The sequence below is a fragment of the Dromiciops gliroides genome, chromosome 3 (assembly GCF_019393635.1).
Source record: "Dromiciops gliroides isolate mDroGli1 chromosome 3, mDroGli1.pri, whole genome shotgun sequence".
NCBI classification, from domain to species: Eukaryota; Metazoa; Chordata; class Mammalia; order Microbiotheria; family Microbiotheriidae; genus Dromiciops; species Dromiciops gliroides.
Genome location: NC_057863.1, coordinates 557,573,737 through 557,645,825, shown reverse-complemented (window position 1 = coordinate 557,645,825; position 72,089 = coordinate 557,573,737). Strand labels below are relative to the sequence as shown.

Sequence of the window (72,089 nt, the reverse complement as noted above, 5' to 3'; positions counted from 1 at the left end):
CAATTATGGGGAATTATGGGGGAAAAAACTTTATTTCATTGTTTGACCCTAGACCTGTAATAGTTGGGAAGTTGAACCACCTCTGCCTATTGTTTAAAAACCTTTAACTAAGGACCTAGGTTTTCTTGACCAGAAACCCAGTTGGATCAGAAGACTGATGCAAGGAGTTTTCTCACAATTATACATCTCAAACAACTCATATGTCTTATCCAAAAACTTTCCCCATGTTGGTCAATCCATTACTATTCCCTTGTTCCTTTGATTAAATAAGACATCGGGTGGGGGTGGGGGTGGGGGAGATCGTGACGCTTCTTTTTCTGATTTCAGAGAATTGCACCTGTTTGCTCACCTCCCAACTCAGCCCCTAATCTTTCCTCCAATTAGAAACCAAATTACCTAACCTTGGATCCTGGTTTATATCCTGGTAACCGTTTTCTTATAATGCATAAAAATTTGTTTTCCCCCAGTCTCATATTTGGGGTCCAGCGCCAAGCTGAGGAGGCCTTGTCGTTATGCAATTGACATTCATTGCTTAATAAATCAATACACTGGGAAGCTAGAACCTTTGTTTCTTCATTTGGTTCAGATTTCACCCATCACATCATAACAATATTTCCCATTTATTTAAGGTTTATAAAGCACTTTCTCCACAACCCTATGAGCTTGGTTGTATAAGCTTTATCTTCCACATTTTACAGAAGAGACTCAGAGAGTTTTCATGATTCATACATGTTCACCTAGGTAGAAATTGTCAGAGCCAAGATCTGAATTCTGGGGTTCTGTTGCTAAATACAGGAATCTTTCCACTACACACTATTCTCCTTCCTTTCTCTCTTCCTATCCACCACCTCCTGTTACCTTTCTTTCTGCCCCCTCCCATTAAAGCCCTTGAACCAAAGCACAGCCAGAAGGGTTCCTGGTTCTTCCCTTCCCCCTATCCCAAAGTTTTTCCTTTTCTCTAAAAGATGAAGGCTACTGGCTGCAGTCTCCTGCCCCCCTGTGGTAAGAATAGATAAAAGGCTCTACCTTCTTTCTTGAGGCAACACAGCTTGAGAAAGGACAAGCCTGAACATCAGGCAGGATCAACCAAACTTCAGCTGCTGCTCCCTCCCAGCTGCTAAAGTGATAGCCTTGAAAAGCACAACGTGGTAGCTCCCTCCTCTTCTGCAGTCAAAATCACAGTCCTTTGGAAAAATCAACACCCTGAGGGGCGGTAATCACATCTCTTTGCAAGGATGAAACTTTTCCTTTGCAGAGACAAGGCTGGAGGCTGCTTTCAGATGTAATCTCAATTCTCAGATGACTTCTGATTTCATGGAAACTTCTCCCCACTTTCACAGGAGATATAACACCAGCCCTCATTCTTTATTTATCATGGTATCAAAGAATGCAAGAGCTAGAACGGCCCTTGGAGGGAAGCTAGTCTAGCCTCACCCAAGGTCCCAAAACTGAAGATTCCCCCTGGCCCCAAAAAGGTAGATGAGAACAACTTGTTCCAAGGGTCACAAAAGATGCTGAAGCAGGCACTAGAGATTGCTCAGACATCAAAGATGCCAAGGTCATCCACTGCATCCTGGGCCATTTCGAGTCATCTGGACTTTTGACTTGCCACTGGACTTTAATGATTTAGGAAGAGGGAGTGAGGCTGACAACTTTGTACAACTCTGCCTCACCTAAATTTAATTCATCCATGACTCAAGACATCACCCATGACATCATTGGTCCTCTTCAAGGCAAAAGAACAACAAATCTGACTAACTAGATGATTCTCAACTAATAATATTGGGGGGCAAATGCAGTGGATGGGGCATAAGAAACTTACATTATAGAAAGCCATATCATTGCCTCCCAAGGGTATCTCTAGAGCCATGAGGAATAGATGTATCTAGCCTAGTTCTCAGAACCCAATTCATCCTATAACAGTGGAATTGCTGTAATGCCTACATTACGTAAAGTAGAAGCATACATAAACTACTTCTAGTAACTCAGCAACCTTAAAGCATCATCCAGCCCATCCCTTGCCTCCAAGCACAACTCCACTTAATAATTTTCTCCAAAAAGAGTTCTTTCATCTTTTCCTTAAAATCTTCAGGGAAGAAAAGTACACACTCTTCTTAACAAAATGTCCCTTTTTCACCTACACTTTATAATCAGTGATTTATCTCTACTGTGAATTTATAAGGTATTATATGTAGAGCTGAAAAGGACCTTAGATGCCAAAGAATCCAATGCCTTCCTTTTAAAAATGAGAAAACTCAGACAAGAGCACAGGTCAGGGGAGTCTAGAATGTTCCTCTCCTTAAATTGTACCACCTGGGACCCCCTGAAGCTTGGGACAGTGTACCCTGAAAGCAGTGCTCCACTTTAAGAAGGAGTTAAAAGTCAAGAAATAGGCTGGCAAAATGAGCAGACAGAAATAATGCAGACACTAGAAAGTTTCTTAGGTGACAAGGAAGATCAAAATATACCCTCAGAAGAAGATAAAGTCAAAGCTTCCAAGAAAAATATGAATTGGTCTCAGGTCATGGAAGTGCTCAAAAAGGACTTTGAAGATAAGGTAAGAGAGGTAGAGGAAAAAATGGAAAGAGAAATAAGAGTGATGCAGGAGGGTCATGAAAAGAAGTCAACAGCTTGACAATCCAAATATATAAAAGGAGATACAAAAACTCTCTGAAGAAAATAATTGCTTAAGAATCAGGATTGAGCAAATGGAAGCTAATGACTTTATGAGAAATCAAGACACAATAAAGCAAAACCAAAAGAATGAAAAAATAGAGGGCAATGTAAAAAATCTCCTTGGAAAAATAGCTGACCTGAAAAATAGATCTAGAAGAAATAATTTGAAAATTATTGGACTACCTGAAAACCATGATCAAAAAAAGAGCTTAGACATCATCTTCCAAGATACTATCAGGGAAAATTGCCCCTGATATTCTAGAAGCAGAAGGTAAAATAGAAAATGAAAGAATCCATCTATCACCTCCTGAAAGAGATCCCAAAATGAAAACCTCCAGGAATATTATATCCAAATTCCAGAACTCCCAGGTCAAGGGGAAAATACTTAAAGCAGCCAGAAAGAAACAATTCAAGTATGGTGGAGCCACAGTCAGGATAACACAAGATCTAGCAGCTTCTACATTAAAAGATCGGAAGGCAAGCAATATGATATTCTGAAGGGCAAAAGAATTGGGATTACAACCAAGAATCACCTACCCAGCAAAATTTAGTATAATCTTTCAGGGGGAAAATGGGAATTCAATGAAAGAGAGGACTTTCAGACATTTGTGATGAAAAGACCTGAGCTGAATAGAAAATTTGACTTTCAAATACAAGACCCTAGAGAAGCATAAAAAGGTAAAATGGAAAAAGAAATCATAAGGGAGGTTAAAAGGTAAACTGTTTACATTCCTATGTGGGAAGATGATACTTGTAACCCATAAGAACTTTCTCATTATTAGGGCAGGTAGATGGAGTATATTTAGACAGATGGCACAGGTGTGAATTGAATATCAAGGAATGATATCTTTAAAAAAATAAAATTAAGGGGTGAGAGAAGAATGCACTAGAAGAAAGGGAAAGGGAAAAGTGGAATGGGGTAAAGTATCTCACATAAAAGAAGCAAGAAAAAGCTTATGGAGTGGACAGGAAGATGGGGGAGGTATGGGGGAGTGAGTGAGCCTTACTCTCATTAGAATTAGCTCAAAGAGGAAATAACATGCACACTCAACTGAATATAGTAATATATCTAACCCTGCAGGAAAGTAGGAGGGGAGGGGGATAAGGGGGCAAGGGTGAAAGAAGGGAGGGCTGATTGGGGGAGGGAGCAGTTAGAAGCAAGACACTTTTGAGGAGGGATAGGGTGAAAGAAGATAGAAAATAGAATAAATATCATGGGGAGAGAATAGGATGGGGAGAAACACAGTTAGCAATAATAACTGTGAAAAAATTTTTGAAGCAGAGGCAAGAGCAATGTAAGATGATGATGATGACTGATTGAATGACTGATTGATGATGATTGAATGAAAATAAGGATAGATTTATGAGGACTGATTGATGATGATGATAAACCATATGGTACTTACTTTGCTGGGCTATTGTGAAGAAAATTCTTTGTTAGGTGTAAGGTACCATATAAATGTTATCTATTACTGTTGTTGCAATAATCAACCTCATGGGTTTATTGTAAGGAAATCTCTCTTTAAAGTACTGTATAAATGCAGTTTACTATAAAAAATGATGAGCAGGATGCTATCAAAAAAACCTGGAAACACCTACATGAGCTGATACAGAGTGAAATGTTCTGTATTGTGATGTTTAAAATCTATATTATGTGATCCCCTTAAATTAGAAGCTTTAGCACCAGTCTTTGGGCATTAAACACTTATTAACGCATACAGGTATTAACATGGAGTTCAGAAAGTTAAGAAAAGGCCTATCTAGCCTAGAGTTCCAGCCTGGTTGGGTTCTTCCTCAAGTCCTCTTCCATGAGCCCGCTTTAATCAGGAACTCTACAGCAAGCTGATTGTGGAAGCTTTTTATAGATCTGGAACAGAGGCAGTCCTTACACACTGCTTCAAGCTGATTGGTTGGCGTCATCCAAATCCATTGCTTTTGAAGGTGTTCTCAAGTTGAGTTCACAATCTAGCTTCTGAGAACAATACCTTCTTAAGGGATAGCCAGGTGATTACAATCCAATTAACTTGAAGTAGGCTAATCAGCAGTCAATCACTCTCACTTGATTCAGTCTAGATTAATCTCCAGGTGGGTCTTTGAGTATCTGCCAAATCCCATTATTTCATCACAGTATACAAAATAACAGCAATATTGTAAGATAATCTGCTGTGAATGATTTATGTTATTTTCAGCAGTGCAATGATCTAAGACAACTCTGAAGGACTTACAAAAAATACAATCCATCTACAGAGAAAGAACTGATGGTATCTAAAAACAGATTGAAGCATAATTTATTTGTTAGTTCCTTTATATGAAGTTTTGGTTTTTGTCCATTTTCTTTCACAACCTGGCTAATGTGGAAATGTTTTGCATGACTACTCATGTAAAACTCATATTGAATTGCTTGTGTTCTTGGGTGGGGGTGGGGGAGGAAGAGAATTTGGAACACAAAGTTGTAAAAAACTGATGTCAAAATTTGTTTTTACATGTAATTTGGGAAAAATAAAAATTCTAAACAAAAAGTTTTTTAAAATGAGAAAACTGGGGTATGGAGAGGTTAAGTGGTATGCCCAGAGTCACACACCTAGTAAATGTTTAAATCACAATTTGAACCCAGATCTTCCTAACTTGAAGTACTCTATCCACTATTATTAGAAGAACTCCAACCTGGCTCAGGAGAACTAACTCACCAAAAGAATTGGAAGCTCACAGCAAATCTTGTAAAATATAGAAATTTATTAGGAAAGAGGAATATGTGGCTGGGAGGCAGAGCTCCCCACATGTTCATGAAAAAAACCTCCAAATAATGCCATAAGACAATTCTTGGAGTAGCAGAACCCACAAAAGGATGGCATGAGATCATTTTCCAGCCAAAGATGGCTTAGAAGGTCAGCATGGGTGAGAGCAAAGCACAGCCCAGCTGCCACATGTGCAGATTCAGCCCCAGGCCACACCAGAGAAAGAGACCTTTGGAGCCTCTGAATAGGCTGCAGTGGCAGCTTCTTCTGGAACTAAGCTCACAGTCTGGTGAGAGGGCTGAGCGGCTGACTGGGGGGGGGGGGGGAGATTACAGGGTTCTCTGCTGGTGCTGAGGTCAAACTCAATTCTTTTGCCCATGCTGAGAATCAGGAAGCAGTCTTGAGTTGTAGCCCAGGTGGGAGAGGAGTGCAGGCTCATCAGAACTAGCAACCACAGAAGAACAGATATTTTGTTTCCAGGTTAAAGAGCAAGTAGGCCTGAGGTTATTTACAGACCAGACCACAAGCCAGACAAGTACAGACTGTGCCTCTCCTTAAATCGTGCCACCTGGAACCTCCTGAAGCTTGGGGCATTGCAGCCTGGAAGCCATGCCTCACTTTAAGAAGGAGTTAAAAGTCAAAATATCAGCTCGCAAAATGAACAGACAGAAAAGGATGTGGAGCATAGAAAGTTTCTTTGGTGACAAAGAATATCAAAATACACCCTCAGAAGTAGATAACAAAGTCAAAGCTCCTACGTCCAAAGCTTCCAAGAAAAATATGAATTGTTCTCAGGTCATAGAAGCACTCAAAAGGACTTTGAAGATAGAGTAATAGAGGTAGAGGGAAAACTAAGCAAGGTAGAGGAAAAATGGAAAGAACAAAAAGAGTGATGCAGGAGGGTCATGAAAAAAAAAGTCAACAGCTTGAAAAGCCAAATGGAAAATCTCTCTGAAGAAAATAATTGCTTAAGAATTAGGATTGAACAAATGGAAGCTAATGACTTTATGAGAAATCAAGGCAAAACCAAAATTTAAAAATAATAATAATAATAAAGGGCAATGTGAAATATCTCCTTGGAAAAATAGCTGACCTGAAAAATAGATCCAGGAGAGATAACTTGAAAATTATTGGACTACCTGAAAACCATGATCAAAAAAAGAGCTTAGACATAATCTTCCAAGAGACTGTCAAGGAAAATTGCCCCTGATGTTCTAGAAGCAGAAGGTAAAATAGAAAATGAAAGAATCCACCTATCACTCCCTGAAAGAGATCCCAAAATGAAAACCTCCAGAAATATTATATCCAAATTCCAGAGCTCCCAGGTCAAGGAGAAAATATTGCAAGTAGCCAGAAAGAAACAATTCAAGGGTCAGCTAGGTGGCGCAGTGGATAGAGCACCGGTACTGGAGTCAGGAGTACCTGAGTTCAAATCCAGCCTCAGACACTAAACACTTACTAGCTGTACTTACTAGCTGTGTGACCCTGGGTAAGTCACTTAACCCCAATTGCCTCGCTTAAAAAAAAAAGAAAGAAAGAATTCGAGTACTGTGGAGCCATAGTCAGGATAACACAAGATCTAGCAGCTTCTACATTAAAGGATTGGGGGACATGGAATATGAAGGCAAAAAATTCTGAAGGGCAAAGGATTACAACCAAGAATCACCTACCCAGCAAAATTGAGTATAATCTTTCGGGGGGGGGGGGGGGGGGAATGGTTCTTCAATGAAAAGGAGGACTTTCAGGCATTCATGAAGAAAAGACCTGAGCTGAATAGAAAATTTGACTTTCAAATACAAGACCCTAGAGAAACATAAAAAGGTAAACAGGAAAAAGAAATCATGAGGGAGGTTAAAAGGTTAAACTGTTTACATTCCTACGTGGGAAGATGATACTTTTAACTCATAAGAACTTTCTCAGTATTAGGGCAGCTGAAAGGAATAAATTTAGACAGAAGGCACAGGTGGGAATTAATTATGAAGGGATGATATATGTAAAGCATTTTTTTGTTGTTTATCTTTTTTTTTGCAGGGCAATCAGGATGGGGTGGCATGCCTACCATCGAGCAGCTGGTGAGTGACTTGTGTCTGAGGCTAGATTTGGGCTCAGGTCCTTCTTTGTCCACTGTGTCACCTAGCTTCCCCAGGATGCCATCTTTTTTTTTTTTTTGGTGAGGCAATTGGGGTTAAGTGACTTGCCCAGGGTCACACAGCTAGTAAGTGTTAAGTGTCTGAAGTCAGATTTGAACTCAGATCCTCCTAAATCTAGAGCCAGTGCTCTATCCTCTGCACCACCTAGCTGCCCCCATGATGACATCTTTAAAATAAAATTCAGGGGTGAGAGAATTGCACTGGGAGAAAGGTAAAGGGAGAAGTGTAATGAAGTAAAGTATCTCACATAAAAGAAGCAAAAAAAAGCTAATAGAGTAGAGGGGAAGATGGAGGGGTGGGAAGGGGGAGTGAATGAGCCTTACTCTCATCAGAATTGGCTCAAAGAGGGAATAACATACACACAAGTGGGTATAGTAATATATCTTGCCCTGTGGGCAAGTGGGAGGGGAAGGGGATAATGGGGGAGGGGTGAAGGAAGAGAGGGCAGATTGAAAGAGGGGCAGTCAGAAGCAAAACACTTTTGAGGAGGGAAAGGGTAAAAGAAGATAGAAAATAGAGTAAATACCATGGGGAGTGAATAGGAAGGAGGGAAACACAGTTAGCAATAGTAACTGGGGGGAAAATTTTTGAAGTAGAAGCAATGTGATAACTACAAATTTACTGAGAACTGACTGATCCCCACCCAGTCCCCCTACCCATGCAAATGAATTGCCTGGGGCTAACCAATCTTTGTCAATTCCAGATTCTTGATCCAATTTATGGGCCTCCCCCAAAGCAAACTATACCTTCCCAATGATTCCCTACCTTACTCCCTGGACTTTGTTATGTAAAAGGGTCCACCTACATTAGGTAATTTCTATTTAGAGTTTTCTATACTTAACTCTGGAGCAGTCCCATAGTTCCTTTTGTTAAAGGTTCATTTACATTAAGTAGTTAAGTAGTTTCTGTATCTGACTCCAGAGCAGTCTTTTAATTCCTTTTGTTCTGTTACCCCATTGAAACCCTGTCCTTGGTTCCCATCTTTGGGTATTCCTACCATCTTGCTTTGTGATACCATGAGCTATAGTTCTTCTTCCCTGATTAAAGACCTTATTTTCTCCTATTTTTTTTGGTTTGTTTTTTTTTTTGGTTTTTTGGTGAGGCAATTGGGGTTAAGTGACTTGCCCAGGGTCACATAGCCAGTAAGTGTTAAGTGTCTGAGGCCAGATTTGAACTCAGGTACTCCGGACTCCAGGGCTGGTGCTCTATCCACTGCGCCATCTAGCTGCCCCTATTTTCTCCTATATTGATTGTTTCCTTAATTTACAAGTTAAAAAATGTAAGATGAGGATGATGATGGTATTACTTTGCTGGACTATTGTGAAGAAAATTCTTTGTCAGGTTTAAAGTACTATATAAATGTTAGCTAATATTATTGTTGCAATAATCATGGGTGTTTTGCAAGGAAATCTCTCTTTAAAGTACTACATAAATGTAGTTTACTGTTAACAACAACAACAAAAAAGTGAGCAGGATGCTATCAGAAAAACCTGGAAAGACTTACATATGAGCTGATACAAAGTGAAATGTACTATATACAAAATAACAGCAATATTGTGAGATGATCTGCTGCAAATTGATGTAGGAGGCAAAAAGGGGTTAATAGAAAAACCTAAGATCCAAGCTCTAATTCAGATATTAGCTCCAAAAGGGAGTCAGACCACAGTTAATGGATAACTTACAAGTCAAAATTCTATGTTCTCATACCCACAGTGATCAGCATCCATAACAGACCAAAACGGGTCAGGTCAAAATAACAATAAAGGAAAAGACAAGGCTATAGAAATTCTAAAGAAAAATGATTATATTTTGAAACTAACCATAGGAATCAGAAAAAGACATATGCAGAAAAGGCCAAATTTGTCCCCAGATTCACCTTTTGATGTATAAACCCCAAAAACACACCTCCACTGAAAAAAGTACCACCTTGGGGGTTGGCTTAGGATCCCAGTAACTCCAAATTAGGATAAGCCCTCCCTTGAAACACCCCTAGGTGGAGAATATTATAATGAGACTGATAATCAATTTATCTATACTATAAATATAACTGTCTTTCCTTTCCTTATTTGAGAGATACCTTTCCAATATTCTGGTTCTCTCCCTGTGGTCACTCACAGTATTGCAATAAAACTTGGGAAACTGAGTCACTGAGTCTTGTAATTCTTTTGGGACAACTCACAATCAATTTGACCCCAAATTCCAGCCCACATCAAAATTACAGTTATTTTCAGCAATACAATGATCCAAAACAAATCTGAAGGACTTATGAAAAATGCAATCCATCTACAGAGAAAGAACTGATGGCATCTGAATAAAGATGGAAGTATATTGTTGTTGTTAGTTCCTTTTTCTAAAGTTTTCTGTCTCATATTTTGCATGACTGCATATGTATAACTTATATTGAATTGCTTGAGTTCTTAAGGGGAAGATAGAGAGGGAGGAAAATAATTTTGAACACAGTTTTAAAAATCGAAGTTACAATTTGTTTTTACATGTAAGGTGGAGAAAATTCTAAATGAATGAATCAATCAATTAATCAATGAATAAATGAATCAATCAATCAATCAATGGATAAATAAATAAATGAAAATAAAAGATACAATAATAACCAATGTTTATATTGCCTAAAGGTTTACAAAGCACTTTATATAGTTTGTTGTTGTTGTTGTTGTTCAGTCATTTCAGTTGTGTCCAACTCTTCCTGAGGTTTTCTTGGCAAAGATACTGGAGTTATTTTCCATTTCCTTTTCCAACTCATGAGGAAACTGAGGCAAACAGGACTAAGTGACTTGCCCAGGATCATACCAGTAAGAGTCTGAGGTCAGATTTGAACTCAGAAAGACAAGTCTTCTTGACTCCAGGGCCAGCACACTATCCACAGACCCACCTATCTGCACAACAATAACTTTATATATACTATCACAAAAAACTTCATGTGATAGCTGCTATTATTCCCATTTTATTAATAAGTAAAGAGTTATTTTAAGAGAGGTTAAGTGATTTGCCCAGGGTCACACAGCTAGAAAGTCTCCAAAGTAGGATTCAAACTCTGCTATTCCATACACCTAGTGTGGCATTCTATCTACTAGGCCACCTAGCTGTCCAGGTGTTTATTAAATAAATAAATTGTTGGGAGGTCCCTCTAAATGTCTAAACTAAATCCTCCCTGTTGTAGTCTACAACCACCCCTCTCTTCCTGTATTCAGAAAGCACAGAAAACTGCTGGGCCCTGTTATATAATCACTACTCACTACACACACTCGAAGACATTTCATTGCTATCTACACACTGACCCTCTACATAATATTAGAGAGGCAACTGTGGTATCATGGAAAATGCCCTGAATAAACAGTCCAGGAATCTTGGCTCCAGATCCTGGTGCTACCACTTAAAAGCTATGTGACCTTGGCCAAAAATCTTCCTTTGTAAAATGAAGATAATTGTATTACCTGTCATACAGAGTTATTGTAGGAACCGAGTGAGATAACAGGTGTAAAGGCTTCACAGAACCTGGAGAGGCTATGAAGATGTTACCTGAAATAAAGTCCCTTTATTTAGACCAAAGGTCGGCAAGTTTCCAGACATGGCTACCAAGTTTAGGGGATGGGAGGGCAGCCACCCACTGGTTACCCTGTGGAACACACATGTTCCAGGTGAACCCATCAACTAAGGACCCAGAAGTACAAAGAAAGAATAGCAAGCCCTTTCCTCACTTTTCAAATGAAACGTCCCTGAAAGGGGTCATATCATAAGCAATTACCAGCTAATATGGTGAGGAGTGGTTACCCTGCCCTACCCTAACAGAGGTTTGTTGACATGTACCTGGGAAGGAACCAAGAGCTGAATGCTGTCTGGGAAAGGGTCTATCCTAAGAGGGAGGAGATAAAAAAAATGGGAGGTAGGAAGATAGAAAAAACAAATTTTAACTACTTTCCAATTCTGCTTAGGGTCAGTGTTACCCCATCAGGTGTGCAACCTTGGCCACAAAAGCTAGAGGTTACTCTTTTTCTTCTAGGCTGGTTCCCAACTCCTTGTGTATTTGTAGTTGCTTTTCTCCGAAACTCCTTGTCAGGGTCCCACAAACACCAAACGCCACAGGCCCATGACAAAGGCACACCTCACAGAATAGAGAAGAATTCAGATATTGTCACTGATCTCCTGACACAGGAGTCATTACCACCCAGTTCTCTAGGGCATCCTTGCAGAATACTTTTTCTCAGGGACACACACCACAGGGGAACACAAGACCTAGCCTTTTAAGAGATCAAAACCACAAGAGTCTTCTATCAGGGAGTCTCACCTGTCTCTCTTACGCTCCCTCCTGTCAACAGACCCCTATAAACATAGCATAAGGGCCAGTTCAGGGATACCTAGCCAGAGGTCTGAGCTCTCCCTGGTTGTATATCCTGCATCCTGGCAGCCTCAGAATGGGGTGTTGGCTAATGCTCTGGTCAGGGCTATTGGCAGCTGCTGCTACCTTTCTGTTCTCACAACTCAATGGATACTGCCTGCCTAATTGTGGTAATACCAATTGCTCCATATCTTTTTATTTAGTACAACCTTTTCCAACACACAAAGGGTTTACCTGAGTTACTGGTGAAATTGTGCTGCAAAGATTCAGTGGAAGGCTTCTGGGGGCTTAGGGACAGATCCTGGGCAGTCAAATGGTGTCAGGATAAAAGATGCCCAAGAAGTCTCCTTTAAAGGAAGGAAGGAAGGGGATAAAGCACCGCCCCTGGATTCGGGAGGACCTGAGTTCAAATATGGCCTCAGACACTTGATACTTACTAGCTATATGACCCTGGGCAAGTCACTTAACCCTCATTGCCCCACAAAAATAGTAATAATAAAATAAAAAATAAAGTAAGGAAAGAGTTCAGGGTGGGATCCAGCTTATGGAATACAAAGTCATAATGCAGAAGAAGGAAGCAAAGACTACACTAAAAGACAGCTGAGAGGGATAGAGATGTATCATAAGGCCATGATCCTGGTTTAGGAAGCCCAAGACAAAGCAAAGCAAAGAGCAGATGAGTCACAGAAGGTTAAAAGCCAAAACCTGGATAAAAACCAGTGTGGGTGGGACCCCAGGCAAAGGTTAGCCCATACCAGACTGGAAGGGGTCAAGTAGCTTTGAATGAGCTTTATACTCCCTACACCTGTGTGAAGAAATATTCCAACCCTACAGCCTCGAAACAGCCAGGGTTCTTAACTTGGGGTCTGTAAACTTATTTTTTAAAATATCTTAATAATTAAATTTCAATATAATTCATTTCCTTTGTGTTTTACTTTATGCATTTAAAAACATTGCTCTCAAAAGGGCTCATTCAATTGCTAAAGAGGGCCTTGGGACAAAAAAGATTAAGAACCCCTCATTTAAAGGATTCTTTCCTGGGGAACTGTATGGGGAAGTTGGGTTTGCTTTTTGCCCTTTTTTTTGCATTCCCAGGGTTTAGCCTACTGCCCTGTACATAGTAGGTGCTTAATAAGTGCTAATTGATTGACCTCCCTTACAATAGAAAAATGCAATCAATTCCACCAAAAACCTTTGCATACCTTGGAACGGGGAAAAGTAACAACATCTTGGTCTGTACAGATTTTGGTATTAGGATCAAATTCATATGATAAGCCTTCATAGATTCAGATTTGTGTGTGTTTGTATTTTCAAGGAAGGCACATGGGAACAAAGGCAGTAAGTAAATAATCATTCTGTACTACTTGGCCCAGTCTTCACTATCAGGAGTTCTCTATTTGAAGGCTACCCCCCAAAAAGAAATCTGGATTACATCGGACATATTGCGGGGTTGCCCCAGCTGTAAGGGAAGCTAAATATCTTCAGAGAAGTGTGATCCCACCATCTGGGGCTGGAGAGTGGTTTCTAGCCAATCAAAGTACAGAAGACAGAAAAGAGAGAAAGGAAAAGGGGGTGTCTATAAAAGCTCTGGGGATCTCTCTAGCACTATATAACATTTCTGCAGTCAAGCACAGAGCAGAATTGAGTTTGGGACCCCTCTCCCTTGGGGTTCCATTCATAATGATAAATAAAGGTGTGCAAATATGTACTTTTTAATGTACAAGTGGTAGAGTTGCTATGCATCTTCCAAGCCTCAGGTGGTGGAAGGGAGTATGGGGTGTTAGAGAGGCATAGGTTAAGAGAGAGAGGAAAAGACTCAGAATACAGAAGCCTTTTGAACTCATGAATCCAGAGACAGAAGCTGGAAATCTTGCCAAGTCAAACAATTCTTTTTCCTCTCCCCCAAAGACATTTTTGCTTAGCAGAGAATCCTTCCACTGGGAGAAAGGGTCTTAAATATAATACAGTGTTTCATTAGTCCTCAAATGGAAATAAAATTAGCCTGGCTGATCCCACAAGATAAGTCTGACCAGCTGTTACCACAGCCAGGGAGGCAAGATAGTGGAGCCATGTGGGCAGGAAAGCACCAGCTGCTGCCAATAGCCCCACCAAGGCCACTAGCCTCTCTCCCACTCTCAGGCTGTGCCCAGTCAGCATATGAAAGTAGGCCTTGGGGCTGGGGCCCCTAGAGCTTGTCCATAGCCTGGGCCTGCCAAAGTCAGTATCTTTCTAGGGAGGAGAAAATGAAACAAAACTTGTTTGTAGCAGAGGACTGCACCTTCTCTAGGAAACCTCTTGGTTTGCTGGTGTTGCTAGACTGGGCCACCCTCCTGTGATTACAGAATCAGCTGTCCTTGAGGGAGGTTGAGAAGAGGGAGTCAGAGGAGGCCTCTTTGAGGTTTTCTTGTTTCTGGGTGTTTCTGTCTTCCTCTGGGTTGTTATCTTGGGCCTCAGGTACCAAATACAACAAAGGTTGGGGCAATGATCACTCTGTGACACTGTCCAGAGCAGTTTCATCCTTAACAACACCCCCTGCACCCCAAGAAATGAACTTATTTGCCCAAGATTATGTGGCTAGGAAAAAAGTAGAAGTAGTATTTGAACCTACGTCCTTTGATTCTAAAGCCCTAAACCAAGTTGAATTGACTAGAAAACGTCTAAGGTCCCTTTGAATTTGAACAATCTGGGATTTTGTCCCCTTTGGAAGAGAAGGCCTGGTGGGCTGCTCTAACCTGATTTTTCTCCTTTGCCTTTAGAAGCAAGGGAAGCTTAGTTAGCAATTTCTCCCTGTTCCAGCTGCTCATCACCCCACCTCCTCCACCTAGTCAGTGACAGACAAGTCTAGGTGGGGGAGGATGTGCTGCCATCACCTCAGGTGCACCTGCTTCTCTTCTCCCTTTAAGGTTATCTTGTCAGGCCATGATAGCAAGTCAACCCAAAGCCCTAATTAGTTCCTGGAACTAGATCTTTTTCTACCTTTCCTTCTATGAGATTACCAGATGCCACATATAGGGAGGGTTGGCCCCAGGGACTAAGCTCTCCAAACTAACCAGCTGGCCTGTCTGGGCATTGTCTTGCAGAAAATGGGAAAGAAGCTTTAAAAAAAAATTTAATATCTTAATTTTTGGAGAAAAAAAGGAAAGAAATTTTTAAAAAGCAATAAATGGATTTCAATGAATTTTAGAAAGACCTACAATTTTTTTTCCCTTTGGAAGAGAGCACTTGAATAATGTTACACCACAATGGTTCACAGTCCAGGTTTCTCATTGTATGATGCAATTCAAATTTTACATCAGTGATAATTATTCCAGTTTCTATAGTTCTTTATGGTTTATGAAGTATTTTCCTACCTAATCAGGAGGAAGGGGAGGATGCCTCATTTTACAGGTAAGGAAACTGACGAAGTAATGAAACAAGCATTTATTAAGTGCCTAACAAAGGGACTGTGTTCATCTTTACAAATATTTCATTTGATCCTTAGAACAACTCTTCAAAGTTGGTGTTATTATAATTCCTATTTTATATTTGAGGAACCTGAGGCATTCAGAGATTAAGTGACTTGTCCAAGATCACACAGCCAAAAAGTCTCTGAGATCACATTTGAATTTGGGTCTTCCTGATTCTGGGATGAGTGTTTTATGCAGTATGGTACCATCTATGGTACTCCTATTCAGAGGTGAGTGATTTGTCCATGATCAAACAGTAATTAAGGACTGGAGTTGGAACTTGAACTCAGGTCTTCTGATGCCACACCAAGTAACTCTTACCATTCTGCCACACTGCCTATCTCATAGATGCAATGATGCCAGTGGAAATGGCATTCCACAAGAGGCCATCTCAGAATGAAGAATGAACCTAAATGATGACCTTCTGCTATAACAAGAGTTCTGAATCTGGGATCCATCAACTTTTTTTTTTTTAATTTTAGTGAGGCAATGGGGGTTAAGTGACTTGCCCAGGGTCACACAGCTAGTAAGTGTTAAGTGTCTGAGGCTGGATTTGAACTCAGCTCCTCCTGAATCCAGGGCTGGTGCTCTATCCACTGTGCCACCTAGCTGCCCCTTGATCCATCAACTTTTAAAAATGTATTTTGATAATTGTACTTCAATATAATTGGTTTCCTTTGTAATCCTGCTTATTTTATCCATTTAAATATAATTCTAAAGAGTCCATAAACATCATCAGAATCCCAAATGGGTCCATAAAACAAACAAGATTATGAGAGAAATGGTTATTAATAACCAACAATTTGGGGAGATCCAGAGTTTCTGCTTTTTAAATAGTCTTCATTTCAAAATTCAGTCTCTTGAAGGACATTGAATTAACTCTTTTCAATCTTGTCAGACTGTACCCCATCTTACAAGGAATTTGATCCCATCGTATTCTACTCAAGTTTGGGTGGGGATAAATTCTTTGGTTAGATTGCCCAAGGTTGGAGATTTTTTAGAAGAAAATGATATAATCAAAATTCATTAGGATAGGTCCAGCCCCTCATTGTAATATTCATTCTCTCATTACTTGTTAACCAATCAGAGTTGATTGCCACCCTCTAGAGTACCCACTTCTCCAAGGTCATATAACCCTTGAGCCCAGGTACCATAAGGGTCTTTGGCAGAGTCCCACTGACCTCTTTCATTAAAATGCTAACATTATTAATAAAAAGACTACCCAGAAATTATGTTTCTCCAACTTTATAAATGTCACAGTTAAGAATCCCTGCTTTAGAATCTGAAATGCACATGGTAGACTAGAGACAGGCATAATACATCTAAAATTTCTGGAGGGCACTGGAAATATCAGCACCCTCCTAGTAACTTGCATGGTTTCATTGGTTTCTTTGTTAGAAGAATCTGAAGACAGGACATGCTGACCAGAGTCTAAAGGTAGGGAAATTCACGGACCAATCACAAGACTGTCTCCTCCAAAACAGACTTAACATGGTTTTGGGGCTGAGTCTGATCCATTGGACTGGGCCTGTAAGATCAAAGCAAAGATACAAGGTGTTGAATCTTTAGACAACGCCTAGTCTTTTTTAGATGACAAATCTAGACAAATGTTAGATGTTAATTCTTTTACATGTAATATAGGGGGATAGTAAATCATTTTTTAAAAACCAAATGTATGCATATACGCAAGGTAGTTAAATGGAAACTAATTTGGCAGGAAAGGCACTAGTAGTTTGGAGGATCAGGAAAGTAGGCAAAAGTTGGCTTCTGAGCTGTGCTTAAAGGAAAAGAGGGGTTCTGTAAGGCAGAATTGAGGAGCAAGTGTATTCCAGGCACTGGGGATAGGCAGTACCATGGAATAAAGATGGGAGCTGGAGCTTCTAAGTTAGGACCAGAGAAAAGGCCAGTGTGGATGAATTGTAGAGTGACTGAGAGGGAGTAATGTCTGATGAGTCTAGAAAATGTCAGGGGTAGGTTCAGTAGGGCTTTATTTTATCCTAGATGCAATAGGAAGGGATCAATGTTGATTGAGTAGGGGATTCATTCATATGGTCAGATCTGCACTTAAGAAAAAGACCAAGATCCCTCCCCAAACCCAAAATCCTATTATTTCCATGGGTCTGGGCGTAAAGAACTGAGGAAAAGAAGAAAGACATAAAAAATAATAGCAAGGGGCAGCTGGGTGGCGTAGTGGATGGAGCGCTGGCCCTGGATTCGGGAGTACCTGAGTTCAGGTCCAGCCTCGGACATTTGACACTTGCTGGCTGTGTGACCCTGGGCAAGTCACTTAACCCCCCAATGCCCCACAAAAAAAAAAATAATAGCAAATGTTCCCAGAAATACAGAAGAATCTCTTTCAATTTTCTTTACAACCAAACATCATTTTAGAGAAATGTGGTTAATCTGATTGAGGATAAACAAGGCACATTTTGCATCCCAGTGGCCCCCCTCATGAATGAAGCAAGAGGTCCTGAACTACAGCACCTTCATCTTTACAGTGGTTATTTTCATTCTGTTCATCCCAGGGGAAGTCAGAAAGGAAGAGGCTGGTCTTTCTCAGCCAGGCTTCATATTTCACTGAGGGGCAGCAAGGAGCAGAACAGGGGTCTCAAAGGAGTATGCTTAAGGAGAAAAAGACTGTAGAGGAGAGAGCGCTTGGGAGGAGAGAAGGCAGAAAGAATCAGTTCCATTCTTATATCCCGCATGCACAAATAATTGATGCTCAATTATAGTTATCCCTTCCAATATCAAGGGAGTTAGAGACACTGTGTTCCCAGAATCCACATAAAAATTTTTGGCCCTCCCTTCGTACTAGAGGAGATATGAATTTTTTCTTTTTCTTACAGTGCCGCCTTATAAAATTGGGGTTAAGTATTTGGTCATAGGTAGTATTATCTGCGGGCCTTCGAGTGTTGGCGGCAACTTCCACAAACCTCCCAACAAATTCCCATGTAATTTCTTAGACCAACCTGCAATATATCTATATTGAAACCTTGATGGGAAAAGTCTCATTGTGGAAGGAATAACTGTGTTTTACCAGGGTTTAGAATCAGATCTCCGGGGCAGCTAGGTGGCGCAGTGGATAAAGCACCAGCCCTGCATTTAGGAGTTCCTGAGTTCAAATCTGGCCTCAGACACTTGATATTTACTAGCTGTGTGACCCTGGGCAAGTCACTTAACCCCCATTGCCCCGCAAAAAAAAATAATAATAATTAATTAAAAAAAAAAAAGAATCAGGTCTCCACTGGAGTCCTAAGATGAGGGGGTTTGACTAGATTCTCTGAGCTCCCTTCAAGAGGGGTTCTTAACCTAGAGCCCATGAATTCATTTGTTTGTTTCATATTTTTATAAAATTATATTTAATATAATTGGTTTCCTTTAAAATTATATTTAATCTAATTGGTCTTCTTTATCCTCTATTTTATTTTATGTATTTAAAAACATTGTTCTGAGAAAAACTGGAGAGTCTTCAATGGACTCTCAAAATGGTCCAATTACACAAAAAAAGTTAAGACCACACTGCTATAATTTCTCTTTTGTCTCATGGGGATACAGAAGTGGTCCTGGGTCCTTGAATAAGGCTCTGCCTGTAAAACAGAAACTCTGGCCAGTTCCACAAAGCTCAAAGGGCTTTGAGTATGGGCTCCATAATGGACTAATCCATAGACCAGCTCACCACCAGAAGTTTGACTACCAAGTATGATTTTTTTTTCAGTCACAGAAGCTCATGAAAAATGGTGTCATGATGAAAGGAAAGCATTATCAATTTCATTGACGAAAAAAAGTTATGACATCACAGAACCTGGAAATACTGAAATAAGTAGATTCATGAAAACCAATAATTATAGTACCATAAGGATAAAATAATAGTAATAACTAACATTTATTTAGTGCTTTAATTCAAGGCTTATAAAGTGCTTTAAAAAGATCACATTTTATTCTCATAATAACCAAAGAGGTGAGTACAAATATAATCCCCATTTTATAGATGAGGAAACTGAGGCAGACAAAGGCTAAATGACTTGCCCAAGCTCACACAGCTAGTAAGTTTTGGAGACAGAATTTGAACTCAGGTTTTCCTGACTACTTGTCCAGCACTCTATATACTGTACCATCATTAGATAGAAGCGCTTGGGCCCCACTAAGTTCTTAGAGGATGAGAACAATGAGTAGGAGTCTGAAAGTGACAGGTACCCAGGACTTTGAAGGAAAAAAGTGCTTCTGCCAGAGGGAACTGACAGTGAGGAAGTTTTGTCAGAGGTCAGTGAGACCACTTAAATCCAGGGGGACCAGTCAGGAAGGATGAGTCTGAGTAGGTAGGCCTGAGAAATTCTAACTGAACTAAGACTCATGACTTCCTAGCTAGCTGCTACAAAGCATAGCCTCAGGAAAGAACTGTAGAATTAGTTCATTGACTCCAGTCTCTGATGTTGTCTTGGACACAAATTATTCTGAACTTTTCCTTTGGGTTTAACCACTTATGACTTGGAGCAGTAACTTGAAACTAATACTCCTCTAAATTTTTTTAAGTTGTTGCCAGACAGCCCACATGGGCAATAAACTATTAAGATTTAACAAGAATAAGGAGAGCTTACAATGAAGATAATCTGGCATATTTGATATGCATAATCATTCTTGGTTTAGGTAGAAATTAAACAAAATGTAAGCTATTCACATGAAAGAAAAATCTTAGTATTACTATACAGGTCTGAATTTAGCTTATACTTTTTCATTTTTTTTTTACAAAATCTGGCTTGAATTAAAAAACCTACAATGCCAAGTCAGTATGCCTTCTGCTTATTCTTATATTGTTCTCTAATGTTTTCATTTGTGTTAGTTTTCCCTTGCCATTTAGATTGTAGATTCCTCAGAGATTATATACTTGTGAAAGGATCAGGAAAAAAAGATGACAACAAAAATGATGAAGAGAGAGAAAAATAATTAATGAATGGAATATGAATAGGGTATTTTTATTCTAATTAAAAGAAATATATAAAATTTAAATGTTTACTTAGGTTTAATTGAAATTTAAATAGTTATTTTAATTTAATTAAGATTTAAATGTTTAAAAGGTCACAGAAAATTTTGTTTAACTTTTCAGTGGATATCTAAATATATGTATGGATAGATCATTTCTTCCTTCTGTATTTGTTTTAGAGCCGCAGCCTTTAATTATGGGATGCCTGTCAAAGCTAACATTTCCAAGTTTTATTTTAAGAGAGAGGATGCTGCTCATTTCAAGTAAAAGTCAGAACGTCACTATCCATCCTGCCTTGGTCCCCACTGCCAGGGGAGAGGGGGTATTCAGAACATTTTGACTCTAGGTGCCTCTTTCCAAATCCCGGCAATAAAAGAAATATATAGCTGAACCAGAGACACTCATTCTGGGATTCATTAGGAAGTTCAGGAAAGACCATCTTCTTCCCCTGACAAGAACTAGCCCAACTGCCACCACTTCCACCAACTTTGTAGCTCTCCCAATTGATTGAGGTCAATTGTTCCTTCCTCTGGACTCCTATAATGCTTTGTATTTGCTGTATTATACATAGTGCATACACAGGGACATAATCAAGAATTTTCACACAGTATATACATATATATATATATATACATGTGTGTGTATATATGTATGTATATATGTGTATATGTGTGTATATACATATATGCGTGTGTGTATATATGCACAAATATGTGTATATTTATTTGTTTGCTTGTTTTATTCCCACCTCCAGAAGCTCCTGACCATGTATCCATTTAAATGTCTCAGCCCTCAAACTCATTATGATAACTGAAAAAAAAAAAGTAAGTCCCTTAAGTGAGGGTTGGACTCTTCTTCATTTTTGTATCCTATCACCCAAAGTTCCTTAAATAGAAGGGACTTAGGTTGAATGATCAGAATATAAATCACCAATGCCTGACCATAATGCTTAGGCTTACAGTCTTGCTCATTTCACAGCCATTGTTCTTCAGGATCATTCTATAAAGACAGGTCCATTTATCATTTTTTATTGCTTTTATTGCTTTCAAATTATAGAATGTGGGTTAGTTTGTCTCATTCCACCTAAACCATAACCAGCTAAACCTGCCCCTGAGGGGCAGGCAGATGTACCATCTCACACTACTTATGAAATGGCCACAGTGCCAAGAGTAGTTATGGGCCTGCTGTAGCATCATAGAATCTTAAGAGTTGAAAAAACATCAGCTGTCTCGTAGTCTGTACTCTGTCCCAAGCATAGATCTAGAATCTCCTTGACAAGAGCACTCTCATGAGTCACACCTCCTCCCTTGAGCAAAGCCCCTCTCCCCTCAGCTTTTTTCAAGCACACCTCAGTGTGGTATGGATTCCCTTCACAATTGTTTTCTTTGAGCAGTTTCTGGTTGATCAATGTCCCACTTACAATCAGTGCCCAGAGCAGAATACAGACTCCAGGTACATTCTAGAATAGAAATAGTTAACCTAAAGTCTGTGAACTTGCTTTTTTTCTTAAAATAACTATTTCAATATAATTGGTTTCCTTTGTGATTCTGTGTATTTTATTTTCTGATACAAACAAGAGTCTGAGAAGTGGTCCCTAGACTTCACCAGATTGCCTAAGGGGTCCACAACACAGAAGAGGTTAAGAAGCTCTGCTCTAGATGGGGCTGATTGACTGAAACAGCTCAGGCTGTTAGGTGGAGGAGGCAGGGCAGAGTTCAGATGACTGAGTCAGTCTCCATCCTCTTTCAATCCTTGGAGCCACGTGGTCCTTTAATAGGTCTTATTTATTTCTTTTTAATGCCTTTAATTCCCTGAGTTAGTTCGAAGAGCCAGCTGGCTTCTCTATTAAAAATCAAAGTTAATACCCAGTTAAGATGTCCCAAAAAGGCAATCTTGATTATGAAAACAATTTCATAACATAATGGCCTCATTGGAGTCTTAACTGACTGGCTTGAGGACACTGTGGAATGAGGAAGGGAAGATAATGGAAAAACAAGCCTACCTAACCCAAGAGCAGTGGAGGCATGGAAAAGAAATGAATAGGAGGAAAATGCCATGGATATGACCTGAGTTTAGTGCCTTGCTTTTTCATAGAAAAAATTAAATAATAGGTATCTCCAACTGCCTATTAGACATTTCTGCCCAGATGTCTAATTACTAGTACCTTAAATTCCATAGGACCAAATCTAAGCTAATTATTCTTTCCCCAAAACCACTCTTCTCTCCAAATCCCTGTTTCTCCCATCATTTACGGAACCACTTACCCATCTCCCAAATTGAAGACCTTGTGACACTTACTTCTCCGTACCACTGAGGCATATCAATGAACAAGTGGAAGTAACCTCTAAGGTCCCATCCCACTTTGGATTTTTTTTTAATCCAAGGATGGACATTACATTTCTCTCTAATTGATTTCCATCATTATGGCCTGTTAAAATTTTGTCATCCAACCTGATAGCTATTCCTTCAAAGTGGTCAGAAGAAGCAATAAAAGGATACGCTTGAGGTCTCTGTGAAGAAATTTGGTATCAGTTGTGAGACATAGGAGTCATTCATACAGGACAGTCCAGCATAGCATGCCCTCATCAAAGAAGGTTCTGTGCTCTACGAGCAAAGCATAATTTTGGTAGCTTAAAAGAAACATGAGTTGTGCAAGTTTCAAGACATCTCCATCCGAAATGTTCAGATAGGCTATTTGTGCCCAACCTGTGGTAAAGCCTTCTGATCTCATATTATTAGTCTGATCAACCACAGCCAGGCTCACTGTACATTGACCCAACATCATGATGTTATTTTGGTGCTCTTTGAGCTCAAAGGACAAACAACAACAATATTGCTCTTATCTTTTGTCCCCTGTACCCTAGTCCATGGATTGATAAATATGCCAAAAAGCCCAAGACAGATGCCTGGCTCACTCCACTAACAACTTCCTTCTAAGTTTATATCCATTCACAGGGGCAGCTAGGTGGCACAGTGGATAAAGCACTGGCCCTGGATTCAGGAGAACCTGAGTTCAAATCCGGCCTCAGACACTTGACACTTACTAGCTGTGTGACCCTGGGCAAGTCACTTAACCCTCATTGCCCTGCAAAAAAAGAAAAGAAAAGAAAAAAGAAAGAAAGTTTATATCCATTCCCTAATGGCTATTCTCTGTGTCATATCATTCAATTAATCCCCTATCCACTTTGCTATAATATAATCCAGTTTTTATCTTTCCCAAGACACTAGGAAAAGAGCATGGGATTAAATAAAACCTGTGGATTTCACTTCATCCACTTAGAGCTGTATAACCTTGGAAAAGTGATCTCTTTTCTCTGGACTTCATTTTCTTTATCTGCAAAATGAAGGGGAGTTGGACTAGATCACCTCTAAGACTCCTTCTAACTCCAAATTTGTGAATTTCAAAATACTGTGCTCTGCAGGGGATTCGCTGCCATGACAGTAGCCAGCAATCCCTAGCTGATCCCTAAGAGCAAGATATAGTAGGTTTGGAACTAGGCTAAGCTCCACCAGGATCACAGACTTAGGAAGTACTGAGTGCAACCCCTCACTTGTGCAGAGAAAGATGAAATAACTTTCCCATGGCCGCACAAGTAGAAGTACCCCAGCACTCTATTCACTGCACTACCCATCCTTGTTAAGAAGTACAGAGTCGAAGCTGACTTAAAATGCAGGTGAATTAGGTTAGACATTAAGAACTTCCTGACTCAAAACAAGCTAAGTATGTTGAGATTAGATCAGACATACAGCTCAATAGAAAAAGTGTCACTAAAAATTAGCTGCTGAAGACCGTTTGTGAGCAATGTGCTTCCTGAGAAAGAAGGATCCAGCTGGTCTCTGGTGTAGGCCAGGGGTTCTTAACAACAGGGTTTGTGTCATGAGCCCCTTTGACAGTGTGGGAAAGCTTTGGACTCCTCAGAATAATGCTCTTAAGTAACTGAAGGAAATGCTAACTTTCAGTTCGAGCTTTGTGAAAATAAAGATGTGATTTTTTTTCCATATCCAGGTTCAAAGACCTCTTGAAAACATTGGGTTCAGCATCTCTAGTGTAATTCAGTGAGTCCTGGCCCAAATAGGAGCCTGGAGACTTGGGTTCTAGTCTGGAGTGTGCTGTTTAAACCACTTTACACCTCAAAAAGACACAAATACCATAAATCAGGGTTTGGTGGGTTTGTTTTCTTTCCTTTATTGTTCAGACTTGGGAAATAATGCAAATTGAACATTTACCAGCACAGCCTGGGCTCCAGTCCTAATTCTCTTACTAACTAGCTATGGGACCTTGGACAAGCTATTGGACTGGCATTTAATTGGCCAGTATCTACAATTTCCTCCCCTGTAAAATGGAGATGATAACGCTTATTCTCCTTCCCAGGTTTATCGTGAGGCTGTCATTAGAGAATTGAGGTTGGAAACACTTTAACAAGCAAGCTATGTTCATGTAAAGTTTATGCCCTAAGTTTTAGATGGGTTCTCAGAGATTTGTGGTCCCAACTGAGCTGTGCCCAGGTAGGTCAGTCTTTTTTTTTTTTTTAGTGAGGCAATTGGGGTTAAGTGACTTGCCCAGGGTCACACAGCTAGTAAGTGTTAAGGGTCTGAGGCCGGATTTGAATTCAGGTACTCCTGATTCCAGGGCCGGTGCTCTATCCACTGTGCCACCTAGCTGCCCCCAGGTCAGTCTTGATAAGGAAGACAAAAGTAGCTGGAAGGGGCAAATTTCAGAACTAAAGTAGTAAACTGGGGTGAGCCCAGCACAAGAGGCTGCTGGCAATCCAGAAGAAAAAGAGAAGATATCTGTGTTTCCAAAAGACTCTACATTCTACACACCATTTGCTGATAAATGCTAGCTCCTTGAAGGCAATGACTACTTTTTTTGGTCTTGGATCCCCAGCACCTGGCACAATTGGTTGGCACATTTATTAAACACAAGCAGGTGCCTAAGAAGTGTTCATTGAACTGAACTCTACATGTCCATGGCCCCGTTCCATCCCATTTTCTCTTACAGATTGCCCTCTCTGTCATCCCTACTCTCTCACTAATCTTCATTAGTTCCACATCTACTGGCTGCTTCCCTACTGCCTACAAACACACTCTGTCCTCTGTCCTCAGAAACCCCTCACTTGATCTGTACAACCCCATTAGGATCAACCAATACCTCTTCCTTTTGTGGCTTAACTCATTAAGAAAACTTTCTCTTCTTTTCCTCTCACTCTCTTTCTAACTTTTTGGCAGTCTGTCTCCTGACCTCGTAATTCAACCAAAACTGCTCTCTCTAAAATTCTAATGATTTCTTAATTGGCACACCTAATGTAATGGCCTTTTTTCAATCCTCACCTTTCTTGACCTCTGTGTAGCCTTGGATGTTGTTGATCACCTTTTTTTCCTTCCTTTCTCTTCTCCATAGGTGTTTGGTACCCTATTCTCTCCTGTATAAACAGAAGAAACTTCTACCAGACTGTTTATTCCCTGTCTACTTTGCTAAATCCAATCAAGTCATGCCTGATAACCTGCAATGTCCCCAATACCCTACCTTGGGCCTTCTTCTCTTCTCCCTTTCTACTATTTCACTTGGTGATCTCATCAGCTCCAGTGCTTTCAATAATCATCTCTATGCAGATGGCTCTTCAGATCTACTTGTCCAGCCCTACCCTCTCTCCTGATCTCCTCTCTCATATCCCCAACTGCCTATTGAACATCTTGAAATAAATATCCCACAGACATCTTCAATTCAACATGCCCAAAGTTAAATTTATCTTCCCCGCCACCCCCCACCAAAAAAAAAAAAATTTCCCCTATTCCTAACTTCTGTACTACTGTGGAGGATACCACCATCCTCCCAGTCACTCAGGCTCACAACCTAGGTGCCATACTAGTATACTCACTCCCTATCTCACCCCACTCCTCATATCCAATCAGTGGTAAAGTCCTATCATTTCTACTTGCATAACATTTCTTAACTATGCCTCCTTCTTTAGACATTCCCATCATCCTGCTCCAGGCTGACTATTGCAGTGGCCTGCTCATTCGTCTCCATCCCCTCTAGTCTCTCCTCACTCTGGTTCCTCTTCCATTCAGCTGTCAAATTGATCTTCCTAAAGCACAAATCTGTCCATATCACCCCCATTCAATAACCTCCACTGGCTCTGTATTACATCCAAGTTCAATTATAAAATCCTGTTTGGCTTTTAAAGCCCTTCATAACCTAGCTCCTTCCAACCTTTCCAGTCTTCTCGCATCTTGCACCTCTCTGCAATCCTGAGACACTGGCTTCCTTGCTGTTCCTGGAACGGGACACACCATTTGCCAACTCAAACATTCTTTTTTTTTCTTTTTTTCTTTTGTGGGGCAATGAGGGTTAAGTGACTTGCCCAGGGTCACACAGCTAGTGTCAAGTGTCTGAGGCCAAATTTGAACTCAGGTCCTCCTGACTCCAGGGCTGGTGCTCTATCCACTGTGCCACCTAGCTGCCCCCAACTCAAACATTCTCACTGGCTGTCCTCCATGCCTTGAATGCTCTCTTTCCTTCCTCATTCCCACCTCCACCTTCTCTGACTTCCTTCAAGTCTCAGCTACCATTTCACCTTCTGCAAATAAGCCTTTCTCTGTCCTCTTTAATCTTAGTGCCTATTCATAGTTGTCGCCAAGTTGTCTCCTCCATTAGAAGAGCTTCCTTAAGAGCTTGTTTGGCCTTGTTTTGCCTTTATTTGTATCCCCAGCACTTAGAACGGTGCCTGGCACAAAGAGGCATTTAATAAATGCTAGTTAGCTTATTGACTTTGTGAGAAAATAATAGGGTTCTACGAGACCCAGAGAGCCTGGCCAGACCTTTCTTAAGGCCAGCCCAGTGTCAGGAAAATTTCAAAGGAAATGTGGTTGGACCTTGGACTGTGAATAGGGATTAAAACCACACCTGCCTGAAGGCTTTTTCCCCTGGAGGGCTCTGACGTCAGCAGGCACTGTGTTGTACCACCCTCAAATCCAATAAACCAATAGATTTGAATGATGCTAGCCAGTTAGCTTTGAGCAATGTGATAGGTCAGGCTCTCCTCTGCCCCCAGGAAGCTTACAGTCATGTGCTCTCTTGGCCCTGGAACTTGGAGAGAGCAGAGGCAGCTCACTATGGCTCCCCACTATCTCTCCTTAACTTGCTCTCTTTACTAATATTTAGTATGCTTTAATAAATGTTTAATGCCCCAAACTGGTACAGAAGCCTCTAATTTCTAAGTAGCTACATATTAGAACCTCAGCTAAGTTTCCCTAAACTTGGGACAGTAGATAGGGCAAGCCCATATAGTTTTTTGTTTGTTTGGTTTTGGTTTTGGTGAGACAATTGGGGTTAAGTGACTTGCCCAGGGTCACACAGCTAGTGAGTATTAAGTGTCTGAGGCCAGATTTGAACTCAGGTCCTCCTGACTCCAGGGCGGGTGCTCTATCCGCTAAGCCACCTAGCTGCCCCTTAGCCCATATAGTTTTAATCGCCACAACTTATTGACAACAACCTTGTGAGGTAAATAGGGGGAGGATTCTAAATCCCATTTTACAGATGATAAAACTGAGACTCAGAGAAGGAAAGTACCCCAAATCAGTTGCAGGTTGGAGTACCAAACACCATTCTCTTTTTGCCTCGAATACTGCTGATTCAAGGTCCATGGGTTTTGCCACTCTCAGAGAATGCCAGCCACCCTCTGTGATGGTACTGTCAGCCTGACTCCAGACCCTAGCTAGTGGTTTGCTTATTGAGGACACTCTATTCCAAACCGGCTGAAGGGAAGCATTACTGGCTTCATGGAGTGTGACTGAATTACAAAATACAAAATCAGGAGTGGAAATGGATGCTGTAGGTTATACAGTTCTTTCATCACACTCCCTCTGGTGTTGAGATCTTCATACAGTCTAAGGAAAAAAACTAAATTCATTAGATCACGTACAGTCTCTCTCTGAGCCAAGTCTTTAAAATGCCCAGAATGTCTACCACTTGTGTGGAGAGGCGGTGTGGGATGTTTAGTGAAGCACTGGCCTTGGAGTCTAAAAGACCTGTCTTCTCTTCATGCCTCTGATGCTTATAACCTGTATGACCATGGGCAGGTAAGCCCTTAACCCCTCAGCTTCCTCAGGCTCTTTCTTAGACTCTAAATTAGAACAAACTATTCATGATAACAACAAAAACCAGTAGAAAGCATTTATATATCACGCTGATATAGCATTTATGTAGCACCTCCTAGCTTCCCTAGCTCAGTTGGTTTGCAAAGCATTTTATATAGGTTATCTCACTTGATCCTTGTATCACCTCTATAAGGTTGGTTCAGTTATTATCATCCCCATTTTATACATGGGGAAACTGAAGCTGAGTCAAGTTCAGCAAGTTACCCAGGGTCACACAGCTAATCAATGTTTGCACCAGTCTTCCTGACCCTAAAACCAGCACGCTTTCCACTACAGAAGCTAGTTAGCTGCTAACCTACATTAGAAGAGATAGTTTCAGGGGCAGCTAGGGGCACAGTGGATAAAGCACCGGCCCTGGATTCAGGAGGACCTGAGTTCAAAACCGGTCTCAGACACTTAACACTAGTTACGTGACCCTGGGCAAGTCACTTAACCCTCATTGCCCCACAAAAGAAAGAAAGGAAGGAAGAAAAGATAGTTTTTACATGGGGAGTTAGCTACAACAGTGAAATTGCCTTTTTCACTACCAGCAACAACAAAGATGCAACCAGTATACCCAGGTCTGAGTGTGATTAAAACATTACAGGCAAGAGGGTTATCAACAATAAGAAGAAAATCACTTAGCTTCTCTGGGCCTCAGAGATCTTTCCTGTAAAATGAAGATTGGATTAGATATTCTCCAGAACCCCTTTCAATTTTAAACTGCTATAATGCAGTGAATGAGCTGAGCTTGAGCAAAGGCACAGTCCATATCTGGAGGATGGCCAATAATCATAGGATTATAAGCTTAAGAGCTAGAAGGAATTAAAGAAGGTTATCTGGTCCAAGCCTCTCATTTTACAGGTAAGGAAACCAAGGCTTAGAGAGATTAAGGAACCTGGCCTCAGTCACACAGGTAGTAAATGGCAGAATCAGGATTTGAAACTTAAAATATAGAAATGACAGGCTCTCAACCAGGGAAGGAGAGTACCTACCAAACAAAGGCTGACAAAAAATATTTATCTGGCATCTTGTATAGCTAATTTAAAAGGGGTTTTAAATTAAAAGGATGGGGAAAGGGAGAAAATTGTCTAGGGGATTTCAATGAATCTAGATACCATAAAGAATGAGAAAAGGAAGAAAAAATAACAGCTAAGAAACTGAGAGGTTTACAGAAGACAAAATCCAAATAAATAAGCCAGTAGTAAAACAAACTAAAAGTCCATATGTAAATGCCCAAACTTAAGGCAACAAGAAAGTAAAACTAAGGAGGCAAATTTGACCTCATATGTATCACTGAGACTTGAATTAATGATAAAGAAGGAGGAGAAAGATCAGGTTTCAAAGGGTTCACAGAAAGTCCAAAGGACTAAAATTCTACAGGGGAAATCAGCCCAGGAAAGATGAGTAGCTAACAAGGATAAAATTCTGAAGACACAAAAGAGAATGATTCCATTGAGGAAGAAAATATGAGTCATCTAAAGAAAACAGAGAGGATGCACAGGGTGCTCACCAACTGCCTAATATATTTTTTTTTTTAAGATATAAACAGATGATGAAATCAGGAGCAGGTAAGAGAGGGTAGATATAACAATGTGTTACAGTCATAAAATAAGTGTCAGAAGTGCTAACATTTAGAATAAACTGAGTTTGGCAAGGAAGGTAAGGATGGCAAAAATATTTTCTTTTCTTTCTTTCTTTCTTTTTTCTGGGTGGGGCAATGAGGGGTAAGTTATTTGCCCAGGGTCACACTGCTAGTAAGTATCAAGTGTCTGATACCAGATTTGAACTCAGGTCCTCCTGGAGCCAGGGCCAATGTTTTATCCACTACTCCACCTAGCTGTCCCCAATATTTTTTTAAGGAGATAAAGATCAAAAAAGGGATAGGACTCCTATTTGGTGCAGATAGAAAGATGATAACTAACAACAGAAGGAAGGCAGAAATGCTCAATTCTTATTTTGCTTCTGTTCTCTCTGTCAATGAGAATTACCTTTGGGATAAAAAGGACAGAACAAAAATGTCTAACAGAAAAATAAAGAGATAGTAAGAGAATACCTAGCTGCTCTTAAAGTTCACTCAGATGAACAATACTATTGGTTACTGAAGAAACTGGCTGATATGATTGCTGAGGCACTGCAGGAATATTCTGAAACATCACAGAAAACATGAGGTACCAGATAAAGGCCAATGTTGTCTTGATTTTTCAAAATAAAGTAGAGAACAGAGTCTGCACACCATAGTCCAGTGAATTGGACTTTGATTCCTGGGAAAGTTCTAGACCAGATCATTTGAAAAAAAATAATTAGTGAATCTCTAAGAAAGGAGTTGGTCATTATTAGACCAATGTTATTTTCTTTTCTGAGAAAGCTATTCCACTAGTAGATAAGGAAAATGTTATAAATATAGTTTAATTGGATTTTACTGAAGGCTTTGAAAAAGTATCCCAGCTTCTTCTTTCAAAAAAGATAAATGTGTACCACACTAGACAATAACATAATTAGGTGGATTCAAAACTAGTAAAAAGACAAAGTCATTAGTGGTTTTATGTTACCTTACCAAAAGGTCTCCACTCAAGTGCCCCAAGACTCTAGATTAGTCTCCAAGATGTTTAATATCCCCAAAGTCTTAGTATAGTTTTAAATTTTGTTCATTTAAAACTGTATGAAGATGCTGGAGACACCCGGTATTTTTCTCAGTGACCTCAATAAAGGCATGATTAGCATGCTAATCAAATTTACAGATGACATTAAGTGTGGAGTCATAAAAATCACACTGAATGATCAAGTAAAGGGTTCAGGATGACTTAGAATAATAGGTTTAATATAGCAAAATGAGTTTGGGGGAGGGGGTTTCTACTAGTTGTGTTTTCATGGATACATTGAACTCCTGATGAGTAATCACCCTTTACCATTGCAAGTCAGCATGTTCTCAACAATATCTATTCCTAGAAAGTTGCTTATAAGAAGGGATTCTTAACCATTTTTTAAAATCATGGACCCCTTTGGCGGTCTGGATTCCTTCTCACAATAATTTTTGAAATGCATGGAATAAAATACATAGGATTACAAAAGAAACCAAGGACATTGAAATACAGTTATCAAAATTTTAAAAAAACAACAAATTCTTGGACCCCAGGTTAGGACCCCCTGATTTATAGGGAGCATCTATGATTTCACAATTCCTCCTTCCCCATCTTCTATTCTCATCCAACTTAGTCACAATTTGAGCAATATACACTCTGCACCCACTTGTCTTTTTCCTGTGTGGATCTCTTTGGAGTGGCCACAGATCTCCATGAAGAAGCTTTGTAATGGATGAAATTAAAACAATGTCACCTACAGTTAGGAACATCTGGAGTACTTCTGTCAGCTAATTGTCACTGTGGGTGTCCTAAACACACACACACACACACACACACACACACACATCATTATTACCCAGTTAAAATCAGATTCATAGGAATACAATGGGCTCCCTTGACCAGGAAAATAAGTCCAAAAATCCTGAAGACTATAGGAGGAATACAGGGAAAAAAAAAAGTCCTAGACTGTATCTTAGGACTGAGGGGAAAGGGTCTATCTCAGGGACTGAGAGATTTCTATATAAACTTTGGGGCTTTATTAGCACCTGGTAATAGAGTCACCTCCTTCTCTCCACACTAATGAAGTCAAATGGGTTGAAGTCACATTAACCCCACAAATCATCATTTCTTAACTCTAACCAAAGTTTGGACATTGGCCTAAAGAAGTAACTGAGTGAGTTAATATGTTCTGAAACTAAGTAGGGATATAGCCACTGACATACCCTTAGAATGAAAGATTCATAAAATTACATCATGGAATGGGAACTTAGAAATCACTAAATCCAATTCTTTCCCAAATCATGTATCCCATCTACAAAACTGCTAACAAGGAATACTCTAGCCTCCATTTAAAGACTTTCAGTGGAGGGCAGCTAGGTGACACAATGGATAAAGTGCCAGTCCGGGAGTCAGGAGGACCTGAGTTCAAATCCGACCTCAGACACTTGACACTTACTAGCTGTGTGACCCTGGACAAAGTCACTTAAACCTCATTGCCCCCCCACACACACACACACAAAAAAGACCTTCATTGAAGAAAAATGTACTCCCTTCATATCTCCCCTCCTCTCCCCTCCCCTAAAATCCCAGGTACAAAGGAAAGAAGTTGGAAAAATACAGACATGGGCTTAATGTAAAGAAAAAGTTCCTAAATAGAGATACCCCAGAGTGAAATGGGCTACTTTGGGCAGGAATAGGTCTCTGTCTTCAATCAAAGTGACATGGGGGTTGGAACTATTAAAGTTTAAACTGCCCAACTAGCTATCAGGATGGACATACCTAAGAAGAAGGGAGAGATTAAATTCTATAGCAAGAAAGTTAGGCATGGCTACTACCTGAGCTAAACTAAGAGACAGAGATAACTCCAGAGGTCAGGACTATCATTCCAAAAGAAAATCCCCCTGACCCTCAGGAAGCTTTCCCCACCCCCAAAGGGAACTTTCCATAGTCAGGTGGTCACCCCATCCTTCCCCCAAATCCATCCTCTTTGATCTCCCTTCCATCAAGGAGAAAGGCATCTCAGAGAATTATGTCTATGAACTATCTCCCCTTGAGGTGAAGTCTTTGACTTCCCTCTTGGTCACTTTCTCTAAGCACTCAAATAAAAGACTATTTTATTCTAATTGGATTATATGTAAAGAGGTATAATTCTTTTTTTTTTTTTTTTTTGCAGGGCAATGAGGGTTAAGTGATTTGCCCAGGGTCACACAGCTAGTTAAGTGTCAAGTGTCTGAAGCCAGATTTGAACTCAGGTCCTCCTGAATCCAAGGCCAGTGTTTTATCCACTGCACCACCTAGGTGCCCTGGTATAATTCTTTAAAGAGGAATACCTCAGGATCCCCACCACCTATTTCCCTGTCACAAAAGATCGTAAAATACTTGTCAGTGTCAACCAGAAAATTAATACAACAATAACTATAACAAAATTAAGGTATTTAATACAGCCAAAAGATTTATAACTAGGAATATCACACAAAAGATGCTAGGAATACCCAAAGATGGGAACTGGGGAGAGGGTATATATGGGGTGACAGAACAGAGAGAGTGACAGACTGCTTTTGGGAAGAGTAAGTTCCTCACAGCTTCAGACAGGTTCATCTGCAGGTTCATTTGAAAAACAAGCTGAAGGGACAGCTAGGTGGCACAGTGGATAGAGCACCAGCCCTGGATTCAGGAGTACCTGAGTTCAAATCTGGCCTCAGACACTTGACACTTACTAGCTGTGTGACCCTGGACAAGTCACTTAACCCCCATTGCCCTGCCAAAAAAAAAAACAAAAAACAAGCTGAAGATCAGGAAGAAACCTTGGGAATTCCAAGTTTTGGAGATTTACTAAATGATCAGAAGCTAGAATTGACAAAGTCTGGTCCCAGCAATTCATTGGCCTGGGAAAGAAATTAGATGAAGTCAGTCAGTTCTCAGTCAATTGTGTCTGTCATCGGGAAGGCTGTAAAGGAGACTTTTGTCCAGTTACGGGTTGGATGAGATGATCTTCAGAGGTCCTTTCCAGTTCTATGATTTTCAAAATCATTGCCTCAACAAACCTTCATAAAAATCCAGGAAAAACTCATTCCTTCTGTTGGCCTCTATATGGAGTGGATCAGGCATGACTACTTCGACTGACTTATTTACGATAAAATTCCTTCTGCCACTAAGTTCCCTTGACACTGATCAATCCCTCATGGTTTCCTGGAAAGAGTACTAGATTTGGATTTGGAATCAGGAAACATGGCTTAAATCCTCATTTTGTGGCCTGCCAAGTCATTTTCGCTTTCTGGGTTTCATTTTGCTCATCTATAAAACAAGGGAATTGGACTAAAAGATCTTCAGGGGCTCTTCCTGCTCCAATTAGTATGAACTTTTGCATAAGACCTCTACTCAAGGGGAGTGTTAGAGGGTGATTCCCCTAGAAAAGGAGAGACTCATTAACAAATATGGAGAGATGGGTGGTCCAAGAAGCTAAGTAAAGTTGCCAGTGATTTCATGGGCCCCAGGATATGTTCCTTATCCCGGTTCTCCCAAGGAAGCAGGAAAGTCTCAAAGAACTGCAAAAGATGCCCACTTGAACCAAAAAAAAAGTGAGTCAATATGTAGAGGGGCCCTTAATTTCATCTGGGGGTGCCAACCCCAGGAAAAGGGATCATAGCAGCAAAGGGCAGGTGGTCCAGGACCATATGACTTTCTTGTGGATTAAAAAAAAAATCACAGCTCACACTCTCAAGGACAGGTCAATAGAATTCTTTATTTTTATAAGACAGAAAATACAAACACATGGCCTCAAGGTGATTCCTTTAAGAAAGCAGCTCCCCTTTAACTGGGCTTGAAGAATCTGTTAGTCTAAGGGACAATAGCTAGTCTCTATTTGCATTTGCCTTTCAAATAAATTTATTCCGCATTTCAGCCTTGTTGCAGAATTTTGTCATTATATAGATTAAAACAAAGATTGTCTGTTATATTAGGCCTAGTAGCAAAGATGAGGGGGAAAGGGTTTTTTTAAGCACAAAGAAAAAGAGTGTCTTTTCATTTCAAGTACACGTCAAAACATTCGTATGTCTTCTCATTTTGAATGCAATGGAGAATAGTTTCAAGGATGGAATCACTAGTGTCAAGAAAACCTGTAGGGAGTCATGTGGCCTTTCCCTCCACAAGTTCAAGAGAGAAGGGGACCCAGATTCCAATCAAGGGCATTTAAGCAAAGAAGCTAATTGCACCACAAAGGGCATAAGCAACCAGAATATCTAGCTAGAGAACTTGTTTTAGGTAAATCAGCTGGTGTAGAGGACCAGTTAAGGTTGAGAAATAACTTCTATAGCTAGGAGCTATCAGGGTCTTAGCGAAGTGAGGAGGATTTTCATGTCTGAACAGAACACTTAAGTCCAAGGACAGCCATTTGTGGAAGGCAGGGAGACGAGTCTTTCTCCTCCAGTGAACCAAAAGGTAAGGACAGGGCCCCAAGAGGTCCACAACCATAAAGAAAGACCAAGTAAGTACAAGGGAGAGAGTGGAAAGTAGCGTCTACATTTGAATCCCAGGGGGACAGCTTACTCAGGCTGTCATATAGGGAAGAAAACTGCCACAAGCCTCATGCTCCCCCCAACTAGAGCTGAGGCAGGAAAACAGATTCAAAGAGACCGGGCACTTCCTTAGAAACACTGCCAAACCCAACCCACGTCTGCTACAAATGAACAACCTGATCCAGCCTCCAGCCCAGATAGGATGGGGACAGGTGCCTTGGGAGGCAAGATCAGAAGTCAGAGATTCTTCTGTAAAACATGAAAAGATGAACTAAGAAACATGAAAGCCTTTTTGCCTGAACCTTTGTTTGTAGGACTAATGTGAATTGACAAGATCCTTTAAAATTTGTAAACTTTCCTGTTTGTTTTTTATTCTAATCCCTAACATGTTCCCCTCTAGCTCAGTAACACAACCCTTAAACAGAAGGAAGCAAAAACCAAAAAACAAACTAAACTAAAACTAAAGGAGTGTGTGTGTGTGTGTGTGTGTGTGTGTGTGTGTGTGTGTGTGTGTGTGTGTGTGTTTCCCAGAAGGTAGGAAGAGAAATTAAAAACCTATATCTATTGGGGGCAGCTAGGTGGCGCAGTGGATAAAGCACCGGCCCTGGATTCAGGAGTACCTGAGTTCAAATCCGGCCTCAGCCACTTGACACTTACTAGCTGTGTGACCCTGGGCAAGTCACTTAACCCCCATTGCCCCGCAAAAAAAAAAAAAAAGAAAAAGAAAGAAAAAACAAGAAAAAAAACCTATATCTATTCCCAGGAACAAAATTGGTAGTGAGAAATTTGGGTCAAGAAGAGAAGTGATTGTATAATAATAATGACAATAACAGCCTAGCATTTTATATAGGACATACTATATGCCAAGCACTATGCTAAGCACTTTATAAATATTCTGTCTCCAGGAAGAAGGTGATAGTCTTATCCCCATTTTACAGTTGAGGAAACTGAGGGAAATATACTGTCACGGGGGAAATCGGTTGTGAGGAGTCCTTAGGTATTCCTCTTCAAAAAAAATTACACCCTCTCGCACACAAATCCAATTAGAATAAAATAGTCTTTTATTTAAGCACTAAGGAAAACAACCAAGAGAGAAGTGAAAGACTTATCTCATGAGGATATGGTTCAAAGAGGTATGATTCTCTGAGATACCTATCTCCTCGAACAGGAAAAAGGCAAAAGCTTTTATAGATGATAAATGGGGTTGATGTGGGAGACAAAAAGGGGTTAACAGTGGGGCAGCTAGGTGGCGCAGTAGATAAAGCACCGGCCCTGGATTCAGGAGTACCTGAGTTCAAATCCAGCCTCAGACATTTGACACTTACTAGCTGTGTGACCCTGGGCAAGTCACTTAACCCTCATAGCCCCACCCAAAAAAAAGGGGGGGGGGGTTAACAGGAAAACCTAAGACCCAAGCTCTAATTTAGATATGAGCTCTAAGAGGGATTAATTATCCCCAGTTAATGGATAACTTACAAGTCAGGATGCTAAGTTCTCCTACCCACAGTAATCAGTATCCATAATGAGAACAGAGGGAGCTAGGCCATGAAGACCTTAAATAAAATGACAGGCTATAGAAATTCAGAATAGAAATAAATGATAAATGAAGATGTTTTGAAACTAAGCATGGGAATCAGAAAGAGACATGCACAGAAAAGTCCAAATTTGTTCCCAGATTTACTTTATGACGTGTAAACCCCGAAAACACACCTCCACTGAAAAAGGTACCCACCTCTGGGGTTGGCTTAGGACCCCAAGAATTCCAAATTAGGATGGGGCCTCCCCTGTACCTCCCTAAGGTGAAGATTATTATAATGAGATTGATAATCAATTTATCCATACTATAAATATAACTGTCTTTTCTTTTATTATTTGAGAGATACCTTTCCACTTTTCTGGTTCTCTCTCTGTGGTCACTCACAGTATTGCAATAAAACTTGAGAAACTGAGTCACCGAGTCTTGTAATTCTTTTGGGACGACTCACGATCAATTTGACCCTTAATCCCAGCCCACATCAGGGTGATCACCACCTGACAATGCAAAGTTCCCTTTGGAGGTGGGGGAATGCTTGAATGAGAAGTGGTGGTCCGGACTTCTAGAGTTATCTCTGTCCCCTGGCCCCATCTGGAAGCAGCGACACCTAATGGGCTTATCTCCCTTACTTCTCAAGGTATGTCTGTCCTTTAGTTTAGCTGGCCAGTTTAAACTTTAATAGTCCCAAATTCCTTGATATGTCCCAACCCATAACATATACATTAAGTGACTTGCCCAAAGTCACATAGCTAATACCTGTCTGAAGCTGGGTTTGAACTCAGATGTCCCAGACTTAAGGTCCAACACTATCCACTGCACCACCTAGGTACCCTTAGTCATTAAGAAACCAATAAAGGGCCCCACTAGAGGGAAAACACAGGTTGCAATAGACCTAGGACACTAGTATATGCTCAAAAAGGTTACAGAGATATACTACTTGCCCAATACAAAATTATCCAGCTGCCCTCTACAGGTGAATAACACACCTATTGTTTTCTCCTGAGCAAGAAAACCAATTTGTTTTACTCTACTATTCTGGATTTCAGTTTACAATGCCAAAACCTCCATGAAATTTTGCCTTCCCACATCCTCATCACCCAGCAACAAGTGTGTAAATCACAACTCTCTTGTGCAGATGGTTTGGAAAAGAATGCTTGTTATAAAGCAAAGTGCTTGGCTAGGGTCTAGCACCAAGTTGATGGTATATTCATACAGGGAAATGCTCTCTGGGCAGGGAATGGGTTAAGGTATAGCAGGTGGGTGGATGGAGCACTAGGCCTGGAGTTAAAGAAGACCTGGGTTCAAATCCAGCCTCAGACACTTACTGTATAACCCTGGCAATTCACTTTCCCCTATTTGCCTCAGTTTTCTTATCTAAAAAATGAGCTGGAGAAATAAATGGCAAACCATTTCAGTATTTTTGACAAGAAAACCCAAAAAGGGGTCATGAAGAGTAAAATATGAATGAAAATGACTAAACAACAACAAAAGGACTCACAAGACCTAGGTTTCAGTTTATTTCCTCCCTCTACTTAAATCAGGGTTTCTTGGGGACTATGAAAGTATTCTTGTTAATATTATAATAACTGTTTCAATATACAATTACCTCTTCCACATTGCAACTTTCCTCATCATGGTTTCAATATATTGCAGGTTGGCACAAAAATTAAATAGGGATTTTAGGGGTAGCTAGGTAGCACAGTAGATAGAGCACCAGCCCTGGATTCAGGAGGAGCCGAGTTCAAATCCGGCTTCAGACACTTAACACTTACTAGCGGTGTGACCCTGGGCAAGTCACTTAACCCCAACTGCCTCACCAAAATAAAAATTTTTTAAAATTAAATAGGGATTTTGGAAGAGTTTTGCAGAAGCTGCAAACAACACAGACAAGGTTTAGAAACTCAGAAATGCATAAAATATCTGTATAATATTATATAATATCAACATGTTTTATCTTTTAATACTATAAATACATCTAAATTTTATAATAAGCTACTGTAAATATCCCATAAAAGAAAAAATTCAGACTTTTTCTGTGGTAAGAAAGGAGGGTCAAAAATTTTTGCTCAGAGTCTCTAGATTGCATGGTGCTAAATCCCAATCCCCTCAATGTGTTAGGGATAACTGTAATTGATTTCCTTTGTAATCCTATTTTGTTTTATACATTTAAAAAAAGTGATTCTGAGAAGGGGCCCTTAGTCTTCACCAGGCTGTCTGCCAAAGGGGTCCATGACACAAAACAGGTTAAGAATCCCTTCCATAAATTGTATTTGTTTATGAAAGACTAACATATCCCACAGCATCTATAACTAGGTAGTGTAAAGACCTAAAATTCTAGCTGTGATGTCTAAAATCTAATGAGTGGTCACCTTAAGTTAGAAGCTTTAACAAGAGTTTAGACTTTTAAGTATTTATTAAAGTGCATTAGAAATTAGTGAAGAGGGGCAGCTAGGTGGCACAGTGGATAGAGCACCGGCCCTGAATTCAGGAGGACCTGAGTTCAAATCTGTCCTCAGAAAAACTTAACAATTACTAGCTGTGTGACCCTGGGCAAGTCACTTAACCCCAATTGCCCCACGAAAAAAAAAAAAAAAAGAAGTTAGTGAAGAGGGGCAGGTAGGTGGCACAGTGGATAGAGTACCAGCCCTGGAGTCAGGAGGACCTGAGTTCAAATCTGACCTCAGACACTTGACACTAGCTGTGTGAGCCTGGGCAAGTCACTTAACCCTCATTGCCCCGCAAAAAAAAAAAAAAAAAAAAAAAAAGAAGTTAGTGAAGAGAAAGAGGTAAAAAGCAAACTTCAAACTTCATCTAATTATCTAAGAGAGCCAGCCTCTGACCTCCCGCAGTCCAGAACCGAAAGGGCCTTGCTTCTCCCAGAAGCCTCCTGTGAAACAGGAAACAGGGCCATACACACACACACACACACACACACACACACACACACACAGCTCCAAGCTAATTGACTGGTAACACTGATTGACAGGACCCACGGGCAGCAGACATCACTTCCCAGACACCAAAGTCACATGGTTTCTTTTCAGGCCAGAGCTCACAATGTCCCTCCCAACAGGGGATGTCATTCCAATTCTCACAGTAGGTAAGTCTTAGGAGAATTACCTGAGGCTCAGAGCATCTTCCAGTGACCCAGTTGGTATCAGAGATAGGATTTGCACTCAGGTCTTTCTGACTCTATTTCCACTGTCCCCTCTACAAGGGTTCCTCTTCTTATAATACTAAATTCATTCTAACTACAACAATAATAATTCACATTTTTCAAGCACCTTAGATTTTACAACATGCCTTCTCAACAACCCTGTGAGGTGGGGAGTGCAAGTATTATTGTCTTCATTTTGCAGATGAAAAAACTGAGGTTCAAAGATGCTAAAATACTTGCTCAGGGTCACACAACTAATAGGTTTTGGATCGAGGATTCAAGGCCAGGTATTCTGACCCCAAGGACAGTTCTCTTTCCACTATTCCAAACTGTTATTCATGTTATGCCTTTCTTTAGCATGGGACACAATATTCAGCACACAGGCCTCCTAAAGAAGAAATATTATAGTGGGGAGGAAGAGAACCCAATTCTGAGACTCAGCTCTGTCACTGGCTCCATACTTGGTGCCTTCAGGCAAATAAATTACTTCCCCAATCTGGGACTCAGTTTCTCCTATGGTAAAAAGAGGAAATTGGCCTAGGTCACTGTAAAGTCATGCCCAGTGTTAGCATCTTTTGAAACCACACTACACAGTAGAGGAAGGACAAAGATAAGGTGAAGTAAGTCCGAAGGAAAGTGACCAGCATGATGGGAAGGCTTGAAACAATGTTATCTGAGGATTATTTACAAGAAATAGACACTGAACCTAGAAAAAAAAAAGACTATAGAGGGAGGAAGGGAGGGAGAGAATTTGGAATCAAAATTTTAAAAGGCAAATGTTGAAGATTTTTACATGTAATTGGAAAAATTTTTTTTTAATTTTTAATGAAAAAGAAAGAAAAGAGAAGACTCTGAAGGCACAGGATGATATCAAATGCCACCTATATGTCAGGCAATGTGCTTGGTTCTGGTGAAACAAAGACAACAATGAAAGGACACCTGGAAATAGCAAGTACTCAGAGAAGTCGTATACATTACAAATTAACTAGGGAGAGAGAACAAACAAGTAGAATCCTGAAAGACATTGAGCAGGGTGTGGCACTGGAGCTAAGTCTATGAGGGAGCAAAGGATTCCAAGAGGCCCAGGTGAGATAAAAAGACATCCTGGGCCAGGGGAACAGCCTACACAATGACACAGAGGTGAGCTGGAATGTCACACCTGGAAAGGGGAGCAACTGAGTAGGCCAGGGTGGCTAGAACATAAAGGTGGTGGGAATGGGGCGGGGGGGGGGGGGGGGGGGGGGGAGGTATAAAAATGAAATCAGCCTGGAAAGGCAGATAGGATCCAAATTAAAGAGGCTTTAAATGTCAAACAAAAGAGTTTATATTTTATTTTAGAGGGAAATGAGATGGTCAGAATTGTACTTAAGGAATAGAAATGTGACAGCTGCATGAGCAATGAAAAAGTATTTATTAAATGCTGGGCAGTCATCCAGACTGGCAGGCTCACTACCATCCTCCACTCCTTGATCATACTTGCCCCACACACCCAGTCTGTTGTCAAGTCTTGTCCTTTCTACATTCACAACATTCCTTGTGGACTTCCACTTCTCTCTGCTCACACAGCCACTCACTGGTTCCAATCTCCACAACTCACTTCTGCACTAGTGAGAAGTCTTCTTCCTAAGAAATCTTCCTAAAGGTCAGCCCTGACCATATCATTCTCCTATTCCATTTCCAGTGATTCCTTATTACCTCCAAAATCAAAAATAAAATGCTCTGTTGGACATTTAAAGCCCTTCCCAATATGGCTCCTTCTTTCTTACATTTCTTACTGGTCTGTGGTCAGGAGGCATAGTGTGTTAGGGGAAGGTTCATTCACTCTCCAATTAGTTCAATCTCTAGTCCAAGTTCCAAAGCAGAGGAAGGATTAGATTTGTTGTACACAGTCCAGTGGGTAGAACTAGGAATTGGGAGGATAGAAAGTGACAAAGAAACATATTTCAGCTCAATAAAAGGAATAACTTCTTAACAATGAAGACTGAATAGATTGCCTTGTGAGGTAACAAGTTCTCTGTCATTAGAAGCTCTTATATTATAGAAGGGATATGCATATTGATCTGGCAACGGGACTATATCATTGACTGCCCAGTTATTTGCCAGTTCTGAGAATCAGTCCCACTTGCCTTCTCTGGCTTCAGCACCTTTCTGCCCTACTCTCCTGCCAACAGCCTGCTTGGTATAGAATTTGGGAAAAATCACAAACTGTCTGGGCCTCAGAGTTCAGTCATCTATAAAATGTGCATAATAATATTTGGGCTGCCTATGTCATGGCATTGCCATGAGAATCAAACAAAAATATGGACAAAGTGCTTGATGGCCATTATTTAAAGATAAGCAATTACTATATTTAAATTATCCATTAATTGCCTTTCCTATTTAGATTTAGTGATTAGCAGCAATATTGGTTAATGTGCACATCTGGCTTTTTTAAATAAAACACTTTATGTACTAAAAAACACATGAGTATATGGATAAGCATGCTATATTTGTTTTCAGATATGAAAACCTGACTAAAGCTTAGTTGTTTGGATCCTTAGGTCAAAAGGCAGCAAGAGTGAAGAGTGTAAAACCTATAATTAAGTTGTTGTTCAGTCCTGTCTTGGTGAAGATGTCGTTTGCCCTTTTCTTATCCAGTTCATTTTCCCAAGAGGAAACTAGGGCAAACCGGCTTCAGTGACTTACCCAGGGGTCGAATAGTCAAATTTGAACTCAGGTCTTCCTAACTCCAGTTCTAGCACTCTATCCACAACATTACCTAGGAAAGAGCTGAGTTCAGATTTGGCTCCAGACACTTACAAGCTGTCTGATCCCGGATAAGTCACTTCATCTTTGCTTCAATTTCCTCATCCATAAAGTGGGCATATTAGTTACCAAGGCTCCAAGGGTTGTTATGTGGATAAAATGCAACGTGTGTAGAGGGTTTTGCAAACTTTAAAGAACCTTATAAAAGCTGACAATTATTATGACTGCCCTCCTGGTATTGCAATCCTCCCCCTTACCAGGCACTTTTTCATGCAGGGTGCCACATTTAGGAACCAAACATAAGCTAAATGGAGGGTATCCAGGGGAGGACCACGAAGATGGCAAAGGATATCAAGATGATGCCACGTTAAGGTCAGTTTAAGAAACTAAGGATGTTGAGGCTGGAGAAGAAAAGACTTGGGGGCAAGGACTTCTTTAGCAATCTTTGAAATACCAGACACCTAGAAGACAGGTTAGCCTTGTTCTGCAGAACCCTTGAAGGCATAACAAAGAACTACAGGTGGGAGTGGCAACAAAAGAAAAGAAAAGAAGAAAAAAAGGGCAAATTGAGGTTTGGGGAAAAGGAAAGACTTGCTCTTGGAGAGCTGTTCCAGAGGGAATGGGCTGCGAAAGGAGACAGACAGCGGGGTGCCCCTTCTGGAGGTCTTCACCGAAGACCTAGATGGCTACTTTGTAGAGACATCTTAGGGGAGATTTGACCTATTTGTAAGCGTCGGGTACTTTATTTTTTTTTTTTTTAGTGAGGCAATTGGGGTTAAGTGACTTGCCCAGGGTCACACAGCTAGTAAGTGTTAAGTGTCTGAGGCCGGATTTGAACTCAGGTACTCCTGACTCCAGGGCCAGTGCTCTATCCACTGCGCCACCTAGCTGCCCCGCATCGGTACTGTATAAGCATTGTTTCCTTAAGATTCTCACAACCACCTCGGAGGGTAGGTGCTGTTATTATCATACCTATTTTATAGATAAGGAAACTGAAGCAAACAAAGGTAAAGTGACTTGTGCTCAGGGTTACACAGCTAGGCAGCGTCTAAGAAGTCAAATATGAACTCGGGCCGTTTTGACTTCTGGCACAGGGCTCCATACACTGCACCTGCAAACGTTTCTCCTAGACCCTAGCGCTCGGCCTCCACGACTGGAGGGGGCGGCAGGAGTACAACACCGACAGTGGAAATAGCCTTCGGTTCAGCTAGACTACATTTCCCATAGGAATGCGGGATTAAAGGGCCTCCACCTCCCAAGATGCACCACGGCTAAGCAAGTCCTAAACTTCCCAGAGGCCTGTCAGTGTCACGAGGAGGAATAGTAGATAATTTGCCAGAAAACTGCCCTGAGGGGCAAGTCTTTCCTACGGAAAGATCCCTCATGCCTTAAGAGCGCCTTCCAACTCCCACAGGTCCGGAAAGCGGAAAGGGGAAGGCCGGAGGGGAAAAGAGGTGTAAGTGTGCCCGGCTATGAATGGAGCTTGCATAAAGCGGGTTAATTGCACTGGGGCTCAGGTATACATCCCCGGTACCCTAAAGGAGCAGCCGAACTGCATTTCCCGAGGTTGACAGATAGGAAACTACATTTCCCAAGAGGACATGCGGGGGGGGGGGGGGGGCGCCGAACTACTCTTCCCAGAAACCCTTATGAGACCGAACTAGCCTTTCTGGCCATTTCTCAGCCTGAAACTCGATGCCTTCGAAAATATGAGGAGCCTTTGGGCTTTTCGGCATCTTCGCTCCGGCGGTACCGGGAGCCTCTCGGGGCTCCTTTCCCTTCACGGGAGGCCCGTCGGCGTAGCAGGCGGCCCATTGGTCCCGCGGAGAGGTGAGAAGAGTCTTCCCGCCCCTTCCCAACTGCCTTCATTTGGTCAGACCGGCCCGGGTCTACACAACCCCTTTCCGGTGAGGGGAAACCAATCCCGGGCGCGCACGCGCGTTATCGTCCCATCCCACCACCACCACCACCCCCAATCCCTGGGGCGCCCACCTTCTTGGACTCCGTCGGCTACCGTCCTCCCTTGGGCGGCCTCCGCCCTTCCCCGTTTGAGGCTACTTGGTACCTCTCTGTCCCGCTGCTGCATCTCCAACCGAGCCCCGTGGGTCGGGGAGGATATTGTTTGGGGATGGACAATCGAAGACCTCCTGATACTGGGCCCCGGGAGACAGGACAGGAAAGCGGTGATCTAGTACTAAGCATGGCAGATCATCCAACCCAATATGCCCACTTTGTAGATGAGAAAATGAGGCCCGGGAAGGTGAAGTGACCGGTGCGGAATGAAGGGCTGAACTTTGGGGTTCGCCAGGTCGGGGTGCGTAGCACCTGTGTGGTCCTGGGCACGTCACTTGACCTCTGAGTTTGTTTCCACTGTGGCGACTGGACGTAGTAGTGCCTGCTTCCCGGGTTTGTCCTGGGGATGGAATGAGACACTGTATGGAAAGAGCTTCTTAAGGCTTTAGAAATACTAGTTGTTACCACTACCCACATGACAACCTAATGGTTGCCAGATGGGCATATGTTCATCCAGCACAGATGAATAAATCATTTGACTGGCTGAGAGATCTTTGGGTACCCTTAAAGAGCTATACAAATATGGCAACAATAAATTATTATTGTTAGCCCCTTGTGTTATAAGGAAAAGCTTTTATGAAGGCAAGAACGTTTTAGCTGGGGTTTAGGAGAGTAGGAAGATTTGGACAGATAAAACAAGTGGAGGCTATCCCAGCAGGGAGAAGTAGCATGACCAGAAGTTTAGAAGGGGTGGAAAAGCACAAACGTCGGTAAATTTGGCTAGAACAAAATTGGGGGCAGGTAGGTTCAGGCCAGATTGTGGAGAATCTTTTTTGTTTTTCTTTTCAAGTCAATGGGGGTTAAGTGACTTTGCCCAGGGTCACACAGCTAGTAAGTGTCAAGTGTCAGGCCGGACTTGAACTCAGGTACTCCTGAATCCAGGGCCGGTGCTTTACCCACTGCGCCACCTAGCCGCCCTGTGGAGAATCTTAAATGCTACATTTATAAGTTTAAATTTTACTGGGCCAAACACAGCCTTAAATGTGAAATTTTTAGTTAAAGTGCATTTTAAATATTTTAAGGACACAATGAAGCACAGCTTGAAATAGTTCATTGTTAATTCCCAAGGGAGAGATGTATTATATTCAGCATCTTTTGCAGTCTTGATAGGTGGGAAGACAAAGACAAAACAGTACTTGCTTTTGAGCTTATATTCTGCTAGTGAAAATACAATCTGTAATTTGAAAAGAGAGACTATTCCTAGAGCAAAGGTTCTTAACTTGGGATATGTGAACTTTTTTTTTCTTTAGAATTTATCTTCTGCACTTCATGCATTGAAAATGTTTTTCTGAGGAGTTCATGCCTTCACCAGACTTCCAAAGGTACTAAAAGAAAAAGGCATAAAAAATGTCAATGCCTATCTAGAGTATTTTATGATAGTTGGGACATAGGGATAGAGCTCATGGTAAAATGAAGATTTAGATTTGAAAAGCATTGGTAATAAGATCATATGTTGTGCAACAATTACAAATGCTAGATTCCTTTGAAAAGTTCAAATTGCAGTGAGATATCAGCCATGCTTTCATACTTTGTGTTGACTTCAGAGATTCTGTACTCTAGTATCTACCTAAGCAGGAGTTGCCTCTACAAAAATAATCAACAAATGGGTATCTGGGTGGGGTTTTTTTGAAGTTTAAAAAAAAAAGTTTACTTAAAGATGCCCACTGATGGAGAAATCTCCTTCTGGTGAAGTCATTTACACTTTTGTTCAGCTCTAATGATTAGGAAGTGCTGTTTTGGGAGCCAAAGTCTACTTTTGTTCATTTCTATTTCTTCCCTCTGGGACTTCTTATGGATCACAGCCCCTCAAATACCTGAAGACTTCTTATTTAGGTTGCCTCTAAGGCTTCTCTAGTCCAACCCTCTCCAAAGTTCCTTTGACTGACATTTACATGGCAGGATCTTTGATCCTCTCATAATCCTGATCACCTCATTTTCACATGCTCCACTTTGTCAGCATCTTAGATATGGTACCTAACAGTAAACATGATAACTCCATATGAAGTCTGAAAAGAACAGGGTACACTGAAACAATCACCTCCCACATTCTATCTAGTAACAGCCTAAATTGCATTAGATAGTTGGACTTCTCTGTCAAACTGTTGACATATTGATCTTGAAGTCAGCAAACATTTATTGAGTGCCTACTTTATGCCAGGCACTGTGCTAAGCACTGGACAAGAACAGATACCTTATCTCAAGGAGCTCAGAGTCTAATAGGGGAAACATACAAACAAGATTTAGACAGGACAAATATGTGGGCAGTGCCAGAGGGAAGGCATTGAGATTGAAGTCTTGGAAAGGCTTTGTGCAGAAGGTGGGCTTTAACTGAGATCTGAAGAAAGGCAGGGAAGCTAGGAGGTGGAGATGAGGGGGTTGGGAGGGAGAGGGAGCAGGAGCCAGTGAAAACATTTGTGTTGGGAGATGGAATGTCATATTCAAGGAGCAGGAAGGAGGCTAGTGTCAGTGTATCACAGAGTATCTTGGAGGAATTAAGGTGTAAGAAGACTGGAAAGGTGGGGAGGGAGGGGCAGGTTATAAAGGGCTTTGAAAGCCAAGCAGGATTTTATATCTGATCTTGGGGGCAACAGGAAGCCACTGAAATTTATTGAATGGGAAGAAGGGTGATAGGGTCAGATCTGAGTGATCAGTTTGAGGAAGCTGTTTGACAGCTGAGACTGGAGACAGGGGGACCAACCAACAGGACCCTCAGTCTCTTTTACATGAACTGTTCTTTGGCAACCAATCCGCAGTCCCATAGCAGTGAAGTTGATTTTAATGCAAATAAATTGATTTAGCCTGTTAAATATCATCTTACTCTCTTCAGTCTATAGTGTTAGCTTTCATCTCCTTTTGAATCCTGTCATCTAATGTATTACCTAATTCTCTCTGTGTTATGTGCATATTTGTCCACATGACAGAAAACATGGAGTCTCATTCCATCAACCCTGGAAAGCCTGCTTTCCACCTCTCCAGATCCTGTCAGTCCTTTGGGCTTAGCTCAGGACCCAGCTCTTTCATGCCTTTCCTTGAATATGCCAACCACTCCTTTCTCTCTATGACTAATGAATATAGACTCTGAACCACCCTTAAATAAGCTAATGGATCTGTGATCTCATCAAAGTGAATGAAACCTGGAGTGATGCAGATCACAGCTGTGTATGCCTGCCCCATCCTGCATCCTTCCTATTTGTTTTCCATGTAGGGTTTCCCCAGTGTGCTGAGGGTCTTCCTTACTTTATCCTGATACACAAGGATACCAATGGAGCACACAGACTGTCCATCAGCTCTCCCCATGTCCTTCTTCACCCATCCACCCCCTATCTTCCTCTCCACTCATACATAGCTAGGTGACATCCCTTACTCTACTTCTTTACAGTTCTACCATTGTTCTATGTAACACACTCTTAATGCATCTGAGACTATAATGTTTCATTACTCAAAGCTATGTAACACAACCAGAGTAATATTGATACCTTCTAGGAGGACTTGAAGGTTGTTTAAAGAGCTTCACAATTTCACAGCTAATACAGCCCATTCCTATTTAATTCTGGTCCAACTCATTGTCCATGTATATAATGTCTGTCCAAGATACACTGATGAGCTTTATGTGTTTTCCATTTAGCTGCATTAGTGGCATTCTTCATCTACTTAGTTGGTTAGGCCAAACACCTGAGAGTTGTCAGAACTTTTCTGGAAGTTTCTACAATGTCCTAGAGTTGGATGCAACCAACACAATATTCACAAACAGGAGGATCTGGAGGACCTAACCATCTATGGGAAACTCCTCTTCAACTTGGATTTCTTTGCTGTTTCTCTTCCATGACAATAGTGAATCTCTGTTGGCAAGCATAGGCCTTTCTGATTTATACCTTGCCTCATACTTATGAACAGGGATTTGTCAAACCCATGTTTGTTTGTTGTATCTTTCAAGAAATCTAGATAGACCAATATCTTACACCATTTACCAAGATTAAGTCAAAATGATTACATGACCTAGCTATAAAGGGAAATATAAGCAAATCAGAAGAACATGGAACATATTTCCTATCAGATTTATGGATAGTAGAAGAATTTATGAGTAAATAAGATAGAATTGTGAGATGTAAAATGCATGATTTTGATTAAATTTAAAAGGTTTTGTACAAATAAAACCAATGTAGCCAAGATTAGAAGAAAAGCAGAAAATTGGAGGGGGGGGAGGCTCAGGGTTTTATAGACAGTTTCTTGAATGAAGCTTTCATATCTCAAATATATAGAGAACTTTCCCAAATTTATAAGACTATGAGTCATTCCTCAGTTGATAAATGGTCAAATGATATAAACAGGTAGTTTTTTGATAAAGAAACCAAAGCTTTATACAGTCATGAAAAAATGCTCTAAATCATTATTAGAGAAATACAAATTAAAACAACTTTGAGATATCTCAGACCTATAACATTGGCTAAAATTATAGAAGGGGAAAATGACATCTTGGGGGTAATGTGGAAAAATTGTGACACTTAATACAGTGTTGGTAGAACATGGTGGATCAGTTGATCCAGTCTTTTTGGAGAGCGATTTGGAATTATGCCCAAAGAGATGTACCCTTTGACTGAGCAATACCACTACTAGGTCTGTTTCTCAAGGTGATCAGGGAAAAAGGAAAATAATCTATTATGTCCTAAAATATTTATAGCAGTTCTTTGTGGTGGCAAAGAACTGGAAATTAAGGGGATGCCCATCAATTTAGGAATGACTAAAAAAATTGTAGTATATGATTGTGATAAAATATTATTTGCTGTAAGAAATGATTAGCAGATTGATTTTAGAAAAACATGGAAAGACTTACATGAAATAATGAAATGAGCAGAACTATGAGAATGTTGAACACTGGAATAGAAATATTGTTCCCAGAATAACTATGAACAACTAAGTTATTCTAAGTATAAGAAGTACTCAAATCAACTATAAAGTAAAATGTTAACCAGTTCCAGAGAAATGATAGTGTATGTATAGGATGGTTTAACACTCACACACACATATACACACATATATATATGCCTGTATACACATACACACACATACATATGTGTGTATTAAATGGTGGTCTCTAGTGTGGAGTGGGGAGGGAGACAGTTCTGAACTTAAAATGGAACAAATTTATACATTTTTGAAAAAAAAGGAGACCTGAATAAATTTGATGTATACATGGGAAGTACCTTTAAGGCATATTTTGCCCTCTAAATTCAAAAATTTTAATAATCAACAAATAATAGTAGATTGAGATTTTATATTCTTTAGTCAATTGTGTGATAATAAAGATATGGCCTAAACTAGCTGATTTTCCTATCTGTATTCTCTTTAGTTTCTATATCCACTGGCACTCTATTCACTGGGTTACCAAGCAGCCCTGCCCTCCTTTTATAGCCTCTAAATGAAGTTTTTTGATATTTGTTGAATCATTTTCATAAGAAAAACCTGACTCTTACTTTCTCTTTTCAGGTTTGCTGAGCTCTTCCTCCAAGAGAAATTATGACATGAGGAGAGTAGACATAACTCCGTTAGAGCAAAGGAAGTTAACTTTTGATACCCATGCATTGGTTCAGGACCTGGAAAGTCATGGTGAGAAATCTATCATTGAATATATATTTCATAGGTGAAATAGTAATATAGTCATAAAATAATCCATTACCTCATCACATTTAGAGGGTCAGTTCTAAGCTGCAAAAAGTTACAGTGTGGCATAAAGTACTATTCTGATAAGGATTTACAACTTTTAAAATACTAATGCCTATTCCCTGCCCACAGGATTTGAAAAAGCACAAGCAGAAACCATTGTGTTAGCATTAATAATTCTGTCAAATGTCAGCCTAGACACAATCTATAAGGAGATGGTCACTCGAGCTCAACAGGTAATTGGTTATATGTTATTTATAATGTGTTAAGCAAAAAAAACCTAGATCACATTTGCCTTTAGCTTGTTTTTTAACCTGTTTCCTATAAGACCTAAGGTGCAGAAGTTCTTCATCCTGGAAAACCCAAATCATTCATGTCTGGATGATTAAGACAATAAAACAGACCTATAGATATTCAGTGGTTCTTCACTTTCAGAAATGGTTCAGATTACATATAGGAATGTCTCTGGACAAAATTATATTTTGAACTGAAAGTGTTATTGAAAATCACATAATAGCCAAACTCTACCCAACCCCTGGTTTACATATGTCAACACTAAAGGCCAGAGAGGTTAAATGGCTTGCTTAATATCACATAGGTGGTGTAATTTTAATGACCAAGTCTGTCCCCCCAAAAAAGAGGTGAGAAAATCTCCTTCCTTCCTGTTTTTATAAAAGTAGAAGACTATGGGTCTGACTTGATTAATATTTTAGTTGATTTTGTTCAGCTGCTTTTTGCTTCTCTTCTCTTTCATTCTATATTAAAAGCAATGGCTTCCTGAATAGAGGAGAACACTTAAATGATAATTGTTCACTTGACTTTTTTTGTTCTTTTAAAGATCACACAGCTAATCTTTCTACTCAGTATGCGCTTCATATTTCAAGAGATCTTTCCCAGTACATGTTTCCCATTAGTTAAATTTTTTTACCTGCTTTTCATAAATTGTAGAGGTGGAAGGAAACTTTGAGATCATCTAGTTCAAATTTCTAGAGGCTATATACACACCTGATGTGATTACTTTGATCTATAAATATTAATCACAACAATATCTAAATATATCCAAATTAAAATAGGCACTTGACCTAGTGGCAGTGAATCAGCTAAGCTAATCCCTAAACTAATTCGTGGTGTCATCTATGGCATCATGATTTGTTTTGTTAGCCATGAGTTCATTTGTTCGGACTCAGGGTATACAATATTTTCTTGAGAATAGAATCTATCTTCACTTGTAGTTATATTTCAAAGATCATTTGAAAATGAATTCTTCCCTCCTCAGAGCAGTAATCCATAGCAGAAATAGGGGAATTTTATTCTTATGCTATAGCATGTAGTTTCAAACTAAGTGACATTTCAATACTTTCATGGGCCATGGAGTACTTGGCTTTTGGAAGTGTTCATTTTACATTTCAGGCTAAACAGACTCAGAATTAAAAGCATTCAAACACTGGGTTTAAGTTGATTTTGAATTTATAAATGTATTATTTTAGTTTAGCATTTTTTCTCTATAGTTTTCCACTGCATGAGGAAATATAATGGAAAAGGAAGCTAGTAAGTGTCTATCTGAGGCCAAATTTGAACTCAAGTCCTTCTGAATCCAGGGCCAGTGCTTTATCCACTGCACCACCTAGCTGCCCCAAGTATTGACCTTAGAATTAGGAATGACATGAGGGTCTGAATCTTCCCTCAGATACCACTTGTGTGATTATGGGCATATCATCACCTTTAAGCTTCAGTTTACCCATCTGTAGAATGAAGGTAACACTGATAGCACCTCCCTCAGAGAGACATCATGAGGATCAATAAGGAATGGAGGTAGTTTGCCTGGGAGAGAAAAGGAAGACTCAGGAGAGTCATGAGTTCTACCTTCAAAGTATTTAAAGGGCTATTATATGGCAAGGAGGTTAGAGTGGCTCTGCTTGGCTTCAGAGGCCAGAACTGGGAGGGGTAATGGGGGGAAGCTGCAAAACAATAGATGGAGGTTTGATATAATGGAAATGTCCTAATGGAGCCACCTAGAAGTGGAATGGGCTGCCTCTATGGGAAGTGGGCTTTCCCTCACTACATACAGAGCTTTCTTCAGGTGGGGGCTATTGGCCGTGTGTCCTATATTGTCAAGGACAGTTTTGTTCAACTATGGGCTGGAACAGACAACCTCTGAGGGCCCTTCCAACTAGGAGAGTCTGAAATCATCCAATGAGAAAGTAGTCATCATTAATAATAATCATTATAGGGGAAACTTAGCTCCCCTATAGGGCTGAGAAGTTTGGGAGGAACTATAAGAAGCTTTCACTGTCTTCAAGAAACTTATTCTAAGATCTTTAGGTTTTCTTACAACATGGACAGTGATTTAAAACAGCTTCATAAAGAACTCATACACAGGTGACACTCAAAAGAAATATTTGTTAAATGAATGAAAATGCCCTTAACCTAGTCCCTTGCACAGTGACTACTAAGAGAATGTTGTTTCTGGGGTCTAATACTAGTTGTGTTGTTGCTTAGGCACAATTTGAATCTTTAATGTGGTTCAGTTTTAAAAAAAAGTCACACTGGGGCAGCTAGGTGGCACAGTGAATAGAGCACTGACCCTGGAGTCAGGAGGACCTGAGTTCAAGTTCAGTCTGTCAAAATATTTTAACTAGCTGGGCCTAATCTGTGGACTTTTGGCTGGCTATCTGACTGCTTTTAATATAATATGGGCCATTTAAAAATTCCCCCCAACTGTTTCTCCCAAATTGATAAGCAAACACCTCTTTTTTAAATAATCAAAGCAGGGTTTCTTTATAAAAATAAATGTAAGAGATAAGGGTAGGGGCAGCTAGGTGGCGCAGTGGATAGAGCACCGGCCCTGGAGTCAGGAGTACCTGAGTTCAAATCCGGCCTCAGACACTTAACACTTACTAGCTGTGTGACCCTGGGCAAGTCACTTAACCCCAATTGCCTCACTTTAAAAAAAAAGAGAGAGAGAGAGATAAGGGTAAAGAAATGCAAAGTTATACAACCTGACTTTTAAATTTTCTCACTTATTACCCCCAAGCCCCCTGCTTCACTGCTCCACTCCTTTCTTCTAACTCCAAGCCCCCTTCACTTTGTCAACCCCCCTTTACATCTCCCTGTGTCTCTTTTTATTAAACTCCTCTCTTAGGTGAAACTCCAGCTGGCCGAGCCCAGGGCCACTGCCAAGCCCCGTGCTGCACACCCCAGGAGCCGGGGACTGGGTGAAGCAAATTCTGGCGTCCCTGAGGTTTTTCATGTGCCACTCTACTGTGCATATGGGCCATGCTGTGCCACACCTGGGACCCAGGATTTTTCATCCTCGAAGCTTAGCCCAGCTCAGAGGACCCCCTGCAGCTGAAATGGAGGGGGTGGGGCAACTCTGCTAGGGGAGCCTAAGGCTAATTTTAATGCCTACAAGCCTCAGACACTTGACACTTACTAGCTGTGTGACCCTGGACAAGTCACTTAACTTCAATTGCCTCACCAAAAAAAAAAAGTCATACTCCTACCCCTTCTCTCACTCCCCGAAGAAGTAGAGGAGGGAGTACCCCTTGGGATTCAGATGAGCAGTCCAGATCCAGAATTTTGTGACTACTCTCTGGAACTATTACTTATGCCTAGCTGTTGTGGCATTAGGATTGCTTAGCCCCAGTGTCTAACAAAGCAACCTTCAAATAGTACTTTTCTGACTCTAAAACAGTGACCATAGCCCTTTTTTAAAGGATAGGGATGCTGATAGTTGCTTTTCATCTTTATTTGTTAAATGAATGACAGCTCCTTTATACTAAGGATATGTAAGAATACCCTTAACATTCCTTAACAATACTATCAGAATCCTCCTCTAGCTGTATTTTCTTTTTTGGTTTTTTTTTACCCTCTACAACAGTATTTATTTTTCCTCCTTTGAATGATGTTTTTATTATGTATCGTTGATTCTTTTTAAAAAATAAACATTTTTACTTAACTTTTAAGTTCCAAATTCTATCCCTCCTCCCTTCCCTCCCCTCTCCCTGATGCAGTAAGCAATCAGATATGGTTTACACATGTGCATTTAGGTAAAATATTACCATATTAGTCATTTTGTATGAGAAAATACAACAAATAAAAGAAAAAAATTAAAGGAAGTGAAAAATAGCAAGCTTCAGTCTGTGTTCAATCAATATCAGTTTTTTCTTTAGAGGTGGATAGTGTGCTTTATCATCGTCCTTTGGAATAGTCTTGGATCATTGGATTGCTGAGAAAACAAGTCATTCACAGTTCTTCATCAAACAATATTGCTGTCACTGTGCACTAGCTGTGTTTTTTCAAAGCTATGTCACCACCATCTTTTCCTTTCATTAAGAAAAATGAGTGGCTTCCGACACAGCATGGCAGTGGATTAGCAGGGTTGAGGCAGGCGGCCTTGGTGATGTGCCTAGGCGCTCAGCAGCCACCCCTCCAGGAGCTCTGGCCCGGCTGTACCACAAGAAGGTAGTTGACTATTACGAGAATCCCAGAAATGTAGGGTCCCTTGACAAGAAATCCAAAAACGTCAGCACTGGATTGGTAGGGGCTCCAGCTTGTGGAGATGTTATGAAGTTACAGATGAAAGTGGATGAAAAAGGGAAGATTGTGGATGCCTGATTTAAGACTTTTGGCTGTGGCTCTGCCATCACTTCGAGCTCCCTGGCCGCTGAGTGGAAGAGGCCTTAACCATCAAAAATACCAATATTGCCAAGGAGTTGTGCCTCCCTCCTGTTAAGCTGCACTGCTCCATGCTTGCGGAAGATGCGATCAAGGCTGCCCTGGCTGACTACAAGCTGAGGCAGGACACCGCTAAGAAAGAGGAACCCGAGGAGAAGAAGTGACTGGGGCCTGGCCCTCCTGCTGCGGCCTGTGGGCTGGCCAGGCCAAGCTGTCCAATCCCCCCTCCCAGTTCAGTTGATCTCACCCTAGAGATTAGAAAGCTCTTGTCCCCCAATAAAAGAGCTATGTGACAATGGCGCACAATGTCCTCCTGTTCTCCTAGAAGTTCTGATCCATCCACATGAAATGCACAGCCCGTGCTCTCTGCCTCTGCTTAGTTCTGGATGTTGTGAATTGTGTGACCAGCATGACCTTGTCTGTTCTCAAGATGAGACACAGAATGGAACCCCAAAGTGCTTTCATCTGAAGGGGTGACTTGCACTTAGCACTTAATTTCACCTGAGTTAGGTTTGGGGAAAAGAGCTGCTATTACACATTGCCTTGGTATAAATATTTGAGAGAACCATTATTGTACATAGAACAGCTCTATCTATCTATCTATCTATATATGCATATATGATATAATAAAACACCTATAAGAATCCAAAAAAAGAAAAAGAAAAGAAAAATGAGTGTATTTTTGTAATAGACTGCCAGCCTGCAAAATATTAAGAAAGTTGAGGGGGCAACTAAGTGGCGCAGTGGATAAAGCACCAGACCTGGATTCAGGACCCAAGTTCAAATTCGGCCTCAAACACTTGACACTTACCATGTGACCCTGGTCACTTAACCCTCATTACCTCGCAAAAAAAAGAGAAAGAAAGAAAGTTGAATGGTAGGAGAATAGTCATACTTTATTAGCAAAGCTTCTTTTAACCACAGTTTTATATTTCAAACTTATTTTTTATACTATTCTTTCTAACTATTACCTCTAGCTGGGTGAAACCTTATAAAATTCCATGAGACTTCCTTAAAGATGGATTTGGGACCATCTTTTGAAATGTGTTCTCTCCAATCCATAGCACAGTGTGAGGTGCCTAATAAATGACCTATAAATTATCCTGCTGAAATGATGCCCAAGGTGATTAGGCAAATACATTCTAACTAGTTTCATTTAATTACCAGCTTTTCACTCCCATATAGTACCTTGGGATTTCCTATTACATAGTAACTCATAGTTCTGTAGTGCTGTAAGCTTGACAAAATGCTTAACTTCACAACCCTGTGAAAAGTAGGCAGTACGAGCATTACTATCCTTATTATATAGATACAGAGACTGAGACTCAGAGAGTTTTCCACTTGTTTATGGTCAGCTAGTAAGTGTCTGAGTCAGGATTCAAATCCTGGGCTTCTGAATCCAAATCCAATGCTCTTTACTTTTATTGCTTTTCTCTCCTCTGATAGGCTTGTGCCTCAAGCTATAGAAATAAATTTCATATTTTTTCTCTCATACTCTGGCAAAACCTAGCTATTTTTTTCTCAGTTCCTAGGAGATATTCATACCCACTTTGGCATTTATTCCCCAAACATACAACAATTTTCATATGTATTACTGTTCTTCAGACTGGCAAAACAACATTATGACTTTTAATATATAGTCTTAATTATACATCGTCTTCATTTCCATGAATGCCATAGGGCCTAGCATTTCTTAATTCAGTGTATAAATACTGTATTGTTTCTTAGGAAATTACTGTCCAGCAATTAATGGCACATTTGGACTCAATCCGGAAAGATATGGTCATCCTAGAGAAAAGTGAATTTGCAAATCTCAGAGCAGAGAATCAGGTAATATAAACTTTTAAATAATGAACACATTATACTGAATATATCATATCACAAAATTTGCTGTTTGAAAATATTTTAACAAGAAAGCTAGCAAAATTGTATTTTATACTTCAGTTATTAAAAAAAATTTACAAGACTATTGCGTAAGAACACTTGTATCTTTATGTTGAAATAATCGTTGTTAAAAGAGATACATACAAACATACACACATACATACATACTTCATTCATTTGTTCATTCACACATACATTCACACACACATGTACACATACACATATCTATAGTTGTAATTAATGAAGCTTCTCCTGCCCTGTGTACATTTCTCACTTAACCAATACAAAAACCCATCAAGATCCTATTTCACATTCATTTGAATTTTCTCCCTAATGGGACATTTTAGATTTCCATTTTCTCTGTCCCTGAAACAGAAAAATGATTTGTTTTACATGGCAGATGGAGAATTTCATTTCAAATAAAAGTAGTGTAGATTCTTCCTTATTTAAAAAACATCAGTAATTTTAAGAGATAAGAGTTTAGATATAAATGCAACCTAATTTGGGGGTCTGACAAAATTGTTTTCATAGAATTTCTGTGGTTTTTATTTTAATCATGGGGCAAGTCTATTGTAGAAATCCAAAAATTGCACAAATTTTTAGTAATCTTATGTTTCAGAATTTCTAGGTCAGTTGGAAGATGATCTTTTGATTAATACTAATGTTCAATGGTCCCTTTTATACCTAGAAAATGAAAATTGAATTAGAACAACTTAAACAACAGCTATTAGTAAGTAAAACATTTTTTTTCATACAAGAACAGATTCTTAATTCTAAAAAGAGCAAGATGTCATTTAAAATATACTTTTCATTTTCTTTACAGCATGAAACAACTAGAATCAGAGCAAATAATAAACTGGATATAAACCTAGAAAGGAGCAGAGTGACAGATCTGGTAATATTCATTTAAAATTTCTTAGTTATTCATTCTTTTTCATTGCTTCAGTTTTTAATTATTTCCTGCCTTAAAATTTTCAGTTCACAGATCAAGAAAAGAAACTAATGGAAGAAACCACTGAATTTAGCAAAATGGTAAGTTAGGATGTGTTTCCTTATTAATTATGAGTATAGCTTTCTTGGATCCAGTAACTATTTGTTGTTTCCTTTTGGTCTTAGGGTTTATAAGGCTTAACTCTATAGAAACTACTTTTCCTTTCTTGGTATTTAACTTCCAACTTATTACTACTTAAGTTTTACTACAAGACTTGTGTACTGCATTTGTTGTGGTTTTTTTTAAACTTTATTTTAGTTTTCAAATTCTCTCCCTTCCCTCTTCCACTCTCCCTTATGTTGAGAAGGCTAGAAAAATAAAACTCATTACAAATGTGTATAGTTATTCAAAAAAAATTTCCACATAAGCCATGTTCAGGGGAAAAAAAAAAACAAGAAAAAGAAATCGAAGTAAATATGCTTCAGTCTGCAGTCTTGAGGCCACCAACCAGTTTTCTATCTCAGGGTCCATAGCATGTTTCATCATGAGTTCTTTGAAATTGTGATTAGTCATTGTACTGATTATAGAGTTCCCAAATCTTTGAAAGTTGATTACATTGACAGTATTGTTATTGTATAAATTGTTCTGGTTCTGCTCACTTCACTTTTCATTAAGTTCATGTAAGTCCTTCCAGGCTTCTCTGAAGCCATCCCCCTTCACCATATCCTACAACCATAATTGAGTATTTCATGTATATCTTATTCATATACCAAACCTTGTTCACTCCTTCCATCTACCAGTTTTTACTAAAACTTGTCTTTTTCCTAATGACCCAGCCTCACTAGCCAACCCTTTTCAGGACTGCATGAACAGTCACTCATTCTCCTTGACAGATTTTGTATCTATTTAAGCAGAAATTTCTTCACTGTGCCCCAAACTGAAATGGGCTGCTTCAGACACTTGACACTTACTAGCTGTGTGACCCTGGGCAAGTCACTTAACCCCAATTGCCCCCCCCCAAAAAAAAGGAAGATGCACAGCTGTCGAATGGCAGAGCAAGGCTGAGGTTTCATGACTTCCAATGGAAGTTTTGTATCATTATACCAGCTGGACTCAGAGTACCTTGAGGCAGGGGAAAGACTCTGTTACCTAATCTTTGTATTTCCCCAGCACTTAGTACAGTATACACTTAGCACTTATTACACAGCAAGCACTGCCTAAATAGGTTTCTTGTTGTGCAAGTAGAAAATTCACCAAACATTCTTTTTGCAGTGTTACTCTGACTTTTCCCAATACTTATCTTTCTCCAAGCTATGCTTTTAATGTATGTTAGCCTTTTAAAAAATTTTTTTCCAGTGTCAAGGAGACAAAAGAATTGTGGATTCTGACATAACTTATTTTAAAATAAGATAAAGAAGCCAAATTAATAAAATTTTGTTATATATTTCAGGATACCTATATCAAAAATGTTATTTCACAGACCAGTAATAAAATTGACATTGAAATTGCTTCACTAAAAACACTGATGGAGTCAAACAAACTTGAGACAATTCGTTATCTTGCAGGTAAGTGCTGTAAGGGGCTAAAATTCTAGCTAGTCTGTCTAAAATATCTAATGAGTGGTTGCCAATAAATTATAAGCTTTAACAAGAGTTTAGACTTTTAAGCATTTATTAAGGAAAATAAGAATTTGGTGAAGAGAAAGAAGCCTAGATGCCTACATCTATCTATCTCAGGGAGAGTGCATTTTAGCTCCATTGTCCACGAGAGTCCTCATGAAAGAGCATGAGCCACACCTTCTTCATCCCACAAGCCTCCTGTGAAACTGGGAACATCCCATCCACTCACACTCACACACTCTCACACACACACACCTCCAAGCTAATTGGCTGGTAGCCCTGATTGACAGTACCCATGAGCAAACTTCCTGATGCCAAGGAAAGCTACATGGCTTGCCCTCAGATGCCTTCTCCTCATGGCGGAGCCTTCCTACAGTAATTCTCCAGCAGGTGGTGTCATTCCAATCATTACAGTACTGTTTGATTTTCCAGATTTGTACAATTTAAAACTCAATCCAAGAAATTGCTACAATGTATAGGTTTGTGATAGGATATAAGAACTACATTTTAGGTTGTATTTCTAAAATACTTTGAAGTTTTGTATTCCTCACCATCTAAATGTTATCATCCTTCAAATTGACATGCTTGTTTAAAAGACTATTACAGTTAAAGGGTAGCATAATCTCTTGGGAGGACTTTCTCCTACCTTCTGCTTCCCTTCCCTCCCCTCCCCTCCCCTCTTCTAGGGTCCTCAGAAGGAGAGTTGCTGTTATGGATGAGTCTTTGAATTTAGTAAGACCAGGAGTTGCTAAGATTAGTGGAAATAATTAATCATTTTTCCACTTATTTATTTGGAGGGCATACTTTAGCAACCTCATTCCTTCTGAACAAAGCCTTTAAAACGCATTAACTCGGGACAGCTAGGTGGCGCAGTGGATAGAGCACCGGCCCTGGAATCAGGAGTACCTGAGTTCAAATCCAGCCTCAGACACTTAACACTTACTAGCTGTGTGACCTTGGGCAAGTCACTTAACCCCAATTGTCTCACTAAAAAAAAAAAAAGGCTAAATAAATAAATAAAAAGCATTAACTCTAAAGCTCATCTACTTCATTCTGAAGAAGAATTCTTAGAATCTCATTGAGCCTTTTTGTTTTTATATAACAGTAGTTTCTTAAAAGGCTCATTTCCTAGCCTATAGAAGATGAGAAATAACAAATTGAAAGGGGAGAAGTGGGTGGAATATTCAGAACTGGCATTCTTGACAATCCTCAGAAATGAGAGCTAATGGTGAAGATGGAAAATTCAGATAACACTAACTTCTGTGTGTTCATACATTACCAAGAAGCTATTAGATTCTATACCCTCTGTTTAAGAAGGAAAGTGTACATTTTGTTCCAAATAGTACATTTTTAAAATTACTACCAAAATTATTCTAAATGAGATGTTAATATGCCTTACATTTGTATAACATTTTATGTTTCAAAGTACTTTCCCATAAAGAGTCTTAGTGTTGAAAATTACCTCAGAAGTCATCATATCCAACCTGTATCAAACACAGATCTTAACAAGGGTCATCCACTGCTTGATAGCTTTTGATGATGGGGATCACACAACCTTTTGAAGTAGCCCATTACAGTTTTAGACGATTCTAATTGTTAGGAAGTTTTTGTTACATCCAGCCTAAATAAGACTGCAACTTTCCTCCAGGTCTCAGAGTTCTGACATCTGGAGCCAACATTATTCACTGCACTTCAGTAAACATCTCATTTGGTAGTTTGCAGCCTTCTTCACTTGAATAACACAAAATACTCAGAAAAATCTAAGATTTTATAAAGATTCCTGCCAGCACAGATCACAACCCATCTGGGCTCCCCACCTGGTACATTTCTTTGCCATTTTCTTCCTTAATTTCACTACAAAGGATCCTTCCATTGTACTTTGGGAGCCATTGGTCATCCCACACACTTTGCCATGGTACTAGCCAACTTTTTATAGGTGTATGTTTTTTTTAATATGGAATCCTCATCATATACTTTTCCATATAATTATTTGTTTGTAATTTGTTGCATCTAGCTTATATCCATTGTGTACCTTTCCATTGGAAATTTTATAATGTTGAGAGACTGAAATATGATGAAAAGAGTTTTCTATAAAATTCTTTAGAGGTCTCTTGAGTCCTTTGTTTTACTCTCGGTTTCATCTTTAAATGACCTTGGAATTGCTTTAGTTAGTTGGTTCTCTTAATCAGACTTTCTTAAGATGATGGTGTTTTTCTTCCACTGACTCACTGTTTTATGATACATTAATGCTCCCAATTTTCTGCTATCATTCCCCATAAGATTTTACAAATAAGTTTACATTCTCTTTTTTTTTTTTTTTTTTTTTTTTTTTACGGGGCAATGGGGTTAAGTGACTTGCCCAGGGTCACACAGCCAGTAAGTGTCAAGTGTCTGAGGCCGGATTTGAACTCAGGAACTCCTGAATCCAGGGCCGGTGCTTTATCCACTGCGCCATCTAGCCGCCCCTAAGTTTACATTCTCAAGCAGAAATAATCTTGCTTGCCACATCTTTACATTTCACAAGGAAGTCAAGGGTTTGCTGACTAAGGTCTTTCTAGGCCTTTTTGGTCTCCTGTATATAGCAATTGATTTTCATCACTTAGAAATTATTTTAATTATGCTGATGGCCTTTCTTCCATTCATATCCCATGTTTCAGCAACTGTAACATGTCTAAATAGGTCAGGTTTGAGTTGTTTTTATTTGTATGCCATATTTTTATCTCATTTTTTATTCTTCTAGCTTTGTATTAACTTTTGTCTTTTTTCTAACAAATCAGTGATTTTCTAACAAATCAGTTAGGTAGGCAGTTGTTTCAGCAGTGACTTCCACATTGGCAATTAGATATTTCCTATCCATTAAAATAGAATGAATTTCATCTGTAAATTCCATTTTAAAGGCATATCAAATTTTCTCCTCTCAGCTCTTATTGACGGCTTCCGTTCTACTAGCCATACAGTAGTTTTCTTTTAATCTGCCACAGTGTATAATTGTATAATCTTATTCTTTAAAATGTTGTTTCTCTGAAACATAAATGACTAGAGCTGAAAAGCTTATAAATTGTCATATGAGGACCTTTGTTAGGCCTGCACTTCCCCCATGTGGCCCTTAATGGTCAGATGAGTAAGGACTAGAGGGCTAGTTTGGTGACTTCTTGGGTTTTTGCTTCTTGTTTAGATATAGGATAAGATTGCTTTTGCTGCACCCTGGGAAAAGTGGGCATGACTGCTACACATACTGTGGTAATAATTGGTTCTTTTTTACAGCATCTGTTTTTACTTGCCTGGCAATAGCACTGGGATTTTACCGCTTCTGGAAATAATGGCAGCTCTTCAGGATCACCACCAACAGGAACAAGGCTGCTTTTTGGTCCACTTGAAGATCTTTGCTTTTGCTTTTTGCATAACACTCCAGGGACAGATTTAGATTACTCTGTCTCAGTTCCTGAATATATCTATTTGCTTTTATTCCCTGATGCCAAAAAGGTATAATTCAAAACTTAATTAAAATGTTGTAGAAAGGTATTTTATGGTTTATACTTGGCAGATAGTTTGCAGAATTGGAACCATATAGTTTGCTCATTGTATAATTAATTACATAACTTATGCATTTAAGTAGTTTGGGCTTGGATTGGATTCATCTTGGACTGTTCAATTTGGGCTACATATAAGTAAACCATTCCCCAAGCTTATGTACTCATTGTATCTATATTCAGTTTTCATCAGGACTTGATCCTATTTGTAGGATTTTTGTTTTTCTTTTTTTACTAAGTAGTAAGATGTTTACATATTTAAGTAAAATAAAAAATTATTATAACTTCACTCATTGAATTTGTCTGTGTGTGTGTGTGTGTTTTTGGGGGTTTTTTTGTGGGGCAATGGGGGTTAAGTGACTTGCCCAGGGTCACACAACTAATAACTGTCACGTGTCTGAGGCCTGATTTGAACTCAGGTACTCCTGAATCCAGGGCCTGTGCTTTATCCACTGCGCCACCTAGCTGCCCCCTCACTCATTGAATTTTGTCTTAATATTTGAATCTGAAATTTACTCTGTGACCAAAAACAATGATTTTTAATGTATGTTTTAATAAATATGTGTAACTTGGTTTAAGTTACTGCAAGTAAGTAAACTAAGCAGAGAAAGACCAAACAACTTGCCACCTTATCAGCCTACAGGGCCATAATAGAAAATGTGTGCTCCCTCAGGCTATGTGTGTTAGATAACCCTGTTTTCTCCCGTAAAACCTAATTCTCCAGTTAGTCCATACATGTAAACAATTGTAACAAACACTAAGGGACACCTTAGTTTTGTTGTCATGGAATTTTGCTAAAAATGAATTCATTATTAGAAATCACATTTCCAGGGGGCAGAGCCAAGATGGCGGAGGAAAGACATTAAGCTCACAGGGCTCCTGATATAATAACCCCAAAAATAGCAATAAAAGAACCCTTGGGGCAGAAAAACACAAAAATGCTGGCTGAGAGTTTTCTCCAGCTACAGACAGATTTCAGGGGGCCGTGCTGGGCCACGAATAAAGCCTAATCCCATAATCCAGCTGACACACCAGACACCCGCCAGAGGAATTTGCCCCAGTGCCTCTGAATTGGCTGCAGCACTGGCATCTTCTGGAACCGAGAGCGTAGTCGGACTGAACGGCTGGCCCAGGGGGATAAGTGCAGGGGTACCAGTTTACTGGGGGGAAAGATTCGACTGTCCCACCCCAGCGGGTAACCAGGAAGAAATCCTGAGCGGTGGGAGACCCAGGTGGGGGAGGGGAGCAGGGGAGCAGGGGAGCAGTCTCATCGGAAGCTGAGAACCATACCACGGAAAGCTTTGCTGGTTGGTTTCTTAGTAAATAGGCCTGAGGTTATCTCTGGACCTGAGAACAGGCCAGGTGAGATTAAAGCCTGCCCCCCACCCCCACCCCCAACCCAAAACACCTGGGACCCTCTGAAGCTGAGAACAGGAGCAGAGCTGAGAAGCAGCTCCACCCCACCCCTAACCCCCTAGTGGAGAGTTTAAAATCAAGTGAAAACGAGGCCAGGCTGGCTGAGAAGAAGCCCAACCATCCCCCAAGCCATGCTGTCGCTTGAACAGTGTGTCCTGGAAGCAGCACCACACTTAAAGAAGGAGTTAAAAGCCAAGAAATAGTAAGCCAGGATGAGCAGGCAGAGAAAGCAGAAGACTATCGAAAACTTCTTTGGGGGAAAGGTAGACCACACTACAACCTCAGAAGAAGAAGATAATAGCAGGGTCAAAGCTCCAACATCCAAAGCTTCCGAGAAAAATAGGAACTGGTCTCAGGCCATGGAAGCTCTCAAAAAGGACTCTAAAGAGAAAGTAGGAGAAATAGAAAGAAGATATAGAGAAAAGGAGGAAAGAATGGAAAGGGAAATGAGAGCAATGCAGAAGAGTCATGAGAAAAAAGTCGACAGTTTGAAAAGCCAAATGGAAAAGGAGATTAAAAAACTGTCTGATGAAAATAACTGCCTAAGAATTAGGATTGAACAGATGGAAGCTAGTGACTTTATGAGAAACCAAGACACGGTAAAGCAAATCCAATTGAATGAAAAAATAGAGGGCAGTGTGAAATATCTTCTTGGGAAAACAGCTGACCTAGAAAATAAATCTAGGAGAGAGAATTTGAAAATCACTGGACTACCTGAAAACCATGACCAAAACAAAAGCTTAGACACCATCCTCCAAGAGATTGTGAGGGAAAATTGCCTTGATATTCTAGAAGCAGAAGCTAAAATAGAAATTGAAAGAATCCACCGATCACCTCCGGAAAGAGATCCCAAAAGGAAAACCTCCAGGAATATTATAGCCAAATTCCAGAACTCCCAAGTCAAGGAGAAAATACTGCAAGCAGCTAGAAAAAAGGAATTAAAATACTGTGGAGCTCCAATAAGTAGCAGCTTCTACATTAAAGGATCGAAGGGCATGGAATAAGATATTCCAGAGGGCAAAGGAATTGGGACTTCAGCCAAAAATCACAAACCCAGCAAAATTGAGTAGTTGGAACACAAAGTTTTTTAAAAATTGATGTTAAAATTTTGTTTTTACATATATTTTGGAAAATAAAATTCTATTCAGAATAAAAAAAAAGAAATCACATTTCCATTCTGAAATAATCAGAAATAAGCTCATATTTATGCTCAGACTTTGATGATTCAACAAATGAAATGTGCCTAGAAGCATTAATTAAAGGGAAATACCATAATTTCCCAATCACCACCTCTGTACTTTTACTTGTAGTGAATAAAATTATATGTGGTCGCTTTATTTCTCTCAAGTTTGGGAATTGGCTCAAAGAAGGACTAACATACATACTCAAGTAGGTATAATAATATACTTTTGCCCTGGTGGGGGCAGGGAGAAAAGGGGGAGGGGAGAAGGGAAGGAGGAAAGGGCAGATTGGGGGAGAGAGCAGTAAAAAGCAAAACACTTTCAAGGAAGATGGAGATGTTCTGCATTACTGCACCAGTATGACATATTGAATTGCTTGATCTCATAGGGAGGGTTGAGGAGGGAGGAAGAAAAAATTTAGAACACAGAATTAGCTCGGGGACCCTGATCTCATTGGAGTGGGCTCATGGAGGGAACAGCTTTCATACCCAATTGGGAAGAGCAATCTATTTAACCCTGCAGGAAAATAGGAAGGGAAGAGGACAAGGAAGGAAGGGTGAAAAAAGGGAGTACAGAGCAAGGGAGAGGATAGTCAGAAGTAAGGCACCTCTGAGGATGAATAGGTAAAAAGAAGATAGAGTAGATGTCATGGGAAGGGAGTGGGATGGAGGGAAATAGTTATGATGATTGATTATAATGGCAAAATGTATGGTACCTACTTTGCTGGGCTTTTGTGAAGAAGATTCTCTGTCAAGCTTAAGGTACTATAGTACCTTAATAGAGGTTGTGATGAATAGGATGCTATCGGGAAAACCTGGAGAGACCTACATGAGCTGAAGCAGAGTGAAATGTACTGTATACAAAATAACAGCAATAGTCGGGGATGATCTGCTGGGAAGCATGTGGTTGTTTTCAGCAAGGCAATAATCCAATGTAACCCTGAGGGACTTATGAAGATTGCAGCCCATCTGCAGAGAAAGAACTGATAGTATCTGAAAACAGGTGGAAACACATTTTAAAAAATTTTTTTCATTTCCTCTTTGACAATTCCTTAATCTGAAGTTTTGGGTTTTTTGACTGTTTTCTCTCACAACTAGCTAATATGGTAATTTTTCCATGACTACTCATGTATAACTTATTTTGAATTGATTGAGTTCTTGTGGGTGGGGGGAAGAGTAGTTGGAACACAAAGTTTTTTAAAAATTGATGTTAAAATTTTGTTTTTACATATATTTTGGAAAATAAAATTCTATTCAGAATAAAAAAAAAGAAATCACATTTCCATTCTGAAATAATCAGAAATAAGCTCATATTTATGCTCAGACTTTGATGATTCAACAAATGAAATGTGCCTAGAAGCATTAATTAAAGGGAAATACCATAATTTCCCAATCACCACCTCTGTACTTTTACTTGTAGTGAATAAAATTATATGTGGTCGCTTTATTTCTCTCAAGTTTGGGGAAAATTAGCTGGAGTTTCTAATATATTGCTACTTACAAATTAGAAGCTTTAGCACCAGTTTTGGGGCATTAAGCATTTATTAAAGCATATTAGGTATTAGTAAAGATAAAGCACATTGCCCTGAAAGTTAGGAAAGCCTTGCTAGGATCTACGGAAGAAGAGAGAAAAAGATACCTACAGTCTTAGGCCAAAAATGGAAGTCTTGCTCCCTGTGTGACTGGAAGCTTCCTGCAGGTCCCAACAAGAGGTGGTCCTTACACACTGCTTCAAGCTAATTGGCTAGTATCACCCAAATCCATTGGTTCACTGAACTTGAGGGCTATCCATGAGCAAACCATGCCTGAGGTCAGAGTTCACACCCCCTGAGGGCCAGGCTCTCAGGTAGGTGTGGTTTCAATCAAGTCAACTTTAAGTGAGTCAGTCAGCAAAGTCAACCCAATCAATCTTAATATAATCCTCTGGAGCAGGGGCCTCTGGTCCCAAAACCCATTATTTTCTCACATATCTTTTTGATTCATTTTATTTCAGAGCTTGTTTGAGTTTTAGTAGACTTTGAAGAGCTAGGATGTTTGAGGTCAGAAGACATGCATATTGGAAGGTATTTGCTTTTTGAGAGCCACGAAAAAAGTTAAAAGAAATGTGGTCTCAGGGAAACGCCAGTCTGGATCTGGAGACCAACTCCAGTCATAACTATTATTTACTGTTTTACTGTAGGCAAGTCACTTAATCTCTGTGTCTTGGTTTCTTTTTATCCAAAATAATACCCGTCAAAAATGCTTTGCAAAGATTTTTAAATTTTTTGCTATTTAGAAGTGGTACCTATAAATTGGAAGAATAGGAATTTGGGTAGGGCATGTCATTTTGAAAGTCCAGAAGATCTACATCTTCAGGAAATAAGAGATGAGTTTGTAATCCGTTTTACTCTTTATAGACTATGTTCCTCCAGATTTCATTTTTACAATTACTGAGGAGTGCTACTTTGAATTACTAAGAATAACAAAGTTCTGGTGCTAGACTGCCAGATTAGAGTTTATTTTGTAGAGAAATATATAGTAAGCTTTTGGTACTTTGTAATATTAAAATTATCACAAGATACCATTAAAGCTGCTAGAACTTTTCTTTTTTCTGCCTTTTATCTTAAGTAGGAAAATGAAAATCATAGAATTCCTACAAGAAGTTGGAGAAGGCACAATCACTCATACCACCCTATGACCTCATGAGATACCACTATTAGGCATATACTCCAAGGAGTTCAAAAAGAGAAAAGTTTCAATATAGATCAAGATATTTTTAGTAGCCCTTTGTGTAATAGAAAAAAAACTAGAACCAAAGATAGCCATCTATTAGGAAGTTGCTAAACAAATTATGATAAATGAATGTAATAAACTATTACCATAAGAAACAGTCCAAAGAGTCCAAAGAAGGATGAGATGAACTGATGCAAAAAAGTAAACAGAACCAATAAAATTGTATATGCCATGACCACAACTGTGCTCCCCTATGAGGACAGGGTAGGCTGTTAGGACATGTGCTCTGTCCCTTAGAAATATGGTGCTGGGGGTTTGAGGCTTGTGTTAACTGCCACGAGGTCAATACTCTCCTAATATTTAATATACTTTAATAACAAATGCTTACTGCCTACATTGGTATAATAGCCATTATTATATGAATAGCCTTTAATATATAAGTAGCAACTATTTTAGAAAACCCAGCCTATACCCCCCGCCCCCAATAATTTAGCTATGTGAGAAACAGGCGCAGGCCACCTTCTCAAAATAAGTTCTTTCAGAGGCAACTTTGGTATGACAAAAGCTTTTTATTGCATTCTCATGAGAATGGGCACCCACAGTAAAACCAATCAGTGAGTGCCAGTGCTGAGAGTGTGCAGCCCATATTTATCCTAAGCCCTGACTCAGTAAGTCCCTCCCCTGAGTCACTAAAAGTTGCTAGGCACAGGTTCGCAATCTTCCCGGAAGAGTTCTAACTAAATTCTCCTTTTTATGCCACCTGTTTCATCCACATACACCTTCCTGCAACCCATGATCGAAAATGGAGTAGAGATTTTAGGCATGGGAGAAGTTACTATTAATAAGTCTATTAAGCAAGTGCAATGGTGACTAGGGTTGAACTTTTACCTACTTTCATAAGAACACTGGTGAGAATCAGCTCAAACTGGTTCTTATCAGTTCTCCCTCTAACCCTGAAAAATTTACTTTTCTCAAATTCTTGAGTTGACTACTAGATAATATTGCTGTGCTGTTCTTTATATGGGTATGCTTTTCCCTGAGAAAAGTCCACTACTTTAACAGGTTGTTACTGTATCTCAAAGCTAAAAACAGTTGGCGACCCAATAAATTAAATAATGCAGACTGCATTTGAACTCAGCCCTTCGTAATTCCAGGCCCATAGCTGTATACACTGTGCTCTCTAGTTGCCTATGATATGGGGAGAGTGGGACTAGGGGGAGTTTGTTAAAATATTCTCACACACATACACACACGCGCGCGCGCACACACACACGCACGCACGCACACACGCACACTGTATATACAAATGTTCTTTATTTCTGTCCTTTTGAATTTTATATTAATAATGGTGCTTACTTTTTAAGGGGGAAGAATATGAGTCTTGAGGCCTTTAGTATATGCCATTCTTCAGTCCTGGCTAGAGAGGTGGCAGTAAAAGGAGAATTTAGTTAAGGCTCTTGAAGGATCAACAACTTCACAGCCTTAAATCCTCACATAATATTCATTCAGCTAGTAAGTCACTTATGGTGACCTGAGTACAACATTAGGCAATGGGGGAATACAAAGTCTAGTTCCCAGCCCTTGTGAAGCTCATAGTCCAAAAAAGAAATATAAGCTACTGATACAGATAACTATAACACATAATGAGGTGCTAAACAAAATAATGAGCTGAGAGGGCATCTGTTGCTATAAAGGGAAGGTACAGGGGCAGCTAGGTGGCACAGTGTCTAAAGCACCGGCCTTGGATTCAGGAGGACCTGAGTTCAAATCTGACCTCAGACACTTGACACTTACTAGCTGTGTGACTCTGGGCAAGTCACTTAACCCCAACTGCCTCACCAAAATATAAATAAATAAATAATGAAGGGAAGCTACGAAGGTAGGAAAGGAGGAAGGAAGCAAGCATTTAATCAGCAGATATGTGCCAGGCACTCTGCTATGTGCCATATAAATGTTTCATTCCAGGTCCAGTGCTCTACACACTGAGCGACTGGAGGGAGAGAGAGGAGGTGAGAAGGGGAGTGTGAAGCTTAAAAAATCTAACTGTGATGTCAATAAATCTAATGTGTAGTTGCCTTAAATTAAATACTCATAGCACCAATCTTTGGGCACTAAGTATTTATTAAAGTATTTTGGGGGCTAGTAAAAAGAACACATGGAGAAAGAAAAGAGCCTAGCTGACTACACCTCCTGTTCCTATCTCCACCTCCAAGGGAGAGGCTGATCCCTTTTCTCTCGAGCAGAAGCCCTCTGCAGGCCACCCACCCACTCACGCGCGCGTGCACACACACACACACACCCCTCCAAGCTAATTGGCTGGTCCATTGATTGGCATGACTTACAGGTGGTCTCTGAACAGACATAACTTCCGGATGCCAGGCAGTTTCTGGAGGCTGGTCACATGCTTTCTACTCAGGGTGGAGCTACCCTGGTTCTCACAATGTCTTTCTCAGCAGGGGGGTGGCACCCTGATTCTCACGGGAGAGAAGGTAGGAGAAGGGGAAATTTGGGAGGGGAAGGAGGGGGGAGAGAGAAACTGAGACAGACATACAGAGACAGAGAGAAAAGAAAGAAAGCATACTCTGATGACATTTTACAGATAAGGAGATCAGAATATATGTGTATATTTGGTGACACTTTACATTAATTTGAGACTATTTACTTGGACACCAAAATAAAGCACTGACTTATTAAGAACCTCATTCCTATCCCCTTTGTATTGAGAGAAACTACATTTTCCACAGACTCATTCTTGTTAGGAAGGAAATTTCTGGGGAGAGAGGGGGAAGAAGAGGAAGTGTCAAACACCCATGATCCCTGATGCCAAAGAGGCTGAAGCTAATGGATCACCTAAATCTGAGCTGCAGTGAGCTAAGTTAATCAGGTATCCAAACTAAGTCCAGCACCAATATGGTAAGGCCCTGGAAGGGGGTGCGTGGGGGTGGAGGACATCAAGCTGCCTCAGAAGAGGCAAACTAACCCAGATCATAAATGGAGCAGGTCAAAGCTCCTGTGCCAATGTGATCAAACCCAAATAGCCATTGCACTTCCAGCCTAGATGATCTAGGGAAACTCGTGTTCAGAAAACAAAGGGGGGGGGCGGCTAGGTGGCGCAGTGGATAAAGCACCGGCCCTGGATTCAGGAGTACCTGAGTTCAAATCCGGCCTCAGACACTTAACACTTACTAGCTGTGTGACCCTGGGCAAGTCACTTAACCCCCATTGCCCCACCAAAAACAAAAACAAAAACAAAAAAACCAAAGGAGGGGGTAGGGGTGGGGATGAAGGAAATTTCCTGTGAAAAACGTAAATAAAGCATATTTTGAATGTGGTCATGAGAGACAAGGGAGCAACTGTTGTGGGAATGCAGTGGGACCCCAAGGAACCTAAAAATATCACACA

General features: G+C 40.1%; 1 protein-coding gene and 1 pseudogene across 11 annotated transcripts; both read left to right on the top strand.

Moving 5' to 3' along the window:
* Positions 1-44,296: 44,296 nt before the first annotated feature.
* LOC122745376 (coiled-coil domain-containing protein 90B, mitochondrial) lies at positions 44,297-63,632 on the top strand. 11 transcript variants are annotated; one of them, XM_043990624.1, is made up of 10 exons: positions 44,298-44,463; positions 46,331-46,402; positions 50,565-50,684; positions 50,871-50,974; positions 57,144-57,245; positions 57,988-58,029; positions 58,123-58,194; positions 58,278-58,331; positions 59,681-59,795; positions 63,114-63,632. In XM_043990624.1, exons 3-10 carry the CDS (start codon positions 50,600-50,602, stop codon positions 63,167-63,169), a joined length of 630 nt encoding a protein of 209 aa, XP_043846559.1. In that variant the 5' UTR covers positions 44,298-44,463; positions 46,331-46,402; positions 50,565-50,599; the 3' UTR covers positions 63,170-63,632. The 11 variants fall into 11 exon arrangements, with proteins under 11 accessions (XP_043846565.1, XP_043846559.1, XP_043846562.1 ...); XM_043990620.1 differs by lacking the exon at positions 44,298-44,463 and adding an exon at positions 44,663-44,837; XM_043990621.1 differs by lacking the exon at positions 44,298-44,463 and adding an exon at positions 45,060-45,190.
* LOC122745377 lies at positions 55,027-55,630 on the top strand (annotated as a pseudogene).
* Positions 63,633-72,089: the final 8,457 nt, after the last annotated feature.

Bases quoted from the DNA above. Each gene is read 5' to 3' on its own strand.
- LOC122745376 (XM_043990620.1), top strand. From the start codon at position 44,717: ATGAGGAGCCTTTGGGCTTTTCGGCATCTTCGCTCCGGCGGTACCGGG. The intron at 44,838-46,330 runs GTGAGAAGAGTC...TTTTTTCTTTAG, and splicing joins CCCATTGGTCCCGCGGAGAG to AATTTATCTTCTGCACTTCA. The intron at 58,195-58,277 runs GTAATATTCATT...TAAAATTTTCAG, and splicing joins GGAGCAGAGTGACAGATCTG to TTCACAGATCAAGAAAAGAA.